A 72,089-nucleotide genomic window follows, 5' to 3' on the forward strand; every position below is an offset into this window, starting at 1 on the left:
GCTGCTCTCTATGATTGTTTGACAACTTGTGTTGTAGGAAAGTGAAAAATGTGTCAGCGACTGTGGTGCAATCTGATGTCATGATTAAATAGTTAGTAATATATGTAGTCTGAGGGGCCAGTGTAAGGCTTACAACATTGCTATATTTGTAAGGGTGAAGTGAAAACCTGAATGTAAGGTATAGGTTCAGTTTGCGAGATATTGTTGATAGGTATATGAAGCTGGGCAATGAATAAGCCATCTATGAGCTAGTGGATCATTTGTAAGTGTGCATCATTTGAAGATGCCTCACCTCCAACACTTCTTTCAGGTCGTTGAATTTCTTTGTGTAATGCATCCAAGTCTTCCAAGTTAAACTGGTGACATTGATCACAGTTGGTAATGTGCTTCCACTGCCTTCTCAGTTCTACCTGGAGAGCATCCTTGCTTTCTGTAGATAGGGAAATTTTCTACCCTATCCACTGTCTGCATTAAGACCTTCAGTGCCACACTGGAGAAACAGAGATCATATCTATCCTACTGCACCATTTTTCAGCGAAACTCAAACATTCATCCTTAATTATTTCAAGCACCTTCTGCAATGAGAATTTCCCCTTTAAGAGATTTAAGCTGGTTTTAAGGAGCCGATGGTTAGTGTGATAATTCCTTTAAAGCCTGTGGGGAATCACTAATTAATCTCCCCGTGGAGCTCATTCAGTATGGGTTCCTTTGGTAACAGGCACTGGCCTTACTGGTTGGAACTCACCTCCTGAGCCTTTTATAAAGCAGACCCAGGGATTGGCCAGCAGGACTATCTGTCCTGGGCTGGGACTAGCCAATGTATGGCTCGCATGGAGTCCCTATTTTGGTGTTCAACAATAAATGATGTTCCTTTCAGTCAGTCTTCCTGAATTATTACTGTTAGCTTACCTGTCATAAACTTGGGTCTCTGCTAAAGCATGCAGCCACTCAACAGTTAGCACTGGATGCATGATACACTCATAGTAATGAGCAGATAGCAGAAAGTTTGAATGTAAGAACATCAGCTTCAGTTCATTGAATCAATCTGGAATAGCTGTGGAATCAGCATTGCCAGAAATGAAACTACTGGATTCATATCTTTAAAGAATCTGATTTGCTCATGGCTTTTAGGGAAGTAAGTCTCTCATCTATGTGTGTTCTGTGCTATATTTAACTCAGAGTTTACAGCAATGAGGTTGACTTTTAGCCACCTTATGACATGGCCTGGCAAAGCCAGACAGTTGCCAAACTGACAAATCACCATTCCTTCTTGGGGGCAATAAGGGACAAATAACTGATGCTGCCAGTGATGTTTGCAGTGCCTGAATGATTGAAAAAAAAGGATTTTTTTTCGCATTGCTTTATGGATGTGAGCAATGCTGGCAAGGTTGGAATTTATGGCTTATCCTTGATTGCCCTTGAGTTCAGGAACAGGCCATAACATCCCACGAGCCTGCTCACTAATTAAAAAGATCATACCTGATCTTGCACCTCAACACCATTTTCCTGCCCATCTCCCTTTACCTTGACTGTAGCAGTGTCCAAAAATCTGTCGCTGTCAGTCTTGAACTTCTACAATAATTGAACAAACACATAACCCTGTGGGGTAGAGAATTCCATTAATTTGAGAACATTATTAAGGTCCTTTGCTTCTGTTGCAGGTTCGATCATCTTTACAACCAACTTTTAATGGCCTAAACACTCAGAGATGTTTTTCACAGGTTTCCTGTTCACAGAAAACTTTTAGACAGAAATTTACTTTAAGATGCTAATTATCAATTGCAATAAAATGGAGGTTGCCAGGAAATCATAGATTAAGGAGTTCATTGTATTTCCTCAAACCGCAAAATTAATCTCCCCCAATTCCTTATTATTTTCCTTTAAAGTGAAAGCTGTGCTTAAATCTTTTCACAAGAAATATGCTAAGTTGTCTGCTGCAAAAAGTGCCAGAAGGCATTTGCACTAATCAATTTTGTACTATGTCATACTTTTTTTGTTTTGTTATTCCACACTCAGAGTAATAACTGCGCTATATATACTAACAAATTTGCCACAAGTCAAAATCAATTTTCTATTGCAAATTATTGTGAAATATTCTATTTGTAAGGAAAGTTGCTGAGAGGAGCCTTCAATGTAATATCATTCCAAATCTCAATATTTTCCCCAATACAGTAGTACTAAGCTTTGCAAATGAAATATGCTGTTTCTGGACTGTGAGCACAAAACTCAAAGACAGCACAAAATGGTCAATTATGAAACAGACTGAAAAGGCTCAAATTTAATAGCTAATGATTGATATTGAATGACCTGGTGATTTCTCAGCCTGCCTACAAGGATCATTGCCAATAAATTTAGAAATTTCAACACAAATTAATAATGTGCAACAATTGTACACACCAAAGGCATGGTAAACCCTGATGTTCTTTGGGAATCAGTTTCCTTTGATGTGAGGAATAGTAATTTGTGCTGATTAAAATTAAAAACACTTTGCTGAAAAAAGGAACGTCCTAAAATTTACATCAAATGATACTTTTTAACACGTCAAGGTCATGCAAGACAGCAGAGCTGAAATCCCCTTGCATCCAAAGAACATTGCACCTCAGCCCCAAAGGAGCTATGTCCATCCCAGCAGGCTGAAGGACTAGACGCCAACTCGAGGCTGTTTCGATGTGAACTTGTAGCTCACTAAGGATAATAGTACAGCAGCCTGAGGGCCAACTTGTCCTGGCTGCACTTGTAACAGCCTACAGTCACCATGCCCTTTAACAAAACCTGAAGTAACCCGTGACTTTCCAAGGTACTCACAACACTGAAGTTTCACTTTTTATTAGTACAGCTTTGGCCTAATTATTGTGCAATGTGCAATTATGCAATTGTCATAAAATAAGATTTTTATCAGGCATTTGCCAACTCTTAATAATGTTGTAATGTTTTGCAGGGCACAATGTCCATCAGCTAGCTCCAAATCTTCCTGGACCTCTCTGTCTCCATCTCTGGTGAACACCTCGAAACTGATGTCTATTTCAAGCCCACCGACTCCCACAGCTACCTAGACTACACCTCCTCTCACCCCCCTTCCTGCAAGAATACGATCCCCTATTCCCAATTGCTCCGCCTCTGCCGTATCTGCTCCCAAGATGAGGCGCTCCACTCCCGGACATCCCAGATGTCCTCGTTTTTCAGGGACCGCATCTTCACCCCGTCAGTGGTCGAAAACGCCCTCGACCACATCTCTTGCGTTTCCCACACCTCAGCTCTCACACCTCCTCCCCGCACGTGAGGACAAGACAGAATTCCCCTTGTCCTCACGTATCACCCCATTAACCTCCGGATTCAACACATCATTCTCCGCCACTTCCACCACCTGCAATCTGACCCCACTATGAAGGATATATTCCCTCCCTACCCTTATCTGCCTTCTGGAGGGACCGTTCTCTCCGCGACTCCCTCATCCACTCCACACTTCCCACTAGCCCCACCACCCCCGGCACCTTTCCCTGCAACCGCTGAAGGTGCTACACCTGTCTCTACACTTCCTCCTTCACCTCCATCCCCGGCCCCAAAAAAAACCTTCCATATTAAACAGATCTGCACCTCCACATCCACTAATGTGGTCTATTGTGTCCGCTGTTCCCGATGTGGCCTCCTCTAAATTGGTGAGACAAAGTGGAGGCTCAGAGACCGCTTTGTAGAGCACCTACGCTCAGTTCACGACAAACGACACCTCCCAGTCGTGAACCACTTCATCTCCCCCTCCCACTTCCTGGATGACATGTCCATCCTGGGCCTCCTCCAGTGCCACAATGACGCCACCCAGAAACTGGAGGAGCAGCACCTCATATTCCACCTTGGAACCCTACAACCCAATGGTCTCAATGTGGGCTTTACTAGCTTCAAAATCTCTCCACCCCCAGCCTTATCCCAAGATCAGCCCCCCTTCTCGTCCCTGCCTCCCTGACCTGTCCGTCTTCCCTCCCACCTATCCGCCCCTCCCACCTCATTGACCAATCCCCACCACTGCCTACCTACACTCACCTTTACTAGTTTCATCCCTGCCTCCTTGACCTGTCCGTCTTCTCTCCCACCTATCCACTCCATTATCTACCTGCTATCACTGCCCCCCATAGTCTCTCTATTTATTTCGGAGTCCCCTTCCCCTCCCCCATTTCTGAAGAAGGGTCCCAACCCGAAACGTTAGCTTTCCTGCTCCTCTGATGCTGCCTGGCCTGCTGTGTTCCTCCAGCTCCACACTGTGTTATCCAAACTTAATGCACTAGAGCATCATGGTTTTAATAATGACTTTACATGATTTAAATTGAGGTGCGAAAGTGCCTTGTTCTATTTAATTATTTTTGACGTATTACAATATAAAAAATAAGTTTTAAAAATATTAGCTGCTATAGAAGTCTGTACCTTGTGCATTCTTTCATCTCTTGGTTTTCCTCCTCTCTTCACTGCAATCTCACCCTTCTCCTTTTGATACCCAAGGAGACCCTGGAAAATGAGCAGCAAGGTATGAAAAATAAAAAGATGGAATGAAATGATGAAGATGATACCCATCATTCACTCTCACAGCCACCAGCTTACCCTGTGAATAATGCAAAATGGAACACTGTTGTAGAATCTACACACAGTGAGACACCAGTCAGGGGAAGGGGCTCCCGGGTAACAATATACCTCTGAATGATATTACACATAAATTCTGCTACTGAAGGACTTTAGAGGGGCAGCCTAGAGAAAAAGAACTGACGGGTGTACACACTGAAATGCATGGTACCTCAAATGGACTGTGCGAAAGTCTGAAGTCACCAGCAAGGACCATAAGGGACTGTGGCAGCAAACTTGCACAAGTTTGTGTAGAGTTTGGAACTCATTGTGTCCTGTACAGAAGTGCTGTCCAACTCCACTAGCAGACGTGTGCACCCAAACATGATGTATTGTCTGATGACAAATGTGTAAGGTTGGGCAAAAATCCCCAATAGTTTATAGACATGCCCTAGACTTAAAACCCTCTGAAGGCAGAAGCTGTGGAAATTATATTATGTTGGATTAAAGTCAATGGGACTCCAGAAACCAGGGCCGCAACTGAGCCAGGAAGAAGCTGGCTGGGACAGACTGGGAAATATACAAACCCAGGGGCAGATGTCTGGAACAGGGGCCAGCTAAATGAAACCAAAGGAAACACCATCATTCATGCCTCAGCTAAAACAATGCAAGCCAGTCTACAGGAAATAAACAACCTCAACAATTTCACATAACAAAGTGTAGAGCTGGATGAACACAGCAGGCCAGGCAGCATCAGAAGAGCAGGAAAGCTGACGTTTCAGGTCTGGACCCTTCTTCAGAAATGGGGGAGGGGAAGGGGAATAAATAGAGAGAGGGGGGAAGGCGATGATAGAAGGTAGATAAAGGAGAAGGGTCTAGGCACGAAACGTCAGCCTTCCTGCTCCTATGATGCTGCTTGGCCTGCTGTGTTCATCCAGCTCTACACCTTGTTATCTCAGATTTTCCAGCATCTGCAGTTCCTACTATCTCGGATAAAGGAGCAGATAGGTGGGAGAGAAGAACAACAGTTCAAGGAGGTTCGGGATGGAGCCAGTAAAGGTGAGTGTAGGCAGGGAGGTGGGGGTGGGGGTTGGTCAGTGAGGTGGGCGGAGGGGATAGGTGAGAGAAAAGACGGACAGGTCAAGGAGGCAGGGAGGAGCTGGGCTGGTTTTGGGATGAGGTCGGGGTGGGAATGGGGGTTGGTTAGTGAGGTGGGAGGAGCAGATAGGTGGGAGAAGAGATGAACAGGTCAAGGAGGTCAGGACGAGCTGGGCTGGTTTTGGGATGAGGTCGGGGGAGGGGAGATTTTGAAGCTTGTGAAGTCCACATTGATACCATTGGGCTGCAGGGTTCCCAAGCAAAATATGAGGTGCTGCTCCTGCAGCCTTCGGGTGACATCATTGTGGCACTGGAGGAGGCCCAGGATGGACATGTCATCTCAGGAATGGGAGGGAGAGTTGAAGTGGTTTGCAACTGGGAGGTGCAGTCGTTTGTCACGAACTAAGCGTAGGCCTCCGCTTGGTTTCCCCAATGTAGAGGAGGCCACATCGGGAACAGCGGATACAGTATACCACATTAGCAGATGTGCAGGTGAACTGGGCCTGGGATGGAGGTGAGGGGGGAGGTGTAGGGGCAGGTGTAGCACTTCCTGCATTTGCAGGGAAAAATGCCAGGGGTGTTGGGGCTATTGGGGAGTGTGGAGCGGATGAGGGACTCACGGAGAGAGTGGTCCCTCCTGAAGGCAGATAAGGGTGGGGAGGGAAAAATGTCCTTGGTAGTGGGGTCAGATTGCAGGTGGCGGAAGTGGCGGAGGATGATGCGTTCAATCTGGAGGTTGGTGGGGTGGTACGTGAGGATGAGGGGGATTCTGTTTTTGTTGTTATCGCGGGGAGGGGGTGTGAGGGATGAGTTGAGGGAAACGCAAGAGATGTGGTCGAGGCCATCTCTTTCCTTCCTGGACCTCTCTCTTTCCATCTCTGGCAACCACCTCGAAACCGATATCTATTTCAAACCTACTGACTCCCACACCTCCTCTCACCCACCTTCCTGCAAAAATGCCATCCCCTATTCCCAATTCCTTTGCCTCTGCCGCATCTGCTCCCAGGATGAGGCATTCCACTCCCGGACATCCCAGATGTCCTCGTTTTTCAAGGCCCACAACTTCCCCCTCTCAGTGGTCAAAAATGCCCTCGACCACATCTCTACTAAGGACCCTACTACCAAGGACATTTTTCCCTCCCCACCCTTATCTGCCTTCCGGAGGGACCGCTCTCTCCGTGACTCCCTCTCCACTCAACACTCCCCACTAGCCCCACCACCCCCGGCACTCACCCATGGATCACCGATCAGACAGCAGCCCCAGATTGTGGAGAACCCCCAGGGGAAACTACAATCCCACAGGCCGCAGGCAACAAAGACCCTTCCAGGCCAGGTCAGCCCACCTACAGTTTGGGACTCGGGAGGTGCCCAAAGATGGGGACACCGTGGTTCCCAGGGGCAGAAAGCCAAGCAGCAGCCCTGGGATGGGGAGAGCCCCCAGCGGAGGCCACAGGCCAGGCAGCAGCCCTGGGATGGGGAGAGCCCCCAGGAAAGGCCACAGGCCAGGCAGCAGCCACAGGCAGTGAGGACGCCCTGGGGGAATGACGCAGTCCCACAGGCCGCAGAGCTGGGGTCAGCCAAGACACCATCAGGTGAGGTCAGCCCGCCCATTGTTTGGGACATGGGAGGACCCCCTGTGAGAAAGGGGAGAACACTGAGGAGAACCCTCCAAACCCCAAAACCGGAGATGCCCTGGTCCCCAGTACACTGGTTGACCAGAGGCCGCAGAGGCACAGAACCATCAGATTGTAGCCTGGTCACTCAGAAATGGGTGGCATTGTACAGTTTCAATGTATATAGTTCCGTGTAGGTTTCTTTTTAGAGCTAAGGTTTGAGTGATTTGTAGGACGTTGGACTGTTTTAATATGGAGCTGAGCCTGAGAACTGCTGAAGGGCGAAGCTGTGTTTATGTTCAGGACTGTCAAATGGACAAGGTTTTCGCTGCTGGGTTGCCCGAACAGAAGGGGAGCAGGTAGTCCCAATGGTAAGGGGGATACTTCACTAGATGTGTGTCCTGCCACCCCCAAGGGACCAGGGTACAGTTTGGTATTCTGAGGGGAAATGGGGTCACTGGGCCATTGACCTCCCTTACACTAAAGTTTAAAATGAAGACTCACTAGAATGATGCCCAGAGGAGACAGAGCGACTGCTGGAGATGCTACAAAAGGTTCCACAAGCTAGAATTTGGGGAACACAAATCAAACTGACACGTACACACCAAATGCATTAGGGGACACTAACCCATCGGGAGGAGCAATTGGAGGGCACAGTATCGAGCTCACAGACCCCAACTCGAGAGAGGGTGTACAACAGGCCGGAGGTGTGTGTGTGTGTGTGTGTGAAAATTGTGTTCCTGGAGGGGACTTTTGATGGGTATGTATTTTGTTTATCCTGTATAAAGACAACACTTGTAAAACTTCACATTCCTAAATTAAGTCCAGTGTCAGAACCAGGGATCTGGGGGTGATTCGAATCACCTAAAAATCAGCAGATGTCTGATCACAAACCAGAATCCCTACAATGTCTTCGTCCATTTGAAATGCAGGAAGTCACCCGTACAGTAAAAGTTCAGACTGAAGCCAGGCAATCATAGTCTCCTGCAAAGAATACTCAGATCAGTGTGCAAAGAGTTTCACAATATTCCAACAATATTTCCTCCATCATGTTATTTGGGGCACTTAAGCATGTCCCAGGAAGTGCAAGTAGGAAAATAGGACACAAGCCTTCCAGCCACTGCCAACCTGTCAGCTCAGACTCCACTCCGTAAGCCAAAATGATCCAGCTCAAAGCTGGACCTTCTAGCAATAGAGCTGAGGAAAGAGGCCTTACTGATCACCTGTGATCATCCCCGAAAAATCAGAAACTTTTACCACCTATAATGTAGCGACCGGGGAAGCAATGTGTAGGAGCATTAGACCGAGCAAAGATACTTAGAAAACAGGCGCCAATGCAATGTTGTGTGCACAGCCCAGACAAACACAGAAGCCAACTTTCCATCCATAAACTCCATTTACACGGGTCGCTGCCGCGGAAAGGCGGCCAATATTAGCAAAGACCCATCCTATCCCGGTAATGATTTCCTACAATATATTCCGTCAGGCAGAAGGTACAGAAGCTTGAACACATGCACGAGCAGGTTCAGGAACAGCTTCTTCCCAGCTGTTATTAGACTGCTGAATAGACTCTCTAGCCTCAAATAATGCTGATCTTGTTTATGTTGATCTTGCCTAGCGCACGTCCTGTGCAATGTAACCTGTATGCTTCTGTCTAAGTCATTTTGATCTGTACATCCTTGCTTACTATGATCTGCCTGTGCTGCTCTTAAACAAAGCTTTTCACTGTACTTTGGTACACTTGACAATAACTCAATCAATTCCAGGGTGACTAGCTGATTTTCTTCAGAATATTGGATGGTTTTATTCATAAAATTGTTTTGGAATATGTGTTTTATGTTAGTTTGTATTTCATCCACTGTGGCCAAGAGGATGATGCCCTGCAGGGCCTCAGAACAAAGGTCAGGTGAGCGACTGATGGTGAGTAAAAAATTGAGATTGTGTTCACAAGTACCATAATCAGTGAGGTTATAACAAACAAACTCCTGTCAGTCACTCCCTCTGTTCATCCTCCTGCTCCATTTCTCCTGCCCCTTCTCTTCCTTCACCTCTAACCTTCCTTGCCAAATTCTCTGCTGCTAACAGGGCTGTGCTCTCACAATGACAGGATTCAGAAAACCATGAGAGATTGTAACAAATATACTGCTGAACACTTCAGAGGAATCCAGTCATTGGAAGCATTGGTCAAGTACTCAACCACCTGCTAATGGGATGTCTTTTGGGAGCATGGTTCTCGCTACATACGTTCAGCCCATGTAGGTTTTGGTTGTGCATCACAGCAGAGCCAGGGAGAATAATCATGTGCCCTGGTTCTTCTCCTGTGTCTGAGCCCCTTCATCTCCCCATTCCCCAATTAACCCTCCTCCTCAATCATGCATGTTAGGATGGCACAGTGACTCAGTGGTTAGCACTGATGCCTCACAGCACCAGAGATCCAAGTTCAATTCGATTCCACCCTCGGGCAACTGTCTGTATGGAGTTTGCACATTTTCCCTTTATCTGCATGGGTTTCCTTCAGGTGCTCCATATTCCTCCCACAGTCGAAAGATGTGCAGGCTAGGTGGATTGGTGAAGCTAAATTGTCCATGGATGTGTAGGTAATGTGAATTAGGCATGGGAAAATGCAGAGTTACAGAGATACGGGTGGGATGCTCTTCAGAGAGTCAGTGTGGACTCGATTGGCTGAAAAGCCTACTTCCACACTGTAGGGATTCTATGATCTATGTGTTTTTTTTCCTTTTAAGATTCCCCAATCAATTCACAAAACGACTACAGAAATTTCCTAGTAAAATTATGTCCTTTACCGACATATGGTTATAAATATCATTCAATATGTGCAACATCGGTCATTAATATAGGGAGCACCAAAAACATAATGTAATGTTAGTTTGTGTACACCTTATAGATGATTCCACCATGGATATTAAGCAGAGGGTACAAATTTTACTTCAGCAACATTGTGCAATATTGCTTATTTGACAAGAAAATGTTCCATTAGCTTATACCATTTTGCAGATGATACTATTACCTAATTAACTGAAGAAGGGTCACCATACTCGAAATATTAACTCTCCTTTCTCTCTACAAATGAACAAAGAACAACATAGCACAGGAACAGGCCCTTCGGCCCTCCAAGCCTGCGCCAACACATTTTGCCCTTCCATACTAAAACAGTCTTCACTTACAGAATCCTTATTCTCTATTCTCTTCCTATTCATGTATTTGTTCAGCTGCTTCCTGAATGCTGCTTTTGTGTCTGCTTCCACCACCTCCTCCAGGCACTCTCCACCCTTTGTGTGGGAAACTTGCCTTGCACATCCCTTTTAAACTTCGCCACCGCCACCCCCCGCCCCGCACCTTGAACCTGCGTCCCCTTGTAATTGACCCCTCCACCCTGGGAAAAGTCTCATACTTTCCACTCTATCCATGTCATTCACAATCTTATAAACTCCTATCAGGTCCCCTTATCCTCTTGCATTCCAGTGAAAACAAACCCAGACTATCCAATCAGAAATAGTAAGAACTGCAGATACCAGTTTATCCAATCTTTTTTTATAGCTAAAATTCCCCATACAAGGTAACATCCTGGTAAACCTTATCTGTACCCTCTCCAAAGTATCCAGACCCTTCAGATAGTGTGGTGACCAGAACTGTACACAATATTCTAAGTGTAGTCTAACCAAAGTTCTATAAAGCTGCAACATATTTTGCCTATCCTCATAGTCGATGCCCCTTCCAATGAGGGCAAGCATGCCATAAGCCTTTTTCACTAGATTATCTACCTGCACTGCCATCTTCAGTGATCTATGGACATGCACACCCAGATCCCTCTGCATATCAATACTCCTAAGGGTTCTGTCATTCGCTGTATAATTTCCACCTTCCAAAATGCATCACCTCACATTTGTCTGGATTAAATTCCATCTGCTATTTCTCTGCCCATGCCTTCTACTGACCTATATCCTGCTGTATCCTCTGACAATTGTCCTTATGATCCACAACTCCACCAATCTTTGTATTGTCTGCAAACTTACTAATTAGACTAGCCGTGTTTCCTCATTTCCCATCATTTATGTACACCACGAACAGCAGTGGTCACAGCACTGATCCTGAGTCACAGAACACCACTGGTCACAGCCCTCCATTCCAAAAAGCATCCTTCCATCGCTTCCCTCTGCCTCCTATGACTAAGCCAGTTCTGTATCCATCTTGCTAGCTCATCCCTGACACCATATGACTTTACCTTTTGTACCAGTCTGTCATGAGATCTTGTCAAAGGTTTGATTGAAGTTCATGTGGACAACATCAGCCACTTTTCCCTCATCAATCATCTTTGTCACCACCTCAAAAAACTCAATCAAGTTAGTGAGGTACAACCTCCCCCACACAAAACCATGCTGTCTATTGCTAATAAGTCCGTTTGCTTCTAAATGTGTATAGATCTTGCCGCTGAGAATTTTTCCAATAATTTCCCTACCACTGACATAAGACTCACCGGCCTATAATTTCCAGAATTATCCCTGTTACCCTTCTTAAACAATAGGACAACATTGGCTATTCTCCAGTCCTCTGGAAGCTCACCTGTGGTCAAAAAGGATACAAAGATGTCTGTCAATGTTCCAGCAATTTGTTCTCTTGCCTCCCTCACTATTCTGGGATAGATCAGGACCCAGGGACTTATCTACCTTAATACTTTTTAAGGTGGACAACACCTTCCTTTTTAATAGCAACTTGGCTTACAAATGCGACACTCCCTTCCCTGAGATCATCTTCCACCAATTGCTTCTCTTTGGTGAATACTGACACAAAGTATTCATTTAGGATTTTACCTACCACTTCTGGCTCCACACATAGATTCCCTTCTTTGTCTTTGAGTGGGCCAACCCTTTCCCTAGCTACCCTCTTGCTTTTTATAAATGTATAAAAAACCTTAGGATACTCCTTAATCCTATTTGCTAATGAGTTTTCATAACTTTTTAGCCCTTCTAATTCCTTGTTTAAGTTCTTTCCTACTTTCCTTAAATACTTCAAGGGCTTCATCGCTCGCATCCTCCTAGACCTTACATATGCTTCCTTTTTCTTTCTGACCAAGGTCATAACAGCACTGGTCATCCAAGGTTCACATAACTTGCCATACCAACCCTTCATTCTCGCTGGAACGTGCTGCTCCTGAACTTTTATCAACTGCCGTTTGAAATACTCCCACACGTCCGCTATAGATTTACCTTCAAACAACCACCTCCAATTAAAATTCTCCAGTTCCTGCCTAATATTGTTGTAATTTACCTTTCCCCAATTTAGAGCCGGTACCTGAGGACTGCTGTTATCCCTATCCATGAGTATCTTAAAACTCACTGTATTATGGTCAATACTCCCAAAATGCTCCTCCACTGAAACTTCACTCACCTGGCCAGGCTCATTTCCCAAAACCAGGTCCAGTATAACCCCTTCCCTGGTTGGACTGTTTATATATTGTGTCAAGAATCCCTCCTGAATGGTCCTTACAAATTCTGCCCTTTCTAAGCCCCTAGCATGTAGTGAGTCCCAGTTAATACAGGGGAAGTTAAAATCACCTACCACAACAACCCTGCTGTGTTTATATCTTTCCAAAATCTGTCTACATATTCTCTCCTCTATCTCCCACTGGCTGTTGGGAGGCCTGTTTATACCACCAGCATTGTGATTTCACCTTTCCTATTCCTGGGTTCTCCCCATTTGCCTCGCTGCATGAGTCCTCTGGTGTATCCTGCCCTGGTACAGCTGTGAGATACTCCTTTGCCAGTAATACAACTCCCCTGGCCCTTTTACATCCCTTTCTATCACACCCGAAACATCTAAAACCTGGGACATTCAGCTGCCAGTCCTGTCCCTCTTTTAGCCAAGTCTCTGTAATCACAATAATGTCATAGGTCCAAGTACTAACCAAAGCTCTTTGTTCATCTACCTTGCTTATTATACTTCTTGCATTGAAACACATGCATTTTAGACCATCTCCCCTGCTCTTTTCAGCAGTGTTTCTCTGCCTGTTCTTGTTCTTACTAATGTTTGTCTTGATTTCTACCTCTCCCTCAATTTATGCATCTATTACCCTACTGCCCTCATTCCCATCCCCCTTCCACACTGGTTTAAACCGTCCTGAACCAATCTACCAAGTATCCTCCCAAGGACATCTGTCCTGGCTAGGTGTAACCTATCCAGCTTGTACAGGTCCCACCTCCCCCAGAACTGGTCCCAATGCCCCACGAATCTGAAACCCCCTCACACAATCTTTTCAGCCACATGTTCATCCTATATATTGTGCTGTTTCTACTTTGACTAGCTCATGGCATTGGTAGTAATCCTGAGATAACTACCTTTGAGGTCCTACATTTCAACTTCCTAGTTCTCTATATTCTGCTTTTAGGTTTAAAAAAAGGGATGAGGTCCTATGTCGTTACCATGACCACTGGCTGTTAGGTCCTCCCCCTTCAGAATGTCCTGCAGCTACTCCGACACATCCAAGACCCTAGCACCAGGGAGGCAATATACCATGCTGGACTCTTGTTTGCGGCCAGAACTGCTGAGTTTCTCCAGCAATTTCTGCTTTTGTTTCAGAGCTTTAGCATTAACAATTCTTTGTTTTATTTTAGCCTAATTAACACGGTGTGCACGTTGCATCATACATACGCAGTAAAATACTGGGAGAATGATTCAATACCTGTATTTACAACCCAAATAAACCGCACAGTGTCTAAAACATTTTGTCTTGCTGGGCTCATAATATTTTACTGTTTGATTACTTCATACATTGGTGCTACTGGATTCTATTTTATCAGAAAAGTCACAGGGTAGAAAGATTAACTGGCTCCTGGACAACAAGTTGCAATGTTTGAATAACATAGTGAAGACCTATCAGTGAGAGGCCTTGGAATCTGTTGATGATTATCAGGTCAGCTGTGATCTCATTGAATGGCAAAGCAAACTCGATGGGCTGAACGGCCTACTTCTGTTCCTGGGTATTATGGGGCTCTCGGGTGTCTCTATATGTTACAAATTGAGAAAGAACCAGAGGAAAAGGACTGAATTGTTCACAATTGATCAGCAAATCTGAAGACTACTAATTATTGCTTCTCCCTGCACATATTTTCAATGTCTTATATGCACAATTTTATCCCGTCTTTCAAAAGCATAAAATTCTTATTTAAGCACCAATGTAGAATGCAATAACAGGTAAGTTGATACAAGAACAAAACTGAAATCAATGGAAAAGACTCTTGAGAATCTAACGCAGTGTAAAAAGCTTCCTGACTCATTGTGTCCATTACGCACTCCTGTGCTGGCAGGTTCACTCCAGAAAGCTTGGTCTTATTCCAGGCCCTATCCTTATGAAAAGATGTTCTTTTCTACCAATTTCGTTTCTTTAGTCATCACTTTAAATGTGTGCCAATGTACTTTCCTTTCCTGCATTCAGTAAGATTGCTGTAGATGGAGAGAATCAACCCTTTTCATCCATTTTGAGCCACCTATCCTCCGTTAGCAAATATCATCAATGTGATTCAGATTTTTTTTTCTGGATCTGGGTCTTCAGATCACCACAAAACAGAAAAGAGTTTGGAGGTGACACTTATGCCACAGTGGCTTCATTTATGAAAAGCAAGTTTTTGTACTCAAAAGTCAAATATGGTAATATTTAGGAGATCCATCTTCTTACTTCACAAGCAACTCCAATCGTGTAACCTTCTCAAAAGTATCCAGTCAGACAAAGCCAAGATATAGAAGTGTAACCGTGGTATGTAGCGCCCAAGTGGAGACTGGAGGTATTGCAGTTCTATTTGGATAAGGGTCCCCAGGTGGGACAGAGTGCATTCACAATACATTCAGCTGCACACAGTCATTATTCATTTGTAGACTTCTACTTATTATCCAAGACCCTAGTATCTTCTTTTGTTGCGCTGGGAGTTGATTTGATTAATGCTTCAAAATTCTGCTGTCAGATGACTGAACCTTTCCTTGCTGCCTTCAAAGGAAAATGCAATGAAGGAAACTGGGTAGTTTTACAAGCCAGCAGTAAAATATACATACATTTAAAGTATAACTTCACTCATCAATTTGAATTTGACAAAAATCACAAGAAATGAACAACATAACATGATAAGTTGTTAAACAACATGCTATTCCAATCTTAGAAAGAAACCTAAGGATAGATTTATTGGTATGAATTCAGTTCTTGTGTTTCAGTGTCATCAATCTTTCCTGTAAATGATATAAGTATCTTATTTAAAAGGGAGTTAACTCACACATTTTACTTGTAGGATAATGAGAGTCAGAGTCAAACAACAAAATGCCCCTTGACCTCAACTGGCAAAATATACATACAAAAAATGAATATGCAATACAAGTCATTTTCAATCAGACACTTTCCTGAATTTAAAGAAGGTAATCTGTCCATATTCCTTATGTGTTTGTAATTTTCACTCAAATTCACATTGCTCTTTATGCTTTGAATTCTGCACCCTTCCATCCTCTAAATCTAAGTCAATTTTTACACCAAATTCACAACCTCTTCAGCTTGCCATCTCATGTGGTTTCTCTACAGCACAATCAGTGACCACTGTCTTACCAAATCACTGAATCCTTCATCACCTAGCTAACTCCTTCCCTACAATTACATGCCTCCCTTCTGTTATACACTCATTTCCCTGACACCATTGGTTACTAGGTCTTTATCGACGTAAGACCATACTCTGAATTACCTTATCGTAACCACTTCACTGTTGCTCCTTTTATACCTCCGAGAGCTTTTTGCTTTGGATAAGTTTTGGGGCCATTTTCCCAATCTCTACTTTTTGGTTCAACATCTAGTTATATTTTTTAAGCCTCTGTTGAGCAATTTGGAGGGTTGTTCTGCACTTTGTAAATGCAAATATCTTTGCTTTATTTTCCCAAGATTTTTGTAACAAATGATCAAAATCCTCAGGTGTGACATAATTGCACAAAATTGCTCAGTGAGTTGAAATGAGAAAAAAAATCGAAAAGGAACTTAACTTCCCTGATTACCATCAACAGAATGTATGAAAATGATGAAGTGTTTATTATGATCATGAAAGGAAGAGAGTAAGAGAAGCAATACAGCTAGGCAGACAGTTACAGAACTACAGAAACCTAAGCTCCAAATGATCTACCAATTCTTGTGTCATCATGCAACTCAATAAAAATGCGCTTGAGAACTTTTCCTAGTGGATTAAACTGTGGAAACTGTTGATGGATTACAAAAAGTAATTAACAAAAATATGTTCATTGGGAAAAGATCTTAACAGTCATCCAAATTCTCGCAACCAAAATCACTAATACATCCACCAACACCACCAGTTCCCACATAGGCTGCCTGATTTAATGGAAATATTTATAGGTTCTACTCTAGAAAGGCAATATTTGCTTAAACCTTAGAAAATAAGAAACTAAATGGGACAGAAGAACAAAGGAACCAAGCAATATAGATGAACATATTGTTACAAACAGCTTGCAAATTAGAAAAATGTTACAAAGAACTGAAATTCAATCTTTGGGTATAGAATTCAAAAGCATTGAAGTCTTATTGAACAAGGGAATATTTCCATTTGTAGAAAAATCCAAAACTGAGCTGTAAATACAGGAGTTACTAATAAATCCAACAAGGAAGCAAGGTGTTCTTTTTAAAACTCAAAGTGTAGTTAGAATGCAGAGCTCTCAACAAAAATTTGTTGAGAAAAACAGCTTAGATGCTTTTGAAAGGAGATTAGATGAGCGCATGGGAAATAAAAGGAATAGAACAGCTAATATGAGGCCAATGGAATGACAGGAATCTCAAGTAGACATCCCAAACACCAACACAGATTGGGTAAGCCAAATGCCATATTTCTTTGATGTATATTTTAATGAAATTTTAAGTAATAATAAAGCACAATCACATTAACTGAAATAGATGTACACCTGAAGAGAGAAGAACTTGTGCTGGATCCAGCTCCTTCTCGCTTACGTCAAATTATTTACAAGGTCTAAACAAAAAATGCCACATCACACTTAAATGTAGCACTATTTATCCACGCTAAATCAAGTGACTTACATCAGTAAGAGACAAAGCATGCAGCTTTCTAAATCCATACTGAAATAATATTCCAATAACTCTCTTACCAGCAGTGCTGAAAGGGGAAGGGATGTAACAAAATAGAAATTAGGTTTCAACATCTGGGTATCCATATTTAAAATCAATTTTGCAAACCACACTGATTTATCTTCCAAAGATATTTTACAGATACCTTTTGCATGAATTGGTGAATTTTATATTTATGAAAAATGATGGGAAATGTGTGTCAAACTTATCCACATGAAGAACTCTGTCCACGAGGTATTTCTGTGGAAATTGACAGGATTTGGGAACCACTTCAAATACAGATTAATTCTCAAAAATCCTTGACATAATTTCTAAAAGGCAGCAGCTCTGGCCCAAAGTAAAATGTTTGCAGAAAACATCTTTATAATGTAGGTTACAGATCGCTCCCTTCTGAATCTAATGGACACAGGTTGGACCTGGAGGCAAGAGGAGGCAGATCCACACCATCATGTGATTGCCTGGAAATTTCTGGACTCCGGTAAAGCAAAAACAAAAGATTTCTTCCTGGTTTAGAGCGTTCAAGCATCTGGTGTGGAACCTCTCCGATTGTTATTTTACCCCAGTTTACACCAACCATTTAAATTTTGTCTGACATTCCTGTCAGAAAAGCACACAGTCCTCGATCACTTGTCAAATTCCAATACAGTAAGGCCAGGATATCAGAAGTTCCTCAGGGTAATGATGTGGATCCAAATGATACACCATGAAGCTTATGGCTCAGGGTTTTCATTCTGCACATTGGAGAAAAAGCTTTCCTTGTCTCTGCAGGCAATTTGTGGACTAAGCTAGTTTCTCTTTGACTATATGTGACTGCTTTCTGACTGTAGCAGGTTTCTGCAAACTCTATTTGCAATGAAACAAACACAGAGAAGGTTGGAGAAACTCAACATGTCTGGTAACATGTGTGGAGAAAGAGTTAGCCTTTTGAATCCAGTATGACTATTTCATCTACACTGTTGTATACAATACTGTTCCCTATAAGCACCTCTCTCACAAGGACAGACTATTTCGTGCTTTCTTCACAGTCTCTTGCACATGATTAATGTCATTGTTACATCTTGACATACATCAGCATCTCGCGATTGTATCCTTTCTCATTATATGCACAAACACTTAACTGCTTCATCAAGTATCTTCACTCCATTATAAAGTCAGCAGTGGGATTTTTGTCAATAGTTGGATCATGTTTGGTGACTCCTCAGATAATGAAGTAGTTCCTGCTAACAGGCAAGGTGACCAGCACAACATTCATGTAGGTGCCAGATTATTAATACCTTTAATAATAAAAGATCTAACCATCAAATCCTGTCATTCAAATGACATTATCATCACTGAATTCCTCCAACATCAACATCCTGAGTGCTAGCACTGACCAGAAATTTAACTGGTTCAATTAAAAATTCACTGGCTACAACAGCAAAGTCAGTGGTTGGGAATTCTGCTGTGTATAACTCACTTCCTGACTTCCTATTACATGTCTATCATCTGTAAGAGATAAACCAGGAGTGTGGTAGAATACTTTCCACTTGCCTGGATGTATACGCTTCCATCAAGTCAAAGAAAAAAGAAATTCAACACCATCCGTGATAAAGTAACCCACTTAATTGATTTCAACATTAACCAGTCAACATAGCAATGGGCACATTTACATTCTGAAACTCACCACGGCTCCTTCGACAGCACCTTCCAAACCCACAGACTATACTATCTAGAAGAGGGCATCTGGTGCAGTTGGTATGCTCCATTGCAAGTTCCTCTCCAGTCCCAGCATACTGATTAGCCGTAAATTGCCAGGGAGGTTTAAACCTCCTCCACCATTAATTATTCTGCATCTGGAGCTCTCCAAGAAAGTCCCAACTCCTGGTCAGAGTCAAAGACTTGGTCAGTTCTGACTCACTTATCTGAAGTTACACAGGAAACATTACTCGGATAAAAAGTTGTACTAACTCTAATGCTAAAACTGATTCCTGCACGGTGGCTCTGTGGTTAGCACTGCTGCCTCACACTGCCAGGGACCTGGGTTTGATTCCCCCTCAGGCAACTGTCTGTGTGGAGTTTGTCTACTGAGTTTCCTCCCACAGTTCAAAGATGTGCAGGTTAGGTGATTTGGCTATGCTAAATTGCTCATAGTGTTCAGGGATGTGTACATTAGGTGGGCTTGGGGATGCTCTGAGGGTTAGTGTGGACTTGTTGGGCTGAAGGGATTCTATAGATCACCAACTCAACTTCACTATGCCACTCCTCTGACCTGATATCCTACACTTTCACCCATTTACCTGGAACTCTACCCTGTTACCCAGCTGGCACCATACTCACACACTTAACTTCTCTCCGTAGCATGTTAAAGTGTCTTTGGGACCATCAAACCCAGAACATAGCGGTTATTGCTGTAAATATGGGCATGGCTTGTCCTCCAATGTTGAATCTGCATTTTGCTGAAAGGCTCTCAGATCGAGTATGCTATACGTTTCTTGAGGCCTGATGATCCAGTAAGAGGGAACAAAGTGGCCATCCCACTGTGAGGTTGCTGCTCAGAAGCTTTGGTCCATTATTCTATTATTTCAGGATACTTCAACAATAGTTTAATTTTTAATTGTCCTTGAATTTTCAAGTTGGACACACAATGGCCATTTGTATTACATACGGTTAGAATGTAACCATTTCTAAAGCAAAAAGTCATGGCAGTAAGTGTGGGAAAGGACTACATTTAACTCTATACCTGCTTTTACTATTAAAAGCTGAATTAAAACACTTTAACATAAAGAATTAATAGGAATGTGAATTCAAACTTTGTGTGTGGTCTTGAAGATTCATGTACCCATATAGGAAAAGGTTTAGCACCTTGACTTGAGGATGTCTTGGTCCTTATTACAAGTAAAGTGTAACATGTGATTTCCCCCACACAGGCTCATTCTAGGTTCTTTAGTACAGCAAAAGAGAACAAGCTGAGACAAAAGCAAAAATACCCAAACTGCAAATACAAGAATTATCTTCCAGATTTACAATAGAAATATGTATAGCAATGTGGACAGAGATGATAGTTCTTATATAGTTACTTGTTGTTTTCCATTCTGCTGTCATTTCCTGTCCTGCTGATGGTTATTTTCTGCTAGTTATGCTGTTCTTTGTCTTTTCACCATTCCCTGCTCTATGGCCCAGTCATCTTCATTACAGTTTCCCCCGAACAGCCTCTAATTTATGTTGGTCATTTTGATTTTTGACAATGTACAACATGGACAATTTTGGTTTTATTTAATAAACAAGAAAGCAGAAATTACTACACTGAGCAATTCCCTCTGTCAGTGATTATAGATATGCTTGGGAGGTAAGATCAATTAGTTTTGCCCCTACATTGCCCTCTGCTCACCATAATACAATATTAACTCAGAACAATCACAGCTCAGCCAACCAATGTAACTGACCTTTAGTGATAGGCAACCTAGAACCTCTGACATGCAATACTTCATCTCTAAGTCAAGGCCTCTTTTTTTTTTGAAATGTCAGGATGTGTTGAACCGAATGCCTTTGTTTTCCAAAGTCATTCAAATTTAAAGAGGAATCGTCCAGAAACTAGTTTAAAATGCCTTTCTTATTTTCCACTCGAAAGAGTAGTCGATAAAAATTCTGGCAGCTGCTGGATCCTTCACCGTTGGGCGGGACACAGCTTAGTTCTTTACTTAATTATCCAAGCTTCACAATAAGGTAGTCTGTATGGTTGTGTAAGTTACAGGCTCAAAAGCAAAATAATAATAATGTCAGAAATCTGGAACAAAGACAGAAAATTCTGAACTCACTCAAGAAGTCAGCAGCATCTAAATTGGTGGGCTGGGACATAGGATGGCTGGCAAACATGCCACTGACCTAAAGCACATTTGAACCGTAATAATATCCAAAAATGGACCTTTTCCCATCTCTCCTGGCATTTTACTAAAAGCAGGGGATCTACTGCAGCGTAGGGAGACACAGCATCTTCCCACTGGGGTCTGCAAGGGAGGTTTCCTTTATTGGGCATACCATAGACCTTTGGAGGCACCCTGTGGTAGAAATGGCCACACTGCTGGCAATGCCAGCATCCTCATAACCCTCCTGACTCCTGGCCTCAGCTTGTCTTTCTTTGATGCTGCAGCCATCAGTAATGGCCTAATGCTGCAGATACAGACATTGGAACAGCCACTGCTAGTGGTGATATTGCTGAGGCTGTTGAGCTGAAAGTCCTCTCTGATTGAGTCAGCTCAGCAGCTTCTTGGGGCGGGCCATAGGGACCACAGCATCAATGACAGCTGCTTAATTGGCCGTCACTGGCTGAAGCTGAATTCCTTCACTCACACCCCAAATAGGGCTTCAAACTCGCTCACAAATTTAGCATCGAGTTAATATGCATTAACAAGTTCTGATAGGGCTACAGTCATCTACCCGAAATATTGTTTATCACCCCATATATACCCCCAGATCTGCTTGGGTTTCTAGTACTTTCTGATTTTACCTTTGTGCAGTGTATCTGATTTAAAATATCAGTCTTCAGGCTTCAACTTCAAAGTAACACTATTTATTATACATTAATAAAATACTGCCACACACATTGATAAACCACCAAGAGAAGCAGGTAAGGTGAGGACCCCATAATAAGAAACCGCTGGCACTGCTGGAGATTTTCATATTTGGGAGACCTCTATATATAAAGAAAATCAGTATTAGGGACCCTCATTTACTACTGCTCAAAAAATATTTTCTTGCACCAGGAGAAGATATCTTATGGACTCAGGCTTTATGGTAAAGCTTTGCTTTAAAATGTTGATGATTATTCTATTAAAGCACATGGGATTGGGGTAGTGTACTGACATGGATAGAGAACTGATTGGCAGACAGGAAATGAAGAATAGGAATAAACAAGTCATTTTCTGAGTGGCAGTCAGTAACCAGTGCAGTACCACAGATTCAGTGTTTGTACTCCAGCTATTCATAATTATATGTTATGGATTTAGGTGAGGCAACTAAATGTGATATCTCCATGTTTGTGGACTACACAACAATAGGTTGTGAGGTGAACTGTAAGGGGAATGCAGAGATGCTTCAGGGTGATTTCAGCAAGTTGAGTGAGTGGGCAAATGCGTGACAGATGAAGTATAATGTGGATAAATGTGAGGTTACCCACTTTAGGTAGCAAAAACACGAAAACAGATTATCTGAATGACAATAAAGGTGCAATAATATCTGGGTGTCCTTGTACACCAGTCACTGAAAATAAGCACGCAGGTGCAGGAGGCAGTGAAAGCAACCAATGGCATGTTAGTCTCCATAGTGAGAAGATTCAAGTACAGGAAGATGGAGGGCTTGCCTCAATTATACAGGGCTTTGGTGAAAACACAACTGGGAGTATTGTATGTAATTTTGGTCTCCTTATTTGAGGAGCAATAGTCTGGCTATAGAGGGAATGCAATAAAGGCCTTCTACACGGATTCCTGCAATGGCAAAAGAGATACTGGATTAGTTAGGACTATATTCACTGGATTGAAAATGAAGGTGGGGGTGGGGAGTCTTATAGAAACCTATAAAATTCTAATAAGACCTAAACAGGGTAAATGCAAGAAGGATGCTCCTGATGACCAGGGAGCCCATAGTCAGGGGTCACAGACTAAAGTTACAGGCCATTTCAAAGTGAGATGAGAAATTTCTTCACCTACTGGTGAGCCTGTAGAAATATTTGTCATAGAAAGTAATTGAGGCAAAAACACTGAATTTTTCAAGAAGTTAGACATAGATTTTAGGGCTAAAGGGATCTTGGGATATGGGGCAAAAGTGAAAATCTGGCTGAAAGAACCTATGGTGATGCAATTGCAGAAATGCACGAGAATTATGAGGTGATTCTATGTCATCTGTACCACTATTAGCACTAGATAGCATTGATTACTTTGATCTTTCTGGAGGAGTTATCTACCTTTATCTTGATGCTCATCATGTGAAGCTAGCTCCCTTCAATCATTCACTTGTTCAATGTTATTTTCCAAGGCATGAATGTACATGTTGAATGGGGAATCATTTGATCTGATGTTTAATCTAGAAGCTGTTCAAAACCTTATAAATTGTTCTTTCCACAACTGTCAATTTGATGATCGAATAGATTAATCAATGTGTAGATTTGTTTTTCTTGTAGGAAAAATTGATATAGCTAAATTTTGTTTCATTGCTAAATTGTTGATAGTATTTAATTAAGATATTTAAATGCCTGAACAGCTTCTTGATTTGTATTGTACTCTTCATTGATTAAAATTGTTATTGAATCTATGCTATTTTAAAGGTTATAGTACAAAAGTAGAGTTGTTAGAGTTTCTGCTACTTAAATGCTATTTTCAATATAAAGTTGTTTTCCTTTACCAATGAGGTGTCTTCAGAAAGAAGGCATCTATTTTCAAAATGCTGAAAGATTTCCCAAAGATCTGTGGGGAGACATTCTCAAAATGGCTTCACTCAATAAGATTCAATTTTTTTTACTTTAACAAAGGTATCTGCAGTGACATCATTAGTGGCAACATTTTTTCTGCATTTGAGATACTTTTGTACCAAATTCAATATCATGCACTCTTTCCTTATCCAACATCTTGTATTTTAATCAATAAAATTGATATAACTTCTTACTTGCCCAATGCAACTTTGAATTTGTTGTTTTAACAGTCAAAATAATCAAGATTTCACTAACTCCACTGTTAGGGATCTAATACTTCAAATTGCAATTTTTTTTAAACTCCCAATTCTTTTCCAATCAACATACTTTAGAACTATATCTGAAGAATTATCTTCGCCAGCTTTTAACTTTCTGATGTAATAAATAATTCAGAAATTTATTAATTCACTGTAGGAAATCATAACTGTGGTCTTCATCTTTGCCTTTCAAGTGAAAACTAAACTTTTATATCTCTTCCCTCAAAGGAGCAGATTTGCATGTGTGCACATGTTTGGTAATCTGCTCTTCTTGGGTATTAAATTCAGATTTGTTCCCTTAACAGCTAGTGGGCATTTACTGTTTTCATTACTTTTTAAAGGCATGTTTGCCCTGTTATTGCAGGCAAGGGTTTTCATTTTGAAACAGATTGTTCTGGGGACTTCTCTGGAAGATTTTCTGTTTAAAGATACTTCTATCACAGCTGCTGTTCAGCTCTGTGGCTTTTCTTAGAGAAGGTGCTTTCCTCCTAAGAGATATTCCAGATCAAACCAGCTGTAGACAGTCAAACTGACTAACAACAAACTTGAACATCTGACTAGCTCTTGCCAGAGACTGACAGCAAGCCAACTGCCTGACAGAAATCTTTCCTGATCAATTGCCTTTAAAAATAAAACTAATCTAAAGTGTTACTTTTATTTCAGTTGGCTTCTTGAAAACTGCATCATGCTAAACAAGATATACTGATTCACGGTGGCTAATACACACAGGTTTTAAAAGATTTTTCTTTCACAAGGGTGATAGATAGATGGATACTCATACACGCACATTTATATACACATCTAAAACACATCATCAAACTCACTTAGTGTCTATCACAAGATATTTCAGTCTATATAATAGACTATTCTTTGACACAACAAAATTGCTGGGTTCACCAAGATAAAAACCGGCTGTTGTTGTTGTATTCACTGTCAATACATTCTTTTACTTTCCATTTTACTTACAACTATACAATTCAATACACTTAAACTGTCTGAATAATGTTAGACAATCTTATTTTATGAAAGACACAAAGAGATGAGATTATAAGTTACAAATTTCTGTGTTTCATTTTCTGATAGTATCAGCATCTTTTCTAAATGAAAGTTTAAAGAGGTTCTGAAATAAAACAAAAACCAGCAACACTGTTTCATTAAAACTGGAAAAAAGATGTTATTTAACAATTTTGAAACATCTGTCCACAGAGATTAACATAAACCTCTGTATTTGTGTTACATTGTACAGTTTCTATTGCTCAAAGATGCTGACTATCGTGTTGGAGGGTCACCCACTGGAATCATCTGAAAGATCACATCTGCATAATTTTAGCATATTCAACAGGCACTAATCCAAGATGGGTCTTCATGCAGCCATAATGTTCCTATAAACATGGGGGTACCAACAGTGAATGGAAAGCATTCTTCCTTGACTTGGCCCTGTAAACAATAATGGCACTGCTTTCTTGTTGCCGTAAGGGCAACATCAATGAAGCCAAAATATATTGAAAATGCAATTCTTTGGTACTTGAAACTACAGTGTTCTACAAACAGCATAGGACCCAGGCAGCTGCGTCTTAATTTAGCAATGTCATTTTTTTTTTCAAATTCTCAAAGAGCATCAGAGCCCAGAAACAGAGTAGGCTAAGTGACAGGAAACAGACAGCAACACTGAACAGTTGTTTACTAGACTGGGAGGAAGGGATCTATCCAACGGTCTGCAAAGAATCCCTAGTGATAAGTGCCAAAAACTTGATGGGGAGAAGAGCCAAAGGTGACACGAGTAAAAATGTAATACGTAGCAAGTGGCTACAATCCAGAATCTACTGCCTGAGTGAGAGATTAGGGCAGATTCAACCGCAGCTTTCAAAAGGGAACTAGACAAATAACTGAAGAGAAAAATTCTAGGACTATATGAAAAGAGCAGGGAAGTGAGAGAGCTAGCATAACACAATGTACCAAACAGACTCTGCTATAACCATTGTTGGTTATCCATCAACTATCATTGCTTTGATTCGATTTCACAGCTGTAATTAATTATGTTCTGATTTTTAAGTTTGTTTTAAAACTAATTCATGTAATGGCTCATAAATTATCTATTCAATAGATGGTCTTGTTTAAATTTGTTGTGCCCACTAGCTGCAGAATTTCCAGCCTAACCTCAGAATTTTCAACCAATACCAATTTTTAGAATAAGTTTCAGCTGTGGGTATTCTCTGTCTTATATCATCAATTTGTCTTGCATTTCTTTTCCAAGAGAATCCAACAGATCTTATATTCCAAGCAGGAATATTTGTAACAACAGACCTCCTGACACGAGCGCCAGCTGTGGAAGTGACAACAGAACATATTACAACAAATCATCTTAGTTAATAACATGGCACTAGAATGGGAGGGGACCATGAGGAAAGGCGACCAGCATCACAGAAAAAGTATGACTGTGATAAAGCATTTGCAATAGAATGGCAAAACCCTTTTCAATCATTCTGATGTTACTCAACATGTTCTTAATTCTTCATTCCCTCTTCCCCATTCCCATTCATTTCCAATAAGAGTGAGTTGGTGAGAAGCCAGACAATCTCTCAACCTCAACTTCTTCCCACCTATACTCTTTTCCAATGCCTTGCCCTCTAAGTTCTTTTTATTAATTAAAGAACTAAAATTAGAACAAGGAAAGATGGTCTGTCGAGTAATAGGAGGGTCAGAGTTTGAAACGTTAACTCTGTTTGCTTTTCACAAATGCTGTCAGACCTGCTGAGCTTTTCCAGCAATTTCTGTTTTTGTTTGTACTCTGTCCACTTGCCTCTTTCTATCCGCCACACATTGGTGTTAGAAATTGAATTCTTTACCTTAAGATGCAAACCATTAGGACATCTTTTCTAACTAAACAAACCATAGCTGAAATAATTAATTTGCTTCAAAATTCACTGTATTTTGTTTTGAAACATGAATCAATGTTTCCATGTAAAAAGACAGTTTGTGACATTCATCAAACGTAAATGAAAATTATAACCGGCATGTAATCCATACGCTTATTTGTTTCCATATTCTTAACAAACACACAGTTAAGAAAAAAATCAAACTGAATGAAACGAATAAAATGTGCTTTAATTCAGATAATGTGAAAAGGAAACTGAGCAGAAACTATTGGCATACAAAAGAAAATGATAGGTGGTTTCTGAGAGATCTGGGTTGTAGCAAGATACATGGGAGAATCGGGCGACTTATGCAACAAGGCCGATCTCAACACCAGCAGCAACTCACACCATCTTTTATGCTTTTCACAAGCGGCGTGGCGAGATTCTCACTATGCAGCATCAAGTTGCTAATTGATGGGGATTATTCATTGTTAACTCCCAAAAGGGTCACTTGACCCAAAACGTTAACTGATTTTTCTCCACAGATGTTGCCAAACCTGCTGAGCTTTTCTAGCAATTTCTATTTTGTCTCTGATTTACAGTATTCGCAGTTCTTTCAGTTTTTATCAAATATTACAATCTGTTAACCCCATAAAGGAAAAGTGACATTTACCACAAAATAACAAAAATCATTGCTTGTAATATAAATAACAAATTTACATTACAATTTGATAGTTAAAAGTTTAGTGTAACTATGCTTTGCTTGGTATAAGGGTTTCAGTAATGAAATCAATAAACATTCGTCATTAATTACAACAGGGCTGTGGCAAGGCCTGAAAACATTGAAAATGTACTGCTATGAGAATGTTAAAGTTGTATTGACAACACAAATTAAATAAGCTCCATTTGCAAATACAGCACAAATATTTCTCACATTCATCCTATTTTACTTCACAATAAAATACATTTCAAACATAGTAAAATTGGTATTGATCCAGTATTAATGCAAAGTTACATGATTTCACCCAGTGGAATTATCAAGTTTTTTTTAATTCAACAGTGATGTTTGCATGTTGGCGTAAAGCAAGTACATTAAAGAAGCATTTTCTTACATAGATAATGGAGAGTTATTTATTTTCTATTGAAGATAGCTGTTCTGATTGGAATGAAACCATAAATGAGGAAAGAATCAAGTTCAGAGTACATAATGATGCAAATAAATGGAAAGAAATTAATGAAGTTGCAGTAAAAGATTGTATCTGCAAAATATTTCATTAATTCTTGGCTTCTTGATCACGTCAGGACATTTGGATAGGCTGAGGGGTGATTAGGAAAGGGAAGAAGAGTGCCGAGTAAGATATTCCTGAAATTAGCACATTAGTTTAATACTTGGGAATCAATAGTTCCAAATACTGGTATGGAAAAATGATGAGTACTACACATAATCCCACTACAAATCTTGCTTTTAAATGTTATATTTTATACAGCTAACTGAAGTACAACAAATTAAGTCTCTTTCTGCAGTTTATGGAAATGTCTTCTTAACTTATCGTCAACACTATACAATTCATTGGCAATAAATCAGCTATAATTGCATTGCATTTGAACACGAAGGTTCTGAGTTGGACCAATGACAAACTTGATTATGCACACTAACTAGTGAGAACACCTTTAGAAGATAGAATTGTCAAAAAGGAATTCCATCAATTCTTCCTATCACCTGCCAAGTATTGCGATTTTGCCATCGTACATAGACAACTTCAAGCTGGTGAAAAATATTAAGTTATACAGTTGCTTCAAAAAATATGTACAAATGTATTTCATACATCAAGGTTCATATACTAATTGGAGTTAGGAGTACACAATTCCAAAGCTTCCTTTCCCGTTTTTCTTAAAATGATTACTCACAATGGATAGAAACATTTCTTGTGACATTATGTCATCAATCACCCCAGCATCTAGCGTCTCATTTAATCTGCTTCTGGACTGTTTCCTCTTTGTTGCAGAAGTAGAAATTAGTTCATTTGTTATAACTTCATCACATTCAGCAGCATCAGAAGGATTCAACACTACAGCTTGTTCACATTTGCTAGAACTACACTCAATTAATAAAGGTGGTACATTTTGCATTTCACAAAAGTCAGAATTTAATTCTGAATTATTTTCATTGACATTGTTCTGTGGATTCTCTTTTTGTTCTGTATCGCCTAAAAAATAAAAGCGTCAGGAAATAAATATTCAGATTTTGTTTTTTTTTGTATAATTTTCTGGTTTCAATTAAAACATGCCACAGTAATGTGTTATTAATGTAATTCTATTTTACTGAGCTGTCTTTCGTAATAGTTTATAAGAGTGCCTTAGTAATACTTCAAGTTATTTTTTCAGCCAAAACAGAATTTTTTTTTCCAGTAATATTCAATTTCCTTAAAAACAACTTGGCATTGGGTAAAAGGGGAAAATCTCACTAAAGTACAACTAAAGAAAATTTCTTTCAAATATTCTGCAAACATGTACTATTGTAGCGGAATAATTTGTGATTGCACAGTAACTCTGTAAACCTTTGATTGAGACAGACCATTTAAAATATGTATTTGTATTTAAGGTGTAGGCAATGGTAAGGCTATCCATATTTGCTCCTAAAAGACAGTGGAGAGCCACCTTGAACTCTTCTTGTGATATTCATAAAATACTGTTGGGTATGCAGTTCCAGACAAGGGTCATATTATCAAACTGACATTTGGCATACAAGGAAGGATTCAAGCCAAATGCAAAATGAAAGGTTAGAAAAGTAGTTGGTAGCAGAGAGTCAGTACAAGAACAGATTGACAGCTGATAGAAAAGAAAATCCAAATCTTCAAGTAAGCATATTAAAAGCAAAAGGAGCTGACAATAGACCAAAATATATATCTATTGATGGAGACAAAATACACTAAATGAGTTATCTGCATCTGTGGCCATCAAGGAACAGGATATTAATAAAGCTATGGTACATAAGGAAGATACCAGGCTGCTGGATGAGATTAAAAAAATAGACAAAATGTAACAACTTAAAAGGCTGTGAAGTGAATAAATCATCTGGTCTTCTCAATTGAGAAGGGAGGGAAGGAAGGAAGGTTAAAAATTGCAGAGACACTGACCACAATCTTCAAATTCTCCCTAGATACCAGGTGGAGTCAAAGAACTGGAGCATTCCAAGTATTTTACCCTTATTCAAAGAGGAGGAAGAACCTGATAGTTACAAGCAGAAATAAAATTAACCGCCCTTTGCGCAAACATACACAAGTGAAATGAGACAAAAAGATTTATTACGAGTAAATACATGTTGAACAGCTAGATTGGAGTTTTTTTGATGAGGTAACAGAACAGATAGATGAAGACAATGCAGTTTATGCGCTGGTAGTGGAGTCAATGTACTCACGTATTTTCAAATATTTTGTAACAGAGTATCATATATTAGGTTTGTTATTAAAAGTCTGAGAGATTATAGGGATAGCAACATTCTTGCCACATGCGAGTGAGGAAATAACTGTTGCCAACAAGACAGAATCTAATTATCTTCCCTGAAATTCAACAATATTATCATTACTAACCCCAACCCACAATCAACATCCTGGGATTAACCATTGCCCAGAAACTGAAGTGGATGAGCTATGTGAATACTGTGGCTACAAGAGCATGTCAGAAACTGGGAAATCAGGAACAAGTAAGTTATCTCAGGTCACTTGCCTGGATGAGTGCAGTTTCAACGATAAAAAGCTCAACAACATCCAGGACAAAGCAGCCCACTTGATTGGCACCCCACCTAACATTTTAAAAATTCATGCCCACCAATACATAGTGGCAAGTGTGTATCATGTACAATTTGCACTACAACAACTCACCAAGGATCCTTAGATGGCGTCTTCCAAACACATGACCACAATTATACAGAAGGACAAGGGCAGCACATACACAATGTGTGCAAGTTCCCCTCTAAGCCATATAGCATCCTCACTTGGAACTATATCAGTTCCTGCACTGTCACTCGTTAAGCTCCTGGAATCCTCTTCCAAACAGCACAGTTGACATCCTAATATCAGACAAACTGCAGCAGTGCAAGAAGGTAGCTCATCATCACCTATCTTTTCAAGGGCAATGAGTGATAAGCAATAAATGCTGGCCTAACTAGTAAAAACTACACCCTGAAAAAAATTGACAAAACATAGATAGAAAACAAAGTGGTGATGAGTGAATGTTCTTCACACTGGAGGGAGGCATACTGGAGTGAGGAATACCGGAGTTTCTCAAGATCAATACTAAAACGTCTGCTGTTTGTGATATACAGTCATGGTTGGAGCGGAGGTGAGGAGGGTGAAAATACAGCATCAGAAAGTAAAATTAGTCTCTAGTCTGCTTTTGGTAGTCATTGTGTTGATAATAGTCTGATCCATTTTACAGATGGTAAACAAGTTCTCATGTTCAAGTGGTCATTTCTTAGCATTTATGCATGAATGTTATTTATGATTTATCAGTCCTGGTTGAGATGTTATCTTAGTACTGTTGTACATAGAAATAGACTTGTTTCATGACCAGAGTGTGAATGGAGCATGAACAGAAAAGCAAACAAGTCTTTTCCTGAACATGTAAAGGAGGGAAATCCTCTAACGTTTCCAACTTTCCTGTGTTAATTAAAAAGTTAAATGCATTTTAAAATATTTCGCACTGCTAGCCCAAAGATGACTCACTATAGATTTAAAGTGTACAAACGACATAGTATTAATGGTACAGAAACAGGCCAAATGTGTTTACGTTCCACTTGAGCTACCTCCCATCATTTAACTCTATCAGCATTTTTCTTGTAACCTCATTCAGGTCACAAGTAACAAAATTAAGTTAATCAATTTACAAGAATTATTTCCGCTTACCTGTTTGCGCTGCGATTGCAAAAGGAATTTTCTTTTTTGGAATGTGTATTGCAAATTTGGCCAGTGTGATACCGTAGTCTTCATGGTTATGAATCAGATTGTTCATCATGGTTATTTTTGGTACATCGTATAGTTCCTCCATAAAATTCTGCAATAAAATGTCAAGTACAAATGACATGGCATTCTATGGCACCATTTACAACTAGTTCCAGGACACTTTCATACTCATTGTAAAATACCTTTATCAAACATTATGAATATGTAGGCATCTCTCATTCCCTCCTCCACAAAATTATTCAAAAGGCCAATCAGCAGGCACAGAGATTGCAATGTAGTTACTCTACACCAATGGAAGTGATGCAGACAACATGCGAACCTTAATGGTACCTTCCAGATCGTCTCCATGAGTACAGCATGCTCAGTACTATAAATGTCAATGGTTGCATGCTCACAGTGGATCTCACTTCATGTGAAGCTCATCACAATTAAAAGCTAGTGACACATAACAGGAAGCAACAGCAGCAAAGAAGCAGGAGAGAAAGGCATGGCTACTTGGCCTCAATGCTTGGAGCATACAGTGCTCAACATTATTGGCATGGTAGCCACTGAGACCAGGACAACTGATGTCACAGAAGCCATCTAGGATGGCTTCACTCTTGCCTTATGCAAATTGTCCCTCTTCAATCTGCCATACTGTACAGGCTGCAAATACTTCTGGTCACCTTTGTTGGCTCAGCTTTTGTTTTACCTATTTCTCATTTGAGAATTGCATTGCAGTTTATTTTCCACACAAGGCATTACATAAATGAAAGTTGCTATTGTTAAATTACTAATTTTCTTAAGTACATTTGGGCTTACCTTAATACGTATTCCCTCCTTGCAGTGATGTATATCATTGCCAAAAAGCTCACATGTGCTGCTCGGGTAAATTTCAAGTCCTGCCCCCTGTTAAATAACACAACATTTTAACAGGCGAAAGATTAAATCTTCTGTGCAGAAGAAGTGTTTTTCCCATTAATCCTCTCTCATAAAAGATATTTCCAGAACATTAAGAAATCTTCCACATTTGCTGCAATCATCAACGTACATACGTTTTCCCAAATTTCTAAGTTTAGAGCTTTAAAGCTCACTACACTTAATTTTTGTGACATGTCAAAATACATCAGCAATGAACATCACCAGCTAAGTGGTTCATTTTCTCGATTGTCATTTACATCATCCAGTTTTTGTTTGTTTAATTTTGTTGGAAAAATATTTCCATAACCAAGTGTGTTATTCAAGATGACACAGGATAGAGCTGGAGGGACAGAGCAGACAGCATCAGAGCAGCAGGAAAATTGATGTTGCGGGTTGGGACCCTTCTTCAGAAATGGGTCCAGATTCAAAACGTCAAAATTCCTGCTCCTCTGATGCTGCCTGGCCTGCTGTGTTCCTCCAGTTCCACACTGTGTTGTCCCGGACTCCAGCCTCTGCAGTTCTTGCTATCTCTTGTGTGTTATTCTGTGTTTTTTTTTCTCTTTCTTTAACCATTGAAACAATACTATGCACTCAACATTTGATTTTATTAGAGTTAACTCAGAGGATGGGAGAAGGGAGGGAGAGGAACTGCTGTAAATTTCCAAAATTTCTCTCAGGCTTCTCAGATTCAAAAAAACCTGGAAAAAAAAATCAAGTAGTAATTAGGCAGCATTAAATAGAACTGCAGTTCATCAAGACTTTTCATTATAATTTCAAACACACCCATTCCCTCCTAAAGCATTATTAAAATTGAACAGAAAAGTAGTACACTTTATGGCCAAAAATAATGATGCCAGGAGCCAAAGTATTTTTCTGACAACCTATATAGGGTTATATAGTGAATAATTGTGAAAATCTGTAAGATACAAATGATCTTAATTATTTCAAAGATACAATTCACTGTTCACAGGATCACGATGAATGCTTTGTGGTTTGATAAAGCAGTACTTATTTTTCTGGGACAATAATACCTTCAATTTTAGTACAGTACCTCTACAGAGATGTGCTAAATAGATGTACCTGTAAACTTAAGGCTAGATTTGAATTCTTGTCTGAGACAATTATTTTTTCCCAACATAGCTTTTATTAATGCTGGATTAAGTATTCAGTTTCATCATGTCAACCAGATTATGACGATTCGTTCAAAATCATTATTGAGTCAATCATTGGCTACATTAATATGAAAACTGCAAAGACTAACTGAAAGTCTGTTAGAAATTATACTTCAATAATTTTCTGCAACTTGCATGTGTCAAGCTGATATCCATCGTTAGAAAAACTGTCTTAAGATTTTCCCCAGGAAATGCAATAATCTTCAAAAATTTGATCTCTTTTGTTTGAAAAAAAATTGGAAAATGCTGCCAAAACATGCGAGTGTAACAAATGACAATATAGTCAGAGAGAAAGTTGGTATTTTCACTTAGAAGTGAAGCTGCTAGATAGCTCTGGTTACATCAAGATCGTCAGGAATTTCCTGTAATACTGAATGCATTTTTTTGTCTTCTAGATTAAGAGTGGAGTACTTGTGTATGTAATTATGTGAAGAATGGAATTGGCAGGCACAATAGGCTTGACGATCTTTACAGATTAAAAATTCTAGCTGGAGAATATTCACACACAATGCTATATAACACAATATGTAATGTGCTTACCTCAATGTAGTTGTGCACTAAGAAAACTAAAGATTACAATTACTAACATTATTTTAATTACAAATATTCTGCAACTTTACATGTTAAACTGCATTTCTTTACAGTAAATCAATTTCAAGAAAAGATCATGATATTCAGCACAAGATACACACTGCAGTTACAAAACTGTCATCTTTAGCAATAAAAACCCCAGAGAAAATAAAGCCAATTGCTTGCTTCTTTTGGAGGAACATTTCCTGGAGTGTTCTAATCTTTAAACTGCACAGTTAAAACAATTATACAATGTTCATTTTGAATGCCTTCAGAAAAACCTATTTCAATTTCTGTTTCTATTCTAAATATGTCAGGTCTGGAATTTTGTTGATCTTGCTACAGTATAATTAAGGCAAGAGAAAACAAACTAAAGGTCTAGACATAGATGGAGAAGAAATTTGCAAGAAACCATTTTAAGCCAAATGCTATTGGTTGTTGATCAGCAATTCAGACAGAATAAGCGTCAAATCAGATCAAATATTGTGCTAAATTCCTTATGGAGCATGACTGGGTTACATTAGGTATGATACGTTTTACTTTAATCAAATTTAACTAGAGCAGAGATAATTAAGTACGTCTAAATTTTAGTCTTATTATGGTCCTGTATAAAGTACTGTAACACCTTATGACTATAAAGGTAAGTAAGTATACTATACATAAAAATGAAATAAAAAAAGAAATAACTTCATTGCGTAACAAAGTGAAAAATCAGCATTGATAATCATGTTCCACTGTACATTTGAAGAATAACTAAAAAGAAACTTGAAAGACAACAAAATAACATTTCAATCTTGGCTCTCTATATGTCATAGCCTGTTATAATATTAGATTGATTTTTTACACCAATTAATTATTTATACTTTATTTCCTGTAGCTTAGCAACACTAATTAAATTCAATGTTAGTTGTGTTTTCAAGAAGCAAGTAAACTCCAGTTGCTTACTGGGTCTACTTCTTAGAAAAGTATGTACATATTTTAAATTCAAATCTTTGAAAGAAATGGCCACAAGAATACAATTCACATATCTACGTTTCCCCAAATAATTTTAATACCAAAAGAACAGGCAACATTATTCCTTAGTATTCATCAGCTCTGAAATCAGCTACTGGAAAGTTCACAATTACATCATCTGATGATACAACTAGACGGAAGAAAGAAAGCACATCTAAAACATACTTGTATATATCTTACTAGCCACAGCAAGTTGACTACACCCTCTTAGATCATGTCCAGTGTGTACAACAGTATAACTAAGTGTGCTAAAAGTGAAAAGTAGACGATTCTTGAAAAGCACAGAAAGTGTATTCCCTGATCAATTATCTAAAGACGTGGCATTTCTATAGATTTTAAACTAGTCTGTTATGGAAACTGATAGATTCAGATCAAATTCAGACCAAAACTGTGTTCTTCCATTGTGAGTAAATTAGATATTCTGTCTTCTCATAATGCCAAAAAAAATCCCACAAAATTAAAAAGCATGAGATTATCACCCCATTTCAGTATTTCTGTAGTTCTGAAGATGTGGCATTAAACTATACCTTTGCTCCATATAGGTCACAATTTTTCATATGTAATTTTGCTGATGTTCTTAATACAACTCCTGTAGTGTCACACTGGAATACACAATTCTCCAGAACAGCCTGGCCCTTACGAACACCTGAAGAGTTTTTAAAAAGTAATCAAAAGAATTGTATATGTTTTTCCACTTTAGTCTATAGCCTAAATTAAAGAACAAATAAATGATTTTACATAGATTGATTAGACAACAGTGAATGATTGAAGTGTAGTTTGCTTATGAAACAAATCAGACTAACTAAAAGAAATTTGTCAGTATAAAAATTGAGATCTTTAGCACATAGCAAAGATTCTATGAAAACAAAACAGATATTCTTCCAATATTCAACTGTCAAAGTTTCTAATATTATAGCAATGAACTTCAGTGTAGGTACAGAAGTAAGTTAGCTGACACCCAAAGTAACTGTTCATTTTTGATATATGTTGGTCAGTCTACAGTCATCCTGCAGAATAATAGAATCTTACAGTACAGAAAGAGGATATCTGGCACATCATGTCTATGATGTACCTTTGATAAAAGCTGTCTGCTCTAATCTCCTATCCCAGTATTTTCTCCATAACTCTGCAAATCATTCATTTTCATCTAATATGTTGTTTTTATGTGAACACTTGGACAGCTTAAATGAGAATAGTAATCAATCCACAACACCATTCATACACATGAAAATCACCACTTCACATCTAACCTTGAAGTCAATACTTCAAAACACAGCACAATGAATTCTCACAAATTTGTCCATGTACATCATACGTACAGATTTTTATTTTTGATGCATTGAAATATCAAAGAATTTAAGGATAAAAGATATGTGGTAAGATTACTTGCAATTGTCTACTAATTCATGCTGGATTTATTTTAGAAGAAAACAATTAGCAGCACAATAATTTATTGCAATATCACACAAAAACAATAATAATTGGCATGCTTCAATATATTTTCTATAAGCAACAATAAAACCACACAAGTTGTTCATGTACTGCTGGTTGATAGAACTTTGGTTCTCAAGTGCTACAATCGCCCAGTAAGTGGTCTCCAAGGATATGTTTGTGTCAGTTCTCAAGTACCAAGTTGCTTAATATCACTCCCATGCAAAACCATTAATCAATGCCCAAATTGCTCAGCACACTGTAAAAATGGATTGTTTTTAGGGTATCACTTTCTACATTTGGGTACTTAAAAATCAAAGAGGAAATTGTTAATACTGTGAATAAACAGTACTTGCATTGTGTTGCCATAGCCTTACCAGACCATAGGGCTGCTCTCTCATTAGAGAGAGAATACTGGTGGTGATTTAACCTGAGGGCCGCCAGACCTCAGACAAGGGGAGAGGTTGAGGAGGGTCCTTCATGGTAACCTCAGCCAGTGATGGGAATTGAAGCACGCTGTTGGCATCACACTACTTCACAAACCAGTAAACACTAACTTGACAGTGAAAACTCTCTATATATTTATATGAAAAAACATTGAGTTTTAAATATGAATTTAATTCAGGCAAAATGTAATGCTTTTGAATAAAAGAAACTGATCTTTTTTATGAATAACCAATAGTCATAAACTCAAACTTTGGTAATTTTTCTTTAAAGAATTGGGAATATTGAAGTAGGACAAAGTTTAACTATGCCGGGGCAATGGCCATCTCCAAAACAAAAAAATCTAATTATCTCCCTTTGCATTCAATTGTATTACCATTGCAGACTTCCCAATCAGCAACACCCAGTGGGTTGATATTGGCTAGAAATACAATGACTATAAGGACACATCAGGAGTCAGGAATTCTGTGCCAATAATCTCATGACTCTCCAAACACTGGCCACCATATTAATATAATATTTACAGAGACAGACAAGTTAAATGAGTCTGCAACATATAACATAATAGCGTATAATATGGAGAAATATGAGGTTATTTGCTTTCCAATTGTAGAAAAGAATAGTTTCTTAAAATGTGCAAAAGTTTTAATTCTGGATGTTCATAGTAACTTTAGTGTACTTGTACAAGCAACAAAGTTAGCATACAGGCACAGCAAGCAATTCAGAAGGCAAGTGACGCATTGGGTTCTATTGCGAGGGTCTGGAGTACAAGTCTTGCTACAATTAATTGGACTTTGATGAGCACTGGATTTCACATAGTCTGTGGGTGTAGGATGATTGAGTCAATCTTGACTCAGTCTTATGTTTACTTAGAGTGAAACATCACAAGCACACAACTCCTAACTTAATCACACAGTTTTAGTAAATGCCTTTTTATAATCTGTTGAACAACCAAACAGGAGATAATAATTTTGTTCAATTGGATAATCTACTTAACTAGTGATAGCCCCTTAAAACAACACTGTAACTAACCCAAATTTTAAAGGCAAACTTAAATTAAAATTAAAGGAATATCTTGGGAGGAGATAATGCACTTAAACCCCTTGGATGTCAACGATTATGGAAGCCTTAAGGATGCCAGTGGACACCACACATACTCTCTTCTCCAGGGATACCCAGACACAGATGTAACTATAGAAGAGAGGCAAGCAGTTGGGTCTCACAAACCCCTCAACAGCCTGCTACTTGACCTTTCAATGGCCAGCTTCACAAAGCCCAGGAGCAGACTTAAGGATGTCCCCAACTTCCCCAACCCTACAAGTGTCTTTTTTTTTTGTTAAAAAAAGACAGTATTCTTTAACGAACTTACTTGGATGTATGACACAACTCTGATTTGTGGGACTTGAACCTGGATCTTCTGGACCAGAGTGAGGGACATTACCAGTGCAGTACAAGAGCCCATAATTTGATTTCTTCTTTTATACTTGCACAGCTGTTCCCAGACAGCAGCTGAATCTTTGCTACAATGGCACTGTTTCGGATCACCCAGAAAACGCCTGGTCAGTTCATATTAATTACATTCTCTGTTGCTACTGCATATCTGACCTTATGAATGAATATGTGGACAGGGTGGATAAACAACAGCGACACCCAAATAAATTCACTGTCTAGCACTCAAGGTATTGGAGATAAGGCACATTTAAAGCACATTGAGATGAGTTTGTGTACAAAGGAAATAATTTTCCTCTATGAACCTGACGAGTCTCAAAGTATTGAAGGCATGAGAATAACAGAACATTTATAATGAAGTACAAGAAAGCATGACAAATAAAGAATGCATAACTAAGCAGAATTGCAATAAGGAAGTGGTTTCTAATAATAATTGATTTAAATTTGCAAAAGCATAGGAATTTAAAAATTATTTTAAAGTGTCTTATTCTTACAGATTTCTGTACTTTAGCCAATGTAGCAGACAACTGTACTATACTTACATAGAATACCCTCTGTAGCACCATGTTGAATAAATTTCAAATTGGATATTTTTAAACAACTGGCGGTGCAAGCAACAAAGGCATCTCCTTTACCTTCCTTCTCCAGCACAATGTCATCAGGAAGCCCATATCCTAGACAGAGGAAGAAACTATGTAATGATTTTGTGGACAACAAGCTGCAACAGACTTGTTGGATATTAACAGTCTCTATGATGCTAACAGGCAATGCACAAAATGATTTAGATTTTTTGTGGTGGCAAAGCATTGGTGGAAGTCCAAAATCTCTGTAGATCACTTTATTCCTTAAAATCTAACTTTTTAAAACTCTAAGCCACTTTGCTCCCTTTCTCTAGATAACTGAGCCAAACTTCCTCTTCATATCCTGCCTTGCCCCCTAAACTTTCATCTTACTGGAATTCCTCTCCCATCTACCTTCATGTGCTCTATCCATGGGACCAACTTCCTTCACACCCCCTTCCCAATCAAACAGTATTTCCAGTAAACTACTGAACATCCAACTTCCTTTCTTAGTTTCCTTGTAGCTGATATTACTGTGCTCTTCTCTCTGGAATTGTCCTTTCTTTCCTTCAAATTTGCTTTCATCACTTCATTTTTCTTAAAAGCATCCATTGACCAAAGTTTTCCAAACCATTACAAGATCTTTGTATTCTCAACAGTCAGCACTGTTCTGCTATCTCTCAAATCCACGTCATTTTCCCCAAACCAAAATGTTTGAATCTCTGCAAGCAGGTTTCTACCCATGCAAGAGGGCCGAAATAGCTCTCAGCCCCAAGTTCAGAAAGATGAACTATCCTTTGTTTTTCTCAAATTATATACAGTGTTTAACACTGCTGACCACACCACCGTAAGAAATATTAGAGGGAACGTAGGACTGCACAGTCTGGTTCCATTCTTATTTAGCTGAAACCAGGAAATCAATTAAAGTGGTTGCTTTTCCTCCTACTACAGTTAAGTTTGATGTCCCCAAGGATCTATTCGTGACTGGTCATACTTCTCATCAACATCCTACCTTTCAGCGACATCCTCTGAAAACACAATGAGTTTTTTACATGTATGCTAACGATAGCCAACTCTACCTCATCAACACCTTTCTCAATCCCTTCTGTGTCTCTAAATTGTCAAGTTACTTTGAGACATTCAGTACTGGACGGAAAAAATTCTTCCAGTTATATACTGGGAAAACAGAAACCATTGTCTTTGGTTCCCATCATAACCTCTGCTCCTACTCACCACTTTATAATTATGGTGCGTTGTTCTGGTCTTCATTGACAATGGAACAGTGAGCTATGAGCTCACCCATCAGTTCACCCATCAGTTTATATTTTTGTAGAGAAAACAGCTCAGTATAACTAAAACCAACTACTTCTGGCATTATTCTACTTCATCTTTTTTGTGTATTTTCCAATTTTTCCAAATTATTTTTACAATATGGAGCCCGGAGCTGACCGCAATACTTCAAAGTGTAGTCTAATCAGAATTTACACACAATTTCTCCATATTTATGTTTATGACTAACATTCTTGAAAAATATAAATATCTTATTTTATGTATCAAATTATCTACTCCTGCTGAGTTTTATAATCATGTGCCTATATGGAAAGATAAAAGAATTTAAATACCAGAATAGAGAATCCAGCAGATCCCTAAACCTAATAACCCAACAGAAAAACTGCTATTAACTCTTCATTTGCCCAACACGTGCTATTCCCAATTATTAGTTCAGGCAGGAGCTTGCATTTCTTTTCTTTCCGAAGTTCTGTTCTTTATTGCAATTCTCAACATTCAACTGAAAGGATTTGTGCTTTGCCTTTCCCTAATTGCTTGATCATGTTAAATAAGGCTCTATCTCATTGTGTAGTCATATGCGTGTTGGCCACCATTTGGACCTCATAGTCCATTGTTTTGCTTCTTCTAACTTCTGCCAGCAATACACAGTGCCTTTGTCTCTAACTTCTACCCTCTCAATATTACTCATATCTGATTGTGGTTTGTTGAATGAAACTAGCAGATATATAAAACTTTAATAATTCATCTGAAATGCAATCAGACAGTTGGAAAGAGAGTTAATGAAGCACAACATATTGCAATTCTTTCGCATCTTCAGAACTCTATTCTACAGTGTCCTGAATTTGCATTTGACAAGCAAAGAAATGAATAATTCATAACGTTGGTTATAAACATGTATCACAAGATTAAAAACAGAGTTAAGTATGATAAAAACTGAACTATATTAAACCATGACTCTTATATGAGTTGGTAAATGTGGCCTTGCATTGACATATCACCGTTCACCAGGTTTACAGTTAAGAAAGCCAGTGTAAAGAATGTAAGATTACATTTTATCCTTTGAGTACCTACCTTCTACTTGAATGGAATCAGCTATGCTGAAGTAGCCATTCACATAGTAATGGCCAGGACAGATAACAACAACATCTCCTTCAAAACAGGCATTTACTGCTAGAAGTGGATCACTGTGAAACTAAGACAAAAAGTAGCTAAAGTAAAACACTTGCTCCTACTTCAAAAGCATACATTTCATATACTCATAAAACAATTTCCTGTGGAAGAAATTTTTAGACTCAGGAGTTGAAAAAAAGGATCATAGTTGTATAATTCTTCATTTCAATGTTAGCTATACACATGTCCACTGAATTCCATAACTCCAGTTAATGATCACAGGAACCACCATTGAGGGCTTGTTGAATTTTTCACGCAAAGAGTTATCTGCATATTTCCTGGAAAATAATTGGTTCAAGTTTTAAAAATGTGCCAGTTAACACAAAGGTTTCCTAAATCTTAAACTGACTTGATCATGATGTCACATTAACAAATTTTATATTACAAAAGTTTAAATGAAAACTTGAGAATAGCCAAGACAAATCTCAATCAGATTAGCTCCTTTTGGAGCACTATCAGAAGTTTGCAGGTTTAATTCGATTACACAAAGCTCAAAATCTACCTGCCACTCCATTGTAGTACACATTATCAGTACACATGTTAAACACAAATCCAATCAGCTCATTCCAGGGTTTCAGTTGGACCTTAGAATGCAATTCCTGGTTTAGGTTACTCCCTCACTGAATAACAAGCACTGCCATTATTCAAGACCAGCAACACCATATATAGCAACACACCACAGCACATATAAAGTAAATAATTCTGGTGAATAAAACAACTAATTTTTCATCATGCCAAAACACATTTTGTAAAAGGATTACAAATTTGTCCACCCTGCAATTCTTCTGAAAGTAATGGAGTCAACTAACATTTCATACATTAAATGTTGTGAAAATCATTACCTCGAGTACATGCTCCTGAGTCACACAGTCCGGGTTTAGTTTCTCCCTCAGCAGAGACTGCAGCAGAGTAATTGTCACAGAATTTGAAACTACATGAATAACATTTTCACCTGAGGGACGAAGTCCTTTAGCCTGCTTTGCTGGGAACCCATAGCCATCCTGACATAGCACATACCTAAAAATAAATGTTCTTACAGTTATTGGTGTTCGCAGTTAGGATTTGAGTTTCAGATTTTTAACAGCGTTAGCCAAATTTCTCCCAATCTTCATCAGTCATCTCAGTACAGGACATCCTGTAGGAGATCCTCCAGGCGATATTTTAGGCCCAATGAGCTTCAGCTGCTTCAATGATGCTTTCCCCTTTTATATTCTCAGAAATACTCCTAGCATTTTAAAATATTGAAATCAAAGATCACTTCAGACTTGTGTTTTAAGTCACATCCTCTACAGGATACACGTCTATATAATGGTGTTCTATTTAGACAAATGAATATGGTACAAGATGTAGACAAAGAAAAAGCCCAAATTTTACGATGGTAAGTGGTGAAACTATCAATGGTGCCATCACGAATTCAGAAAAACTGACAATTTCGGGAAACTGCGCACAAGCAGAGACATCCAGAACTATCTTCTGATTTATTCGTGGCTGTGGGTGTTACTGATCATTTCTGATGCCCTTGAAAAGGTGTTGCTCAGTTTGTTTCTTAAACTACTGCTATCCATGTGGTATAGGTACACTCAGTGCTATTGGAGACAGGGAGCTTGTGGGAACAACAAAACATTTCAAAGTCAGACAAGAGACTTTGAAGGAAACTTGTAGGTGATGGTGATCATGTTTCCATGCACCTGGTGCCATTCTTCTAAATGGCAGAGGTCACAGGTTTGAAAAATGCTATGGAAGGAGCCTTGGGAAGTTGCTGCAATGCATCTTGTAGATACTGTCACAGTGTAAAAATGGTGGTGGAAATTAATTTTTAGGGTGATGGATGGATGCCAATCAAGTGGGCTGCTTTTTAACTTCACAAGGGTTACAGGAGCAGCAGTCATTAATAAAGTGGAAAGTATACCATCACCAATGAGACTCTACATTTGAGGTTGCCACAGACTGGAATCTCTCAGCAATCAAAATGAAAAATTTCACTTTAAACACGGAGTCTAACTAAAATCTTTTGAAAAAGTTACACCTTGTTTAATGAACTGCAGCTGGTGTTTTAACTGTATACTAACTTCAAAATGACTGCTCAACACCCTTCCATATTTAAAAAAGTTAATTTTATACTGGCAGAATATCAAATTTCTCCATGATGAGTAAAAATTTCATGTATTTTTACTAATTTCTTTTAACGTTTACATGAATATTTTAGCTTCTAAATCCAATCACTTATTTTGTATGACAATTTAAATTAGGTGAAGGATGAAGTGCTTTTAAAATTCCAGCGTTGTCGTATGAGAATATTTCAACGTGATTGCCTGTTTACTGTAAACCTGCAGCTCCACTGGACTTGGCAAGAGATTTAAGCAACCATCTGGAAAGGGGAAGGCTGCACCAGACAATGGTAAATCTTTGTCAGCAACATTCTTACAGGTCTGTGGCATGCTCTGCTGCTTCACTGGTGACTGCAAAATCTAGCATTTTGCTACAAAAGTGTTGAACTGTGGTTAAAAAGAAAGTAAATAGCTGATTTATAAAAAATATACCCTTCCATTAATTTTAACATGTAATAGAAAAGGCATTGGTTGTAAACAGAAGTGAAACCAAGTATCAATTACCTATAAAATGGGGTCTCCATTACTCGAAGTTTATATTTAAGCTTCTCCAATTGTTCACAAAGTTGAACTCCTTCCACCATGGAAACATTATTCAGTTCAGATTCTGATGCTGAATCACTACCAGATATATTCTCTCTCACTTTTACAAATTCCTTGTACGTCTCCTCACACTGGGACAACAGCCGATTATATTCGGCAACAAGATCAGCAGGTACACGATCTTCAAGAATATCATAGTACCTGAATTCAAAAACAAAAGTGGATGCTTTCTCCAGTAAAACTGTATCCTTAATTTCATAACCAGCACAGGCACATTCCCCTTTATACAATCTATAAAAGGTACTGTTGAACTCATTTTTCAATTTGTTTAGTAGGATTACAGATGATTTTGACATTGTGAAAATATTTCCGGAAATATTTTCACATTCAGTCTCAATTCTGGTGTAATCTCTGAAACCTAATTAGTTGCAGGTGAAAATGATAAAAGTATGATTCCAGAACTTGTTAATTTGATGAAGGGTTTTGATGATTATTGTTTGAAAACTACATTCAGGTGTCAATTTCCACAGCAGTGCTTAAAAATAAATCACGGTCCATGGTCCTAATAAATTAAAAATAAAATCCAATCTTCAGTCCATTCAGAGTTAGCCAACTTTTGTCAGAGCAGTCTGGGGAGCATAATGATTAGCCTCAGAGCCACAGTGGAAAGGGATAGTTGGTTAACTGCTACCCAGCAACGGCTTTTGAATACTGACCAATGACAGGACCAAACTTTCAAATATTGTCCCTCCACTGTGAAGTAGCCTGTCAATATAGCACATCTTTAACACAAATACAAAAAAAGGGCTAAGTACCAAAACAGCATTGGAGAAATACACCCCAACAAGGAATCAAGGCTTTCAATAGAGGGGGGAAAAAGTAGAGAACAACAAACTACTGTGCATTCCAGAACATTATCACAATCCAATCATTGATAGATTCCCCAGTTCAATATTGTCAAGCAAAGATCAAATTTCAGTTTGCTTAGAGCACCATCTGGTGCCATGAATCAAACACTGCTATCCCAAAAAGAGCATTGAAAATGAACAGTGAAATAAAGGATTATTACCCAGCCTCGGGCAGAATAAGAAACAGGCTAAAAATTAAGGAGGATTTCATAAAATACAGAATACAGTTATGAAGGTCATATAGTCACAATTCACTAGACTATCTAATTTCATTGACAGTTGCAACTTAAGTAAAATTGAACAAGATTTAAAACGTGAAGCAGACAATGAATATGCAAGGGCTATCAGCAATATTCCCTCTAAACTGCACTTCTGAGGATTTGTGAACAACAGCTGTGCAGATGGCACTAAAATTAATCAATAATATTAAAAAATACAAAAGCAAAGTACTGTTGATTTTGGAAATCTGAAATTAAGAAAATGTTGGAAATACTCAACCAGTCAGGCAGCATCTACTGACAGGGAAACCAAGTTACATTTCTGATTCATGACTTGTTGAGTATTTCCAGCACTTAATTTCAAAACATTTATACACTGCATCTCAATGCTTTTTACCACATAAAATAAGTAATAAATGGAGTTTCTACAGAACGTTTGTGTCAACCGCATCTTTAACATTTGCTCCATGCTTTTAATTGACCACTACAGATGGAATTTTAAAGGTTCACAAGGTTATTTTCTGACAACATGATATTCTGATGTGTTGACATCAGGGCAGAAGGGAAGTTATCCAACATTGCAGAGATTACATATTTGAACACAGTAAGCTTGTGATTTCTATTAAAATGGTGGCAGGCCTTAAAGAAATCTCACTACATTTCTAGGAAACACTGTTCTAAATTCATCACCGAGTAATTGAAAATTACATTAACTCTAGAAGTGCTGAATGAACTCGAAATATTCTGGAAATTTTCAAAACTTGACCGTGTCAAACCTTGGCAAACCATACTAACAGTTTTAATCTTGGTTCACAGCATCTGACAAAATAATCAAAATCATCTTCATCATCTTCATCCCAGCTTCTCCAGATGTGGAGAAAGAAAAATCTACAAAACATGAATATGAAACAATTTATACTAATTGCAACCAACCGCAAAAATGGTAAAAACACACAAATGAAATGAACTTACTTGTATCAGATGTACTGAAAATAATCAAAATTTACCATTTAGAGCAGCCAGTGAAATCATTCATTAAAATCTCAACTAATTATTGAGCAAATGTGGCTAGGAAGAGTTCCAGGAGAAAGCTTTCTGAGCAACTTTTCTTCAGTCGTGAGCTGTCTGCTTTGAACAAGCTCTAACATAAAAGCTGGTGCACCTGCTCTGAATCGATTGATCATTTCTAACTGTTGTCAAAAACCAAATAAAATCCATTGTGAAATGAAAACTACAAATCGATCACCTAAACAAATGCAGGATTTAAAATAGTGTTGAAAAGTTGGAAAATATCCTAGGAAGCTTCATCCACCAGATGCAATTTTATAAAATGATTGACAATCAATTATGTTCCACAACTTTAAGTTGCAACTTGTGCAATGCAGAACTGAACAGATGCTTCAATTTCTACATTGTGTTAATGCAATAAAGACCATTGACTGCATAAATCAGTTATATGTCTTGGCCAGAATATTGGCACTAGCAGTGCTCTAGATTGTACAGTAATAAATCAATCAATCAATCAATCAACAAAACCATCAATACTCCCATTGAAATTGATAGCATCTTCTGGAGTCCACACATGTGCTGAATAAAGCAGAAATCTAGAGGTTTTTCTATAGGGTACATCATTGATGCACTATCCTGACCAGAATGCAACACAAAACCTTGCTGAATGATTGGGTTTTTAATAGCATACTATCATCTAACTTCTGCTGAACATTTCTTTAAATAGAAAAAATTTTTTGAGGCTGTAGAAAATTCATATAAAGTTTCTTTATACAAGTCTCTGAATCCAATCATTTATTTTGTTAACTAAAGATTAATGTAAAAAAAGTGAAGGATATGAAAGGCTTCCTGATTTAATGTAGATTAATACTAGTATCACTGTCGCAGCATGCCAAAGCATCCCCTTGATTTAGAATTTCCTAGAATTAGGTTTTCATCCTGCTGTTTGATTTTTGTTTCCTTCACCCTTAAGCAAAGAACCATGCTTCATAATTGAACAAATACTCAAACAAAATTAAAATCCTGCCTGTGTTACAGGTCAACAAACTAGAGCTAATGTCTAACAGTAGCAGTATGTCTAGCAGTAACACCACAAACCAAAAGAGAAAACGTTATCAAACATAAATCAATCGTCTGAATTCTTTTGAACTTTTTTAAAAAATCAAATAAACAATCTATCAAATTTATTACCGAAGATGTTCAATGGCAAGAGCAGTTTGATCAAACTCTCCTGACTCATCAGACACCACGTATAGTTCTTGCAATGGCACCAAGTGCTTTTTCGCCTCAAGAAAACTTTCCATTGCTTCTGCATCAAGAGGATATGCTTCAGACTCATAAAGGAATGGTTCGCTTAACTTTACCACAGCTTTGTGACTTGAAGTCTCCACATCGGTCACCTGAAATTATAAGTAGTTTTCTTTTCAAAAATAGAACAAACTCAACGTATGATGTCACTTTTTTCAGTTTAATTAACACACAATTTCAATAACTGGTGCTTTTGAAACATACTTGTTGCAAAACACAAGTGTCTTTTAAGCACGTTTACAATGACTGCTATCAGAACAAAATGATAGATAGGATGGTTGTTGGTGATTATTTGAAGGAGGGGATATTTATACCGATGTAGTAGGGGACTAGTTTTTGTGGTAAAACACACATTGAGGTAGAATAGGTAATCTAATCCAGAAGACCACAGGAATTAAACAAAGTATTTTGTTTTTACAGGCTTAAAATAATTTAGCTAAATTAAACATTAAACAACATCAGCAACTTTGCATTCAAGATGTTTGAATAAAATTTTGATTAAGTATGAATTTCTGCACAAGTTCTTAATAACTGCAGATAGCTAATTTGAGGCAAAAAAAGACATGAATACATTATGTAAAATTAATTTACTGAATTTATCGTTTTTGAGTGTAAAAGACAGTGCAGGAGATGGGTGTGTGAGGCAAGCAAACCAAACATAAGTGTATATTTTACACTGGCAAAACTTCTGGTATGGAACTACAGCTGTTACATTTCAACGGAATTAACAGAAAATTCTGGACTGCATATAAAAATAACTTTCCAACATGATTAGTTCATGTAAGGATGCACTCAAATGGAAAATTTACCCTATGATTCCTAGACAATTCCATGTTCCGTCAAGCAACCTTGGATAATCTACTGAATACAAATTTTCAAAGGTAGTTTCAATTCACCAAGCTGAGGGTCAATATCAACATCTTATCCGCAATTACTTGTGACTGCAGCTTCAATGCGATAAAAGCTAGGCAGGTATGAAACTACAATGGAAGCACACAATCTACTCTGCCAAGTTTAAAATGGCCACACGTATTTTTAAGGATTTAGGCAGAAGGTTGCAAAAATCACAGACTATGTCCCCTGTTGTGAGGCAAGTCAAAGATTTGGTTTTGCTACATAAAGTCAGAAAATGCTGGAAACATGCAACACATACAGTAGCATCTGTGGAAGGAGAAACCAAGTTAACATTTCAGTCTGCGACTTTTCAAACATTTTCAATGAAAAAGGATATGGTAATGGCATGAGTAACAGTAAACAAAAGAAAGACTAGAGAAAATTAGAAATGGCAAAAATCAACAGCCATCATCTGAGGAAAGAGGATCTGAAGTTGTTGAATAGTCTACTGGACTTAATTTCGTAACGTATCGAACAGAAATCTAGCTTGTGTTGAGCTACATTGCTCCCATGTAGGAGACAAAGGACAGAGTTGGGCAGAGAATTAAAACAACAAGCAACTGGAAACTCATGATTGAAGACTGAATGATTCCACAGTGGTCAAAAAGTTGTGTTTGCCTTCCCCCATAACAAGGAAACCACGTGACAAATTTTCAACACAGTGTACTTAAATTGAAGGAAATACAAGGAAATTGCTGTTTCATTAGGAAACATTGTTTGTGGACCAGGTGGGAAAGGTTTGGATAAAAAAAAGTAAATATTGCATTTTCAAAGTGTGCATGGGAAGGTGTTGTGGATAGTATCGTACAATTAGGTTTGTGTTCTCGATAGAAAGTAGTACACACCCATGTTAATAAGCATCAATAATTCATTATTGAACATAACCTTGTGCAAGAGGTGCAATATAGGACATCTCTGGAACACTATTCAGTCAGATCCCAGCTCCACATGATCTGATATCATTATGAAAGAGCTCCTTACCATATGCTCAGTAGAGCTTTAAAAAAAGTTAACTTTTCATTCCACATTCTCTAACACACCCAAGTTCTTTCTTTATACCTCTTTTAATTATTAATATTTAACTCAGTATTTCCACCATCACATTCCCCCACCCAGTCTCCATCGCATGAGGCAATCTCCAACAGTATTTCAACTTTTTATGGACCAGACCAAACCCCCTCAAAATACAAGGAAGCCTAGACCCTAACTTTTTTCTTATTTTAAAGACAAGTGCTAGGTTTTGCATTTCAAATGCAATTTGATTGGTCAAACTAACAGTCTTGAAGGAAAACACACTTTATTCATACACTACGGCTAGAACACAACAAAAGAAAGAAGAAATTGGAATAATTTAACTTTGCTGCAAAACTAAATGCAGAACAATAGGTTATTTAATTACTAAACAGTAACTGTTCCAGTTTAGTAACATCCCATAAACACACTCTTGGCAAAGGCAAATTCAGTAAAATAGATGGTCTCATATGCAATTCTAGCAGCAGGAAGAGAACCCCAGCTTTTAGCTGTAACAGAGGGAGGAATAAGATCCAGCTTCAAGATCTCAGCAACTTCTACTAAGAGCTAAATCTAAAAAAAAAAAAATCCTGGTTCTGTGGGAGCTTGACCTCACCCATTCAGACTGCTTCTATTACTCCAACTTTTGAAAGAAAACTCCAAGGCCTCACAAGCTGTTTACTTTATTGGCTTTGGAGCAGACTGCTCAAAGCCTCCGTCTTAACCTTTCTTCATGAAAAACAACAGGACAAAATACACCTCAAAGCCATAGTATCGTCACAAACTCTCAGAGTACATTTGGGACATAAATGCTCTATTATTTCTTCCCTGGAAGATTAATAGTTGGTGGAGTAGGATGGCAGCTTCACACAACAGCTGACTCCTGAGCTGTGATAACTATGTTGACTTGAATGGAACGGCAATTAATCAAGGAAAAATGGATTCAAAAGGCAAACCTCCAATACACAATATATCATGACTCCTTGATGATGAAGGAGTTGTTATACACGCGCACACAGTACATTGCCTAGGAGTGTTTTCGAGGTAGGAAACCTCGCAACCTTTAAAAAGTACATGGTTGGCCACCTGAAATGTCGTAAAATTTAAGACTAAGGGTCAAGTGCTGGAAAATGAGGCTAGTGCAGATTTGGAATACTTTTTTTGGTCAACACAGACTCAATGGGTCAAAGGGCCTCTTCTGTACTGTATGATTCTTTGAATGGTCATCTCTGCGCTGGACCAGTCTGCAATGGCATCTCTTGCTGAGAACTGCCAGTAGGTGGGCTTAGTTTAGCAGTCTATTTCAGGCTTTTTAGTTGAATCTTTATACGCTCGAGCATCATTTCATGCAAGCTTTATGCATCTCTAAGGCACTCCCAAGTTCCAGAAACACTGCAGTTTATGCCTCTGCCACTTTACTGAGAAAAAAAACTTTTTAGTCGCATCAGCAAGCCATGGAAGTACTTGATCACAGACTGTGGCTGCTACTTATAAACAGTAACAATTTCTGCACATTCAATATTGGCTGCATTCAACTTGGACTAAACTGTATCCCCTTGCCTAGACAGATTTTCACTAGCTATTTGTAATTGTTGAACTACCTCTTGTTTGGCTCCTTCCGAGATTCGAAGTTACGTGTGAATGTATCAAGTTCATCTTGAAGTTCTTAACACGTTGTAAAGATGTTGCAGACAGCTGGTTTCTGCTAATAGAAGTTGCGTACTTCCTGAAGCTTGAATGCTTATGAAGCTACTGAAACTACATGGCCTCAGTCATGATCAATTTCTATCTCCACAATTGTGGCTGATCACCTTTGGCCTTGGTGCTTTTTCCTCCTACTGTTCATAGCCTCTCAGAGAAGACCCTAACACTCTTCCTGTAGCCCTGGAGGTGGAATTTCTTTCGTGAAGGTTGATTCCCAGCATACTGGGTTAACTTCAGTGTCTTCTGCAATTGCTAACTGATTCAAAGCCACACAAGCAGCTCTGCTGAATAACAAGAATAATGATTAGAAATGACATACAAAGTATTAGTGATTTAATCAGTGATTATAGCAAAGTTTAACCTGCATCTGTTCTCTCTGATTTTAATACCTCCTGTGCCCCAAAACTGAATGGAAGACAAAATTTTCAGTGTCATATGTGGTGTTGCATCTGAAAGAATGCAAATGCTTGCCACGTTGAGCTTGAAATGCATGATGGTGTGGGCATAAAGCAATGAAGGTCAGATTGATCTTTCAGGATCAGAGAATAGAAGGTCAAAGGGAATAGTGAAAACATGGCAAGGGGTGAGCTTAGAAGAAAGGAATGAAGTCAAAAGAGAATGAAGTAGAGAGAGAGCCCAGCTGGACACTGACACACAGTGCTGTTGAAGCTCAGTAATCCTTAATGCTTGAGAAGAAGAAAAGCTGCATTTTCTTGTTGCATTCATCAGTATAATCACAAGAATATCAAATTTGAAATTATCACAATGATTTAAACTACAGGAGGGAATGCTGTTAGTCGTCTCCTATTGGCTGAGGGGTTGCCATGGAGAAAGCAACAGGGAACTATAGGCTCCTCAAGCTCCTGGGATAATTAAATAAAAGTATAAGGCTTAAGCACATTGCTTTCATTTGTAGATAATGGGTCCTTATGAACGTGGTGGTATGTGCAATGAACGTGATCTCAGGAAGTTGGCGAGAGCAACAAGTCAAGAAGCACTGAATATCTTTTTATTTGTAATTATGATGGATCAGAAAAATGAAGGGTGGAATTTCTGACGGAATCCACATGGAATAAGTCAGAGCTAGAGACAGGTGCTGCGGAAGAGATCTTCCTGAGAAAATGAGTTTTGGTGGATAACTGATCAAAGCTATTCAGGGAGAGGCGATGGCCTAGTGTAATTATCACTGGATCATTAATCCAGAGATTGAAATAACATTCTGGGGACCAGGGTTTGAATCCTGCCACAGCAGATGGTGGAATTTGAATTCAATAAAAATATCTGGAATTAAGAATCCATTGCCGATTGTTGGAAAAACCCATCTAGTTCACTAATGTCCTTTAGGGAAGGAAACTACCATCCTTACCTGGTCTGGCCTACATGTGACTCCAGACCCACAGCAATGTGGTTGACTCTGATCTGCGCTCTGGACAATTAAGGATGGACAATAAATGCTACCTAGCCAACGATGTCCTCATCCCGTTAATGATTATAAAAAAGGAATGATGATCAGGATAGAAATTGAAATTCCTAATTTTTTCTTACAAATGGAAATGTTTTGCTCCGTCTATTGAACAAAAGGAACAAGAAGACCTAAAATACAAAAAGGAAAACTGGGTTCTTACCCAAATTCCTAACCTCTTTCCAGAGGTTGGGATTCTGCTGTCCAGAAAATTTCAGGGTTCTAAGTTCAACAACAATATTTTCAAATGCAAAATAAATACATAAATTGACCAAGAAGCAAGATTGGATGCCAATCAGGCAGCCAAGAGTAAACCAAAAGCAGAACATTGAAACCAAGGGCCCTATGATAAGGCAAGAGACAACCATGATTAGGCTTGCCATTGATTGAGAACATGTAGCAAGAGGGGTTCCAGGCTGACACGTACAGGCAACTATAAACAGCATCAAATTTCTTGAGACATTGGTAGAAATTATTGAGACCAGAATACTTTGTGCTCTTCTGGCGCCACTTTGACCAGGAGAATACCTCGCTGAAGCTCCTCCAGTTAATAACAAAAGTAACCTGCACCTATTTCCACTCCCACTGTTGGAACTTGGCTGTTAACCAAGGCTTCCCCTGCCAATCTCTGCTGCCATGTGACACTTGCAGGCTGGCAGCTCTGTCAGGATTCTACTTCTCACCATTGATAAATACCAGTATCTCAATACCAGCTATGGTGAAATATTGCACAAGGATTCCCTATTTTAAGTGAGTTGGCCAGCCTACGTATTAGACCTCATGACTCCCAGTGTGCACGCTAGCTGAACCCAGGCCTATCCAAGACACTGCGTCCCCTGCACTTGCCAAAGGAAAGTTCAAAACCTACTCCTTGGAAGCTGACTAATGAACTCAGAATACTTAAGGGGAGGTATTCAGGTTTTTGAATCTACTCCCTTTAAAAATTGTATTGTGTTCCTCAACCCTCTAGGAATGCAATATTCAAGTTATGCCTACACTCATCCCCATCCCCACCAGCATTTGAAAATCCAGCCATGGGAAATAGTGAACCAGTGATTTGAATAGCTTTAATCTCTAGTTAGTCAAATTTAGACAAGTTTTTTTTGGTGCCTGAAGAATGCTTGAAATACAAAAGGTCATACAGAAGTATTAAGGTCAGAAATTTAAAATTGACAATGGCTCAACATAGATCTAAATCAGTAAATAATGTTTGTACTTTCCTCAAGGTACACCCAAAACACCTCACTTTAAATCGGTATAACCAAGGGGTTGAAGCCCAAAGATCTTACAGAACACATGTGTTTGTGCAGTACTGCAAGCAGAAGTGCAAAATGCAGTAGTTAGCATCACCATATGCATTTATTTAAGAGACATATACCTCAACAAGGACTTCAAACATATCATTGGACCAGAGTGCTTGCCATCCGTACGGTTCGAGGACCTTCTCCAAGTATTCTGCAATGAAATCTTTCACTTCCGATGGTTTAGTATCACCTGTGTGTTAAAAATCATGAACAGTTAATCCTCAATTACTTTAACATAACATTCCAATCAAGAATTTTACTTAATATTCTGCAAAATGAGTTCAACACAAAAAATATGCAACAAGAACAAAATGATAGATGCCATTTGAATGATTTCCATGGATATTGTATTATCTATTCTATTATAGATATCACCCAAATAAAAAGTCTTATTCACTTCAAAATTTTAAAAGTTAATTCCTCAAACCTAACAATGCAAGCAAAAGAAATAGCTTTGCGATATTTTTTCTTAGTCTAAACTCCCAATTATCACAAGGACAGGAAAGTGTCTCTTCCGTTTACTTGTGGAATCAATACACATTCCCAGTGGCAACAGCAATCAACAGTGGGATGGGGCCGAACTGACCACAGAACAAAGAAGCATGAAGAGATATAGTGGACGCAACATTGGGTGACACTCCAGCATGTCATTGCATTTAATGCGGTCTGTCTGTCTGCCAGGAAAACTACGAAGCATCAGGAATCCAGCAGTCATATCTCAATGAGAACCACATTCTGCAGAACACGGAGTGGATGCCATCGATATGTGCAAACTTGCATGCCATCACTTTCTCCATGAATTCTAGGTGGAAATGAGAAAGTAAGCTTGGGATTGGCGTTAGTCTGCACATTTTGCATGTCAGCTATGTAGTCTAGGTGTACCTTTCAAGGGAGGAACACTGGCTTCCTCTTCTATCTGGGGTTCCTCTCCCGGTGGCTCCAGCCCCTCTGCCATTGACACCAGCGTCTACAGTAGCTTCAGGGATAGGGAAAGGTTTGCAATCTAGGCAGAAATCCCTAATCAAGGCAGGGCCCTCTAAGCCTTGGGCAGTTAGAGGCCTCTCCTGTCCCAGAAGTCACTGTCAGCAGCAAGCACAGAGGGTGTACTAAGTAGAAATTAAGGAGAACAACTAGCTCAAATTGAAGCTCACAGGTGAATAAAGCTTCTGAATATTAAGCCTTGCATTGGTTGTGCACTTAATAAAGAATTAATGCATTTCACACTACATCTTTCAATTCTTGCTGCATTTGGTACTTCTGTGAAACTCTGTCTCTCTCCTCTCTCTCAAGAGGCAGACTGTCATATGTACTAAACGCTTTATCCTTGCTGATATGCAATGAGCACCAGGACGCAGTAATGGAAAATGGGCCACAACTGGGCTGAAGAAAGGTAAAGCTTTAGACCCATCAGACTGGAAGGACTGAATTTCTCAAACACATCATACTTCATATTGCCTGTGGTCCCCAGAGTCGGATACCCTGCAATGAAGGAACTACAATCCACGAGATCCTTATTGCTCAACACTTCCCCCCCCTTTCTACAGCAGCTTTTGTACAGTGGACAAAGGGCCATCACACTGAATGATTTACATAATGTGACATTCTGAAAAACTCCACCAAATCAATCAAGGCATCTGAACCACTTCTTTAGGAGCCTTTTTGATGTTCGCTCCAGTTACCCCATGGAGTGTTGTACATTCCCTCAGCATCCACGTGCGATTCCACATCTGAGTAAGTAGCTATGTCCCAGTATCCATTCTTGAAGGCATGCAGGGACCAGATAAGCTGTGACACCAGGAGCCGCTGAAGCATGTAGGTCTTGCTTCCCAAGAAACATACACACATCAAAAGGATCCTTTCACAGTGATCACGGTTTTACAATCAAGACGCTGGAAGCCTTCCTGTTAAAAAGGCAGCTTGCTGCTCTGAGAGCACCTTGAGGATCATCTGCACACAGTCACTCACACCGTGCAACTGGAGGTATCCAGCAATGGGTCTATCAGCTTGAATATCTGGACTGGTGTGGAAGCAGTGCTCTCAAAAGTGCTTTGGTGACCATCTTGATGCATTGATGCAGTTTAGACTGCAAGATCTTACACCAATCACCTGTTGATAACTGGAATGACCTGGTAGCACAGAAGTTAAATGCCATTGTGATCTTCAGCACCACTGACAGGTAGTTCCAATTCCTACAGGCCCGAGCTTACCATACAGCTTGGGACACCAGCAACAGCCTCCCCAGAGTGGCACAGTCTGCAGAGACATTGGATCTCCGACATCCATAGGTAGTTAAGCCCCAGATGGTAGACCTTTTTGAAGCTGTAGCCTCTTCTTTACACAGGAGGCTGTGTGTGTCCTCTGCGCTTTTCTGTATATTGACCTGATGATGGCACCCTGCCACCTCTGCTTTAACGTCTCACTCTACTGCTCCTCTTCAAGAAGGGCTCCAAATCCTTAGAGAGGGGCAATGGCAGGTGGTCAGTCAGCTTACAATGACATTTTCCCCACCAACATATTTTTCTGTTCCAGTGCCAAGGTCCTGATGGAATGCCTCCACAATTCTGGTTCCTTTTCCTCTTCCTCTTCTTGGCTTTATATGCTACTTGCCCTTGCTGCTCCAGCCTCTCTGTTACACCATGCTCGCTCTTGCGATGACTGCAAGATGAAGCCTGTGCCAAATTCCTACTAACTTGTTACTTCCTTTTATCAGATGTCACTTTGAGGCCCCTACGTACTGTTACTAAACTGCCAGTGGAAAATCATTCTTCCTTCTCTAGTCTGGCTTGTATCCCTCTGCACGTTTTAATTCTAATACCGAAGCTAAATATTTTTGAGCGTCTGCATTCTCTAAACTTCTCATTTTCAAGATCTGGATTTATGTTACAATATCACTTTCATTCTATACTACTTATAGCAATATACAATTATATTTAGAAATATGATTTAAAAAAAACTAACCCAAGATGTAATCCTGGTAGACCCTGTATCGCTCGTAATAGGTGAGTTGAGTTGTCTCAATAACTTCTGGAAATTTGGTTGCTCCTGGATTCAACAGATTTTCCTTTTCAGGACTGTCATGACTGCCTTTAATTTCCGCTTGATCTTGAAATACAGTCAGATATAAAATGAATAACATTTGTTGTCAAGTACAATTCCTAACACAATTCAAATAGAAATCCTGTTTAGCTAGTTTCAGTTTTAAATACAATATTACAATATGATTGCTCTCATGGTATTTAGCTACAGAATTTGCAACAAATCAAGTAGGGCATAAGAGTTACTTTGAAGAATAGCTGATTGAACCTTGCAAGATCAACTAGCAAAGTACTACTGACCATAATTCACGAGAATCCATGCTCAATTTTTACAAGTAAATGCATGGCTAATACATCTGCAGTTCCTACTATCTCTGGCTAATAGATCCATTAGGATTGTCAACAACACCAATGCCCATTGAAGGAAGTTGTCAAGTTTGAGTTGGTGAGGGCTTTCAAGAATAGAACAATATTTGAAAAAATAATATACCAAAATACACAATTGTTTATAAAGAGTGTAAAACATTATATGTAGCATTCCTACAGTTATTATTGCAAAAAATATGGTTTCCTTGAGCTACAGAACTGCGCCATTGAGCTATTGACAGTTCAAATCCTGCCAGACAAGTTGTGAACTTGAATTTTTAAAATATGGTAGTTTAGAGGCTAGCACCATAGAACGACCATGAAACTTACAGGGTTTGTAAATATCTAATTTGTTGATCGAAGCCTTCAGGCTGGGGAACCTGAACCCTGATCCAACCCTGCCTAGACACCACTACAACGTCAATACACACAGTTTACTCTTTAGAATGTCGAGGCATGGGAATAAATACATTCACTTCAATACCCCAAGGAACAAATCTAACAAGAAAACAGATAATTGATTATTGTGGTGGCCATAACGAGATGTGTCACACAGAGTAAAACGTTGCAAATAACTTTGACTGGCTTATCTCAACAAACTGGTTTTCAACATGTTGCACTGCCTATCAGGAAACCAGATAGATGCCTGAAGGGAGAAACGTACAGGGGTTAAATGAAGATGTCGGTTACTGTGCTGGAGAGACCATCTAATACTATCATCTTCACAACTCTCACTGTTAGGCTCACAGTCACGATTAGCGAATATTGTTAGTTCAAGTTCACAAATGTATCCGAGACAGTCCCTTTGAAATGTCAACAGTTACTATTCAGGAGATTAAAATTATATTATTATTATTGATACGGGGTAACGGCAGTGCTGTTAGTTTCTGATGGAGGATGCTGAAGCCTCTCAGTATCTTTGAAGATGATTCACACCAAGGGACGGAGAATAGGGCAGCGGTGCCCTCCTCCCGGTGCAGACAGCCCGGGTCGGGGGTCTCGAGGTCTCCTCCTCCCGCCCTCACCTTCTCCGGGTACCGTCAGCTCGGGCACGATCGGATCCGCCAGCGCCGGCACTATTGCTGCCTCGACCATTCCGTGTGTCGAGCCTAACTCCCCGAGCCCGAGGCCGAGGCCGAAGCCGAAGCCGATGCCGATGCCGATGCCGACGCCGATAGTGACCGCAGACCCGGTCTCCTCCGGCAGTTACAACGAGCTCTCAATTCAAATTCTGCCGCTTGTTTTCCTTTATTGGTTTGGACTGGCGGCAAGAGCGGCGGCTGACCGAGCGTATCAGTGCAGTGCCCCACGCGGCCAGGAAGAGTATCAGCAGGCTGCAAACAGGAGAAGCAATTGCAACCCCAAAGCCAGAAGGAGTGACAGCGCCTCCACGGCAAGGAGGAGTAACAGCGCATCTCCGGGCACCCAGTCAGGAGAAGTGACAGAAAGTCATGGAGTACAACAAACTTAGTGACACTTACTAGTAAAGATCGAATAGATTGACTCTTTTCCCTCCAATTTAAAAGAAAGCAATATGAACTCATTAAATTATATAATATTTCAAAGGGGTTTGATGCTGAGAGGATATTTTTCTGGCTTTGGAGTCTGGAACTGAGATTTGGAGTCTCAGAATAAAGCAGCAGCAATTGATGAGAATTTAAGAAATTGTTTTTTTAAATACTGAGGGAATTAAGAGAGATGGGGACAGTGTGGGACACTGCAATCAGACATGAAGATCAGCCATGATCTTTATGAATGGCAAAACAGGCAAAAGGAATCAAAAGGCAATCCCAGTTTTTTTTATGTTCTGAGAACAATTGTGTTTGAACACCATTATTTCTAAGTTGACCTCAAAGTCACATGTCCTCCTGATTTTGAATATCACCATTTCTCATTGTGGCTGGGCCAATATCCTAGAAATCCTTATTTCAGAGCATTGTGGAGACATTACAGGACTTGAAAGATAAGGTTAACCACCACATTTCAAGAACAAAAAATATTGGAAAATAAACTCTGCCACAGTGTCAACCATATCCAAAGATTTTTTTTTTTTAAAGGGGTCTTCAGTTTATATCTTCTGCAACTTCAGTAGGTTTTATGTTTCCTTTTCAACTTACAGTTTCTTTGAGGAAAACAATGCCATGATCACACAATGTCAAGGACAGTTATTTTGCAAATTCCATATACTTGCACAATATTAAAAAAAACTGCTTCTAATTATCAATATATGGGTAAGTTGTAGACTCATAGTGTCATACAGCATGGAAACAGGCCCTTCAGTCCAACTTGTCCATGCCAATCAAGTTTCCCAAACTAAACTGATCTCACTTGCCTGCATTTGGTCCATATGCCTCTAGGCCCGAAACATCAGCCTTCCTGCTCCTCTGATGCTGCTTGGCCTGCTGTGTTCATCCAGCTCTACACCTTGTTATCCCTCCAAACCTTTCCTATTTATGTACTTATCCAAATGTCTTTTAACTAGTAACTCTACCTGCATCCATCACTTTCTCTGGCAGTTCATTCCACAAACAAACCACTCTCTGTGTAAAAAATGTCACCCTCATTTCCTTTATTAATCTTTCTCCTCTTACCTGAAAAGTATACCCCTGGTTTTGAATTCCCCCACCCTAGGGAAAAGACACTGTCTATTCACTTTTTCTACACCCTTCATGATTTTATAAACTTCTATAAGGTCACCCCTCAATCCCCAACGCTCCAGTGAAAAACGTCCCAGCCTATCTTTATAACGCAAACCTTCCATTCCCAGTGCCACAAACCATTTACAAAATATAAAAGTTCGTTTGAACAATGACACATGTATCCATTAATCACTGTGCGTACAAAAACTAACATTTTTGAGTGAAAATTACTTATCCTGTGGATATACCTATATTGAGGTTGTAGACTTGCTTGCCGAGCCAGCGTGTTTGATGGCAGACGTTTCGTCACCCTGCTAGGTAACATCATCAGTGCACCTCTGATGAAGCATTGGTGTTCTGTCCCACTTGTTATTTATATGCCTCGGTTTGCTGGGCTGGTTGGCATCACTTCTGGTTCTGTTTTTCAGTGGCTTGTATATCGGGTTCAGTTCAATGTGTTTGTTGATGGATTTCTGGTTGGAATACCAGGCCTCCAGGAATTTCCTGGCATGTCTCTGTTTAGCTTGTGCTATTATTGATGTGTTGTCCCAGTCGAATTCATGTCCTTCTTTGTCCACGTGTATTGGGGCCAATGAGAATTGGTCGTGTCTCTTGGTGACTAGTTGGTGTTCGTGTATCCTTATTGTCAGTTTCCTTCCAGTTTGGTCTATGTAATGTTTCTCACAGTCCTTGCATGGTATTTTGAATTATGTTAGTTTCATTGGTTTTGGGTAAGGGATCCTTTACGTTGCTGGGGTGTCGCAGGGTGGTTGTTGGTTTGTGGGCTACCCTGATACCTAGGGGTCTGAGAAATCTTGCGGTCATCTCCAATATGTCCCTGATGCACACTCGGGTGACAAGTGTGTCTGGCCATGTTGTGTCTTCTTGTTGTGATCAGTCACGGAGGTAATAGCGAATTGTACTTTTTGGGTATCCATTCCTTTTAAAAACTCCGTATAAGTGCTCCTGTTCTACTTTGCACAATTCCAGGTTGCTACAGTGTGTTGTGGCTCATTTGAATAATGTCCTGATGCAACTCCATTTATAAGTGTTGGCGTCGTTGCTGGTGTAATTAAGTATCTGGTCTGTATGTGTGGTCTTTCTTTATACAAGTCACAATCCGCCATTTTCTCCGCGACAGACCACAACAAGGAGACACAACATGCCCAGACACACTGGTCACCCTACGGTACATCAGGGACATATCAGCGATGACCACAAGACTACTCATACCCCTAGATATCAGAGTAGCCCACAAATCAACAACCACCCTGTGACAGCTTCTGATGAACGTAAAGGATCCCATACCCACAACCAATAGAACTGATGTAATATACAAAATACCATGCAACGACTATGAGAAACATTACATAGGCCAAACTGGAAGAAAACTGACAATAAGGATACACTAACACCAACTAGCTACCAAGAGACACGACCAATTCTCACTGGTCTCAATACACACGGACAAAGAAGGACGCGAATTCAACTGGGACAACACGTTGATAATAGCACAAGCCAAACAGAGATATGCTAGGGAATTCCTGGAGGCTTGGCATTCCAACTGGAACGCCATCAACAAACACATTGAACTGGACCCAATATACAAACTACTGAAAAACAGAACCAGAAGTGATGCCAACCAGCCCAGCAAACCGAGGCATATAAATAACGAGCAGGACAGAACACCAGTGCTTCACCAGAGGTGCACTGACGATGTTACCTAGCAGGGTGACGAAACGTCTGCCATCAAACACACCAGCTCGGCGAGCAAGTCTACAACCTCGTCCACAACCCGAGCTACAAATCTCAAAAACTTTAGACCATTATTGGTTGAGAAGTAGATTATTGGATCAAATGTCTGTGCGTTAGTGCCTCAAAAGGGAAAAATTGCAGTCTCAAAAGAAGTGGTTGGAGAAGTAGTAACAGAATTAGGAATGTAAATCAGGGCAGCCATCATTTATACATGAGCTAAACTTATTACTGTCTTTGTATTTTAAATCATTGGATTATTCCTATCTCCAGCTCAGACAACAGCTGGACCTTCAAACTGAAATGTGTCTAAAATAAAGCTGATAAAACAGGTCAATGTATTGTTCCCTGATGAATCCTTGACGGTAAAAGCAAATCAAACAATGCTTTGGATAGTGTTTCCAAAGCTCTGGAGGGCATCAGTTTTATATTTGTTGAACTAATGAATCATAGAAATTTATGGCACAGAAGAAGGTCATTCAGCCCATCATGTTTGTGCCAGCAAAAAGTACTGTCGAGGATACTCTCAGGTACCAACTGTGAGTGCATATCCACGTACTCTTTAAATACGAGGGTTTCTGCCTCTACCACCCTTTCTAGAAAATTAGTTCCACACACCCATCATCCCCTGATTGAAAAGATTTCTCCTCAACTTCCTCTAATCTTCACATGAATTACTTTAATCTATCCCCCCACAAGATATTGACCTCGCTGGTAAATGACTGTCCAGTCTTTACGGGACCCTCATAATTTTATAAAACTCAATCCAAACCTTCCCTCAATCTCCTCTGTTCTAAAGAAAGGCTCTCTTTAACCAGTTATTTGCTATTGCTAAAGTTTACTAACCAGGGCAAAGTACTCATAAATTGCATCTGTAATCCCACTTGGGGAATCACTTAATGAAATGGAATGACCGAAACCATACACAGTTTTGAGCGGCTGAACTAGCATTTTATACAATGCCAATGTAACCTTCCAGCTTGTATATTCAATACCTTGACAAAGACAGGAAATTGTCTGACGTGTCTTTTTACCTACCTTATTTACCCTTCCAGGGATCAGTTGGCTGGATGACTGGTTTGCGATGCAAGGTGACACCAACAGTGTGGGTTCATTTCCCACACCGGCTGAGATTATCACGAAGGACTCTACTTCTCAGTCTCTCCCCTCATCCAAGATATGGTGAACCTCAGGTTAAACCACGTCAGTTGTCTCTTTTTGATGAGAGAGCAGCCCTATTTCTGGTAAAGACTATGGTGTCTTTACCCTTTACTTACCATCCCAGACATTTTCAGGGATCTGTGAACATACACTCTAAGGTCTCTCTACACTTCTCAGTATTGTCGTGACCACAGTTCATAACCTTGGATAATTATGGACAGATTGAAGTTTAATTCCAAAATTTTTTTGTTTTTAAGAGAATTGATACAGCCAAGATGACTGCTGATATAAATTCAGTGGCTGTCTGGAGAGAAATTCTTGTGTGCCACTCTTACACAGAGTCAGGGAAACTTCACACAAAAAGTCTAAAAAGGAACAGATAATGAGAGGCTAACTACTCAACCTGTTCTGAGCAGGCCATTTCCTGCATATCTGTTTGTGTTTTACCCTTCCAGCAATGATATGCAAAACATAGGGTTAAAAGTGAACTTCAATCTGATGTGTGTGTCAGTGGCCTGACATCCTAGTGGTTTGGTGTCACAGGTGCTATGAAGGTCATTGTTTGAGAACAGTCATTAAGTACCACTGCACTGTAGGGTAAAGAAAAGGAAAAGATACTTCTTTCACTCTGAGTGCTACTAGTGAGCTACTGATTGGAACCAAGACAAGAGAATGTCAATCAACCTGCAAAGTCACAAACCTTGAAATCAATTCTTCAACTACCGACGTTAATATTACTGGTGACAGTCACTGTAATGGCCACAATATTCTAATCTCCACTCTTCAAAAATGACCAAGCGACTGATGCAGTTTTGTTTCAACTATTATCTTTTTTCTCTGACTCACTTCTTATTCTTAAACTGTGTGTACGTCCGTTGCATTATAATTTTTTTCTCATGTTCAATAAATAATAAATTCGCTTTGTTGCTAATTCAAGAAAGCCTGGTTAAATTGGCTCCTTTTATGCCAAAATTATTTTGGTCTGGTAGAAAGGTATCCGCAAGAACAGGATTTGTTTGAAATTGATTCTTATTAAGACCAACCAAGGCTGAGGGCGAGGAGGAGCAAGTAACTAAAGAGGGGGAGGCAGAATTTCATGTAAAATATTGTGCAGAAATTATGCATTGCACTTTGGACCATGAAAGGTGGGAAAATATCCATATTGTCCAGGAAGAAGTAAGAAAACTCCACCTTGGATGCAGAAGGCAGGAAAACAACAAAGAAATACAAGGAACACCACCTTTATTGTTAAGAAAGTCAGGCAAATCCTAAAAAAAATGGGAAAACCCAGTAAGCCAGAGATACAATATTACACAGAACTAGAATTTAAAAGTCTTTAACAGTAATGCACATACAGAACAGCATTTAATAGAATTAAAAGCTTTATTGAAGAATTTAATGAAGTATTGCAGTAATACCGAACTTAAAGAATGGCAAAGAAAATGCACCACAGTTTTAAAAGACTGGCAAAGCAAACAAATTATTATAATATTGCTGTAGTACAGAATCCAGCAAACTTTACAAAAACAAAATTTTAACAATATTGATTGAATGCAAGAACACAAATTTAAAGACATTACATTATAAGCAGCATTGAAATGATATAGATCTAAACAGCATTTCATTAATAAGAATTAATCACATTAAGAAGAGTTGAAATGGAAAATGAGTCAGTGATAGCACTTTGGAACAGTAAAGCCTTATAGGCACAGGGAATGGCCAATGATGACAAAACAATGTTACATCTGTAAGACTGTAGGCCACTTCCAGAAGATGTGTGAAAGTAGGGCAGAGTTACAAAGCTGCAAAAAAGGAGGCTATACACATAAAGAACTCAAAAATCTAGAAGATTAAGGGTGATGTAATTGAGGTCTTCAGGTCATTAATTGGGAAAGACAGGATAGATAAATTATTTCCAGTGATTGAAGATTCTAGAATCGGGGAGCATTGTCTAAGAGTTAGGGCCAGGTCATTCAAGAAAGATGTTAGAAAGAGTAGTGAAAGTTTGGAACTAACTTTCTCAAGTGGCAGCTGATGCTAATTTAATTGTTAAATTTAAATCTGACATAGACAAATGTTTATTTAGTAAGGGTATCAAGGGATATAGGCCCAAGGCAGTCATATGGAGTTAGGCCACAAATCAGCCATGATCTTATTGAATGGCGGAGCAGGCTCGAGGGACTGATTGGCCTACTCCTGTTCCTTTGTCCCTAAATGGTTAGGCAATCTCCTGTTGAACAGATAATCAAGGTATTTATAAGGGAAATTTGTAATCCCAATGATTCAGTTTTCAAACAACCTATTGTGTCAATGGACATTCTATTATTTTTCAACTGGATACAAATGAAAATGTCACTATCCTATCAGACCAGTTAACACGGCTGAAGAATCAGAAGATATACCAACAGAGAGTGAAACTACATGGCATAAATGGAATAACAGTCAAGAGCACAAGCATACTACAAGGTATGCTACAAAACAATACACGCAAGAGAGTTTAAAATCTGTACATAGCTTGCAATCAACAATCTTCATGTTTGAGCCTGAATGCATATTTTGACGTCAACTTTCTCTGTAGATTTGAAGGAGTGTGTCTACGATCCTGAGATCAACTGGCACAGAAAAAACAAACATGTCAATCAAGTGGTCAAGTGGTGACCAAGATCTCACTGGATTACCAAGATTCATGGCAGAATCCAAAAAGAAAAGCAACTGTTGAGATCAACATCCTACAGCGGAGAAGCTATCCCTATCTCAGAATCAAGGGCAGCGGTCCTCAAGCAGAAGACCTACCTTTCTTCCAAGTACAAAGATAGTGTGTTCTGGGAAAACTGTGAAACATCCAAACTACCTCCATCTGAGACTCAGGGCTTTATGGGGAAGATTGGGTTAAATGCAATATAGCTGTATATATGATTATGAGGACAAAGGCTTGTGAGATGTTGTGTAAGATAATGGCTCTAAAGGAGGTAGTGTTGAAGCTGCGTTAGCTTTATCAGTCTGACCAAGACACATAATCTTTGGATTGAGACAGTGACATTGACACTAACCTTCATAGGGAGCAGATATATTCTGTATAGATCCCAAGAGTCCTTACTAATTATGCTTGACTAATAACGTCCAAGCTACTGATTACCATAAAAAATGATGGGGCGGCACTGCTGCCTCACAGTACCAGGGATCCCAGTTGGATTCCACCTTTGGGAGACTGTCTGTGTGAAGTTTGCACATTCTCCCCATGTCGGTCTGGGTTTCCTCCAGGTGCACCAGTTTCTTCCCACAGTCCAAAGATGTGCAAGTTAGGTGAATTAGCCATGCCAAATTGCCCATAGTGTCCAGGGACATTCCGGCTGGGTGAATTAGCCATGGGAAATGCAGAGTTAAAGGGATAGGATAGGGGGATTTGCCTAGATGGACTGCTCTTTGGAGGGTCAGTGTGGAGCTGAGGGGCTAAATGGCCTGCTTCCACACTGTACAGATTCTATGATTCTAACATGTAATAAACCATCTTGTTAACTAAGATAAGCACCTCTTCTGTTTCAACTCACCGTACATCTATCATTAATAATTAAAACAGATCCCAGACACAGCACTTATGTAAAAAAAAATTATTCATTGGGTGTGAATATTACTGGTTAGGCCACCATTTATTACCTGTCCCTTAATTGACCAGAGGGCAGAAAAGAGTCAATTGTAGGTCTGGAGTCACATACAGGCCAGACCAGGAAGGGCAGCAAATTTCTTTCCTTAAAAGGACATTAATGAACCAGATATTTTCTTATGCTAATTGAAATGGTTACATGGTCATCATTTGGCTAGCTTTTTTTTTATTCCAGATTTCTTTTATTATCGAATTCAAATTTTGGCATCTGCCATTGTGGGATTTGACCTTCTGTCCCTAGAACATTAGCCTGGAGTCCTGGGTTACCAATCCAGTCCACACGCCATTTCTTGCCCCATACATCAGACAAAATGAACGACATGGGCTATGATGAGAAATGTGGCAGAGTTACATGAAACGTCCAGTGAGAATTATGTCAACATTGGCAGCGACCCTCTGCATCTTTTCTGCAGTGTCAGAGTCGTACAGCACAGAAACAGACTTATGTCCTACTCATGTGTGCTGACCAGATATCCTAAACTGATCTAGTCCCATTTGCCAGTATTTGGCCCATATCCATCTAAACCCTTTCTATTCATGTACCCATCCAGATGCCTTTTAAATGTCGTAATTGTACCCACCTCCACCACCTCCTCTAACAGCTCGTTCCATACACGCACAACCCTCTGTGTGAAAATGTTATCCTTCAGGTCCTTTATAAATCTTTCTCCTCTCACCTTAAACTATGCTTTCTAGTTTTGGACTCCCCTTACCTAGGAAAAAGGCCTTAGCTATTCTCCTTATCCAAGTCCGTCATGATTTTATAAACCTCTATAAGGTCACCCCTCAGCCTCTTGATGTTCAGGGAAAAAAATCCTAGCCTCTTCAGCCTTTCCCTGTAGCTCAAACTCTCTAATTCTGGCAACACCATTGTCAATCTCTTCTGAACCCTTTCAAGTTTACTAAATTCTGGGCATTGAGGCAAGATTCTCACTAAGGAGTGGCAATTTGCCTATTGAGGGGAATTATTGCTTGTTAAAGACCTTATTAAGTGCACATTTTGCCTCATCAATATGGAGCTTCCTATGCTATCACCCGCCACAAGCTGAGAACTGTTGACATGGAAGACAGAGCAGGTACCTAGTGCCTTCAACTTGCCAAAAAGGTAATATTCAGCCCAGGGAGTTCCAAGCAGGCCAACTGCCTGAAAACTCCAATCAGAAATAATTGAATAGGACACTGGTTCTATTTTGTTAGTTTTTGAAACTGGGACCATGATTATGAGACACAGCTAGGATGCAAGATGAACAAAGATAGTATAAACAAAGGAGAGTTTGTGGCAGCAAACTACCTCAACCAACCTTAGCCTATGCTACACTCTGGCAGAGTTGTCAGATACCACGAGGTGCCGTCAGTGGGAATATTACAATCTAAGGTGATTCTTCACTGCAGTTCTGAGGGAAAATATTATTATTGGAGGTGTTGTCTTTTGGATGAGACATTAAACCAAGGAACCATTTTCCAATGAGATGGACAAAGCAAGATTGCTTTGAAATATTTGAAGAACTGGAGAGTGCCTGGCTAATATTCATCCCTCAACCAACATCATAGAAAAAAAAAACTACCTGATCATGATTCTCAGTGCTCTGAGAGATCTTGCAGTGTGAAGATTAGCTGTGTTTCTCTACAATACTCTCAAAAAAAAACACAATTGGCCACAAAACAATTTGGAGATTGAGAAAAGCTCTATATAAATGAAAGACCTTTCTGTCCCTGTCCAAGTAAAAGTCCACTGCAGGAAGACGATGTTCAGTCTTTGAGGACCTGCTGTTCAATTGCAGCAATTGAATTTTTCATTTAAGTGAATTATTTTTCCAGAACACATCAGACATAGGTCCAGCTTTTCAAAATTGATGTTAATTAAAATGCCTCCACAATGAAAAAAATGGAACAATGAAAAGGTCATCAGATAGTAATGACTATTTCCCTCCTTAATCTGTATAATTTATACTTTCAAGGACCATTATAACTACACTTTCACCAATTTCCACAGGGAAACTAATTTTGAGGAAGGCAACAGAAATCAAATAAAACCGCAACGCATTTATCCACCTCCACATCTCCATGATTCAAATCTCATGAATAAAAAGAAGCTAATTAATTAACCAGGTGTTGATATGATTCACTGTCAGAATCTTAAATACAATTACTCATTTTTGTTGGACTAATGAATATTCATCAATGTATTCACAGTCTAATTACAAAAAGCTACTTTGGAGATTGCACCGACGTCAACTCTCATATGCTTTTCACTGCCATGTGTTATTTGGTAATTTGGTTGACTGCTGTATAGAATTGCATGAATATTTATAATTTAGATGTGGAAAAGGTTAAAGTTTAATCTTTCAATTCTATATAGGTTTTATTATCTGACTAAGCATTTTATAGTCAAACTTTCAAAAAAATGTTCAACAAAAAAAACATGACTTGTCAGCACAGGCTTGAGAAGAGCTATTCATGGATCCCAGGATAGTATAATACGGCAATGGTTGCAGATCCGATACACAAGAAGCTCAACACCATTTAGAACAAAGAAGCCTGCTTGATTAGCATCCTAACATATTCAACCTTCATTCCTTCCACCTCCAACAGTGGCAGCAGAATGTACCTTCTACACGAATCACTGCAACAACTCTGAGGTTGAGACACCACCACTGAAACCCACAATTTCAACTCGAGAAGAAAAGGCCAACAGCTACAAGCCACGCCATCTGACTTGTAATTACGTTGCAGTTTCTCCACTGTCACTAGGTCAAATTCTAGAATACACTCTCTTGTAGGTGTACTTGAATCATAGATTGCAGCAGTTTGAGGAAGCAGCTCATAACAATCTTAAGGGCAATTAGAAATAGGTAGTGATGTGCACATCCTAGGAATAAATAGAAAAATTCCTACTCAGCTGGATGGCAGAGAGATATTAGGGGAACTGGCATGATGAACTAACAAAGGCTGCAAACACAGGTCAAGGGTGAAGAGGAATAATTTTCATTTGTTACAATCATATCAAAATCACAGTTAACAACCCACAAGAGCTTTTTTGATGATTGGCAGGTAAAAAGTCACCATTATCCAACCAGACCACAGAGCTGCTCTCTCATTAGAAACACACAGCTGGTGGTGGTTTAACTTGAGGGTCACCATGCCTCCAGCAAGGGGAGAGGTCGGGAAGGAAAGTCGTTCATGGTAACCTCAGCCAGTGCAGGAATTGAGCCCAAGCTGTTGGTGTAACTATACAATGCAAACCAGCTGTGCAGCCAACTGAGTTAACCAACATTTGTGGCAGGAGAGGATGGTTGATTGGCGCTATGGAGATATTCTCAGAATAAATTCTCAATCTCAGAATAAAGGGGTGCCAATTTAAGACTGAGAAAAGAAGGCATTTCATCTGAGGGTTGAGTTCCTCCAGAACTCATTGCAGAGAGCTAAGAGGGCTGAGTCCTTATATATGTTGAAAGCAGAGCTAGATCGATTCTTGATCAGTAGGATAACCAGGATTTTGGGAAAAGGACAAGACCATGGACGTGAGGAATGTTGCATCAGCCATGATCCTATTGATTGGCAAAGCAGGCTTGAGGGCAGAACAGCCTTCTCCTTTTCCTATTTCTTATGGTTTTGCAAGTTTCAGTAATGGAATACTGAGAAAGTGGGGCATGAAGTTTGGAGGAAACACATTCAAGGACTTTAGAGGGAAGAGAAATTGGGGACGGCCCAACTGTTTGCAAGGCTGGAGGGGTAAAGAATTGAAGGAAAAATGAGCAGAACCCGGAGGACAGAGAACTACTAATATCATCTAATGTGGCTTGTTAGGAAGTGAAGTTGTGTACCTGAATATTTAATAGGGTTCACAGAGCAGGAGGTAGATCTCGTAGACAAGATGATCTCAGAGACCGTGTGGGAAGGTGGGAAACTAGAAACCAAGTTCAAGACATTGAGGGGTAAGGAAATTCAGCCTCCTGGGTTGCGGGGAATGATGTAATGGTCATTTACTATAGTCGTTGGCAAGGGTGACCCTTCCACTCTCAGGGTGAGTCCGTAGGTGGCTGTACAGACCAATGCAGCTTCCACAGACTCTACCACACTTGGGGCAAAAGGTGGTCGTGGGAAGGAGGGGGTGGGGTTTTGGTGTGGCGGCACACTCCTTTTGCTGTATTTGTCCAGCTTCCGCTTTTTCCTGACAGCAAGTCTTAAAGCACTCGACCCCTTCCCGGACGCTCCTCCTGTATTTTAGATGGCCTTGGGCCAGGGGTTGCAGGCATCGGTAGGAATTCCACACTATGCCTGTGAGGCCACAAGGATATTACTGAAGAGTTTCCTCTGTCCACCTGGGACATGCCTCTTGTTTCGGAGCTGGGAGTGGAGCACCTGTTTGGGGAGTCTCGTGTCAGTCACGCATACAACATGCCCAGTCCATCACAGCCGATCAAGGGTGGTCAGTGATTTGAAAACCACCAAAAAGGGAGGAGAGGGATCCTGTTTATGGAGGAGTTATTCTAACAGTCCCACTCATGAGGCAGCTGTTTTGATGAGGTAGGAAATGGCTACTTCAGTTAAGCTGAAGCTTCAGTTTGGGAAAATTCAGATGCAACCCCAGTTCCAGATCTGGGAATTCACACTCTGGATCTAGCCTATACAACATCAGATTGTCAGGAGTCAAGTATGTCCCAGTTACAGTTAGCCAACTCAATGTGGAATTTTCAACCCTGGGATCAGAGATAGCAAATAAAAATTTTAAAATAGGCTTAAACAAGAGGGTAAATCAAATTGTGAAAATAACTTTGTTTTTCAGGGTCTAGGTAGTGCTGCTATAGACTAATGTTATTTGCACGTAATCTTCAGATTTATAAATACAGTTCTCCTGCATGCATTGTGTGCAATTTTTAAAACTTAAACTCCCAGAAGTGGAACTTGCAATCAATTTTATGTCCACTCTAATTAATAAATGTTTAAGATTTTCACCTCAAGTGTTTATGTTGCATACATTGGCTTACTGAAGTGACATCTTCTTAACGGTTAATGATTCTTAATCACCATTTATGTGCTGAATGTTTGTACAATGTTGTACAAAAGTCACCTTGCTTATTAGCCTATTTTTGCAATAGAGGTTTGACAT

At 39.5% G+C, this 72,089-nt stretch overlaps 1 protein-coding gene across 1 annotated transcript; it reads right to left on the bottom strand.

Moving 5' to 3' along the window:
* Nucleotides 1-27,165: 27,165 nt before the first annotated feature.
* shcbp1 (SHC SH2-domain binding protein 1) lies at nucleotides 27,166-59,028 on the bottom strand. Its single transcript, XM_048606140.1, has 14 exons — nucleotides 58,925-59,028; nucleotides 58,792-58,888; nucleotides 57,324-57,467; nucleotides 54,440-54,555; nucleotides 47,874-48,082; nucleotides 46,470-46,562; nucleotides 44,510-44,749; nucleotides 42,740-42,914; nucleotides 41,799-41,919; nucleotides 39,420-39,551; nucleotides 36,081-36,199; nucleotides 32,699-32,785; nucleotides 31,841-31,988; nucleotides 27,166-29,143 (listed from the first exon to the last, which is right to left on the bottom strand). The coding sequence occupies exons 2-14, from the start codon at nucleotides 58,859-58,861 to the stop codon at nucleotides 28,788-28,790; spliced, it is 2,010 nt and encodes a 669-aa protein (XP_048462097.1). The 5' UTR covers nucleotides 58,862-58,888; nucleotides 58,925-59,028; the 3' UTR covers nucleotides 27,166-28,787.
* Between the last annotated feature and the right edge of the window lie 13,061 nt (nucleotides 59,029-72,089).

Source organism: Rhincodon typus, chromosome 15 (genome assembly GCF_021869965.1).
Source record: "Rhincodon typus isolate 14 chromosome 15, sRhiTyp1.1, whole genome shotgun sequence".
Taxonomy (NCBI): Eukaryota; Metazoa; Chordata; class Chondrichthyes; order Orectolobiformes; family Rhincodontidae; genus Rhincodon; species Rhincodon typus.

Coding starts and splice junctions, on each gene's coding strand:
- shcbp1 (XM_048606140.1), bottom strand. CDS start 58,861: ATGGTCGAGGCAGCAATAGTGCCGGCGCTGGCGGATCCGATCGTGCCC. Junction 54,556..57,323: donor CTACCAGGATTACATCTTGG/GTTAGTTTTTTT, acceptor TTTAACACACAG/GTGATACTAAACCATCGGAA. Junction 46,563..47,873: donor CTTGCCATTGAACATCTTCG/GTAATAAATTTG, acceptor CATGTTTTGTAG/ATTTTTCTTTCTCCACATCT.